The following is a 72,089-nucleotide window of genomic DNA, read 5'->3' on the forward strand; positions in this document are numbered from 1 at the left end:
GAATGGCCACCGGTAGCACAGAGGAATGGTGCTGTGTTGGGGAAGACTGGGACGATTTCATCGAGAGGCTTCAGCAAAGCTTCGTTATGAAAGAATGGCTGGGTGATGCAGCGGCCGACAAGCGAAAGGCTCATCTCTTGACCAGCTGTGGACCAAAGACTTACGCGCTCATGAAGGACTTACTAGCACCTGAAAAGCCGGTGGACAAAACCTTTGAAGAACTCAGCAAACTGATCGGGGAGCACCTCAAACCGGCGAGCAGCATACATATGGCCCGACACAGGTTCTACACCCACTGGCGTCGTGAAGGACAGAGCATACCGGACTTTGCAGTGGACTTCCGGTGTTTGGCCAGCCTCTGTAAGTTCACAGATGCCTGCAGGGGGGAGATGCTAAGGGACTTCTTTATCGAGGGCATCGGCCATGCGGAAATTTTTCATAAATTAATTGAGACCAAGGATTTGACCTTGGAAGCGGCAGTGATGTTAGCTCAAATGACTAAGAAAGCAATAAAAAAAGGAAATATAGATTACGAAAGTAAACTTGCGCAAAACATAAAAACAGATAGTAAAAGCTTTTACCAATATATAAAACGGAAAAGAGTGACTAAAGTAAATGTTGGTCCCTTAGAAGATGAGAAGGGGGATTTAATAATTGAAATGCAGAAATGGCTGAGACCTTAAACAATTATTTTGCTTTGGTCTTCACAGTGGAAGACACAAAAACCATGTCAAAAATTGCTGGTCACGGGAATGTGGGAAGGGAGGACCTTGAGACAATCACTATCACTCGGGAGGTAGTGCTGGACAGGCTAATGGGACTCAAGGTAGATAAGTCCCCTGGTAACTGATGAAATGCATCCCAGGGTATTAAAAGAGATGGCGGAAGTTATAGCAAATGCATTCGTTATAATCTACCAAAATTCTCTGGACTCTAGGGAGGTGCCATCGGATTGGAAAGCAGCTAATGTAACCCCTCTGTTTAAAAAAGGGGGCAGACAAAAGGCAGGTAACTATAGGCCGGTTAGTTTAACATCTGTAGTGGGGAAAATGCTTGAAGCTATCATTAAGGAAGAAATAGTGGGACATCTAGATAGGAATATTGCAATCAAGCAGACGCAACATGGATTCATGAAGGGGAAATCATGTTTAACTAATTTACTGGAATTCTTTGAGGATATAACGAGCATGGTGGATAGAGGTGTACCAATGGATATGGTGTATTTAGATTTCCAAAAGGCATTCGATAAGGTGCCACACAAAAGGTTACTGCAGAAAATAAAGATATGCGGAGTCAGAGGGAATGTATTAGCATGGATAGAGAATTGGCTAACTAACAGAAAGCAGAGAGTCGGGATAAATGGGTCCTTTTCAGGTTGGAAATCGGTGGTTAGTGGTGTGCCACAGGGATCGGTGCTGGGACCACAACTGTTTACAATATACATAGATGACCTGGAAGAGGGGACAGAGTGTAGTGTAACAAAATTTGCAGATGACACAAAGATTAGTGGGAAAGCGGGTTGTGTAGAGGACACAGAGAGGCTGCAAAGAGATTTAGATAGGTTAAGGGAATGGGCTAAGGTTTGGCAGATGGAATACAATGTCGGAAAATGTGAGGTCATCCACCTTGGAAAAAAAACAGTAAAAGGGAATATTATTTGAATGGGGAGAAATTACAACATGCTGCGGTGCAGAGGGACCTGGGGGTCCTTGTGCATTAATCCCAAAAAGTTAGTTTGCAGGTGCAGCAGGTAATCAGGAAGGCGAATGGAATGTTGGCCTTCATTGTGAGAGGGATGGAGTACAAAAGCAGGGAGGTCCTGCTGCAACTGTATAGGGTATTGGTGAGACCGCACCTGGAGTACTGCGTGCAGTTTTGATCACCTTACTTAAGGAAGGATATACTAGCTTTGGAGGGGGTACAGAGACGATTCACTAGGTTGATTCCGGAGATGAGGGGGTTACCTTATGATGATAGATTGAGTAGACTGGGTCTTTACTCGTTGGAGTTCAGAAGGATGAGGGGTGATCTTATAGAAACATTTAAAATAATGAAAGGGATAGACAAGATAGAGGCAGAGAGGTTGTTTCCACTGGTCGGGGAGACTAGAACTAGGGTGCACAGTCTCAAAATACGTGGGAGACAATTTAAAACCAAGTTGAGAAGAAATTTCTTCTCCTAGAGGGTTGTGAATCTGTGGAATTCTCTGCCCAAGGAAGCCGTTGAGGCTAGCTCATTGATTGTATTCAAATCACAGATAGATAGATTTTTAACCAATAAGGGAATTAAGGGTTATGGGGAGCGGGCGGGTAAGTGGAGCTGAGTCCACGGCCAGATCAGCCATGATCTTATTGAATGGGGGAGCAGGCTCGAGGGACTAGATGGCCTACTCCTGTTCCTAATTCTTATGTTCTTATGTTCTTATTATGTTCATGGTGGGGGAGGAAGAGACAAAAATAATATACGCGCGCAAGTCTGCCTCCAATGCGGCGATGGATCAGGGAGTCAATATCATTAATGCGACTCAGAGACCCGCAGGGGCAGGGGCAAACCACCGACCCCTCCCAGGCAGCAATAGATCCCAGAGTAGGACCGCAACAGAGACAATGGCAGGCTGAACGGACATTTACGCCATCACAGTGGACAATGCGACCCGGGATGGGACCATTGACTCCCACTAATAGGGTACTCAAGAGCAGTCAAAGGGACAGTCAGCATGGAATGCCTGGCCATAGTCCTTTTGTTCCAAACAATGGAAACTTTAACTCATGCTGGAGCTAGATCTTGCAGATTTCAAAAGTTTGCCTGCAGAAACTGCAATCTCAGTCGCCATTTAGATCGAATATGCAGGAAGCCTGCAACCAGACTAATATATGAGGTGGATGGACCAGAAGAGGGTTCTTTGGAGCAGGATGGCTTTTCGGGCCCATCGATGGATGCCGAGGTTCAGCAGGTCCATGTGGCGAACATTCACAGCTCATACACCAAAACTCCACCAATGATGATGAGGGTTTTATTGAACGGTATCCCAGTACGCATGGAGCTGGACACAGGGGCCAGTCAGTCACTCATGGGCGTTCAGCAATTTGAGAAGCTATGGCCATTTAAAGCCAATAGACCCAACTAGAACGTATTGAGACACAATTACGGACTTACAGTGAAGAAATCATCCCTGTGCTGGGCAATGCAATGTTGGCAGTCACACACAATGGGTTAGTGAATCGGCTGCCGCTCTGGATTGTCCCGGGCAATGGTCCCGCACTATTGGGGAGGAGCTGGTTAGCCGAGATGAACTGGAAATGGGGGGATGTTCACGCAATGTCATCTGTGGAGCGAAGTTCATGCTCACAAGTCCTACAACAATTCGATTCACTATTCCAACCTAGCGTCGGGACTTTCAAAGGCACTAAAGTAGTGATACACGTCACTCTGGACGCCAGGCCAGTGCATCACAAAGCCAGAGCTATGCCGCATGAGATGCGAGAAAAAATCGAGAGCGAATTGGACCGGCTGTTGAGAGAGGGCATCATCTCGCCTATTGAATTCAACGACTGGGCGAGCCCCATCGTCCCCGTCCTAAAGGCGGGTGGCTCTGTCAGGATCTGTGGCGACTACAAGGCCACCATCAATCGGGTATCCCTACAAGATCAATACCTGCTCCTGAGAGCGGAGGACCTCTTCGCCACGCTGGCAGGCGGCAAGCTGTTCACCAAGTTGGACCACACGTCGGCCTATATGACCCAAGAACTGGTCGACGAATCTAAACTACTGACCACCATCACTACGCACAAAGGATTATTCGTTTATAACAGGTGCCCATTTGGCATTCGATCAGCGGCTGCAATTTTTCAAAGAAACATGGAAAGCCTGCTCAAATCCATTCCTGGAACAATCATATTCCAGGACGACATCCTCATCACGGGTCGTGACACCGAGGAACATCTCCAAAACCTGGAGGAGGTGCTACACCAACTGGACCAGGTAGGCCTGCGACTCAAGAAGTCTAAATGTGTGTTCTTAGCTCCTAAGGTTGAGTTTCTGGGCAGGAGGGTTGCTGCAGATGGGATTCGGCCCACCGAATCCAAAACAGAGGCGATTCGACGAGCACCCATCGGAGTTGTGTTCATTCCTGGGACTGTTGAACCATTTTGAGAACTTTCTGCCAAATTTGAGCACATTATTGGAGCCGCTACACATGCTCCTGCATAAGGGTTGCGATTCGTTTTGGGGGGACTGTCAGGAACGGGCTTTTGATCGGGCGCGAAACCTACTTTGTTCAAAAAGGTTGTTAACCCTGTAAAAATGTTGTTCTGACATGTGATGCATCGTCCTATGGGGTTGGGTGCGTGTTACAGCAGGGCTAGGCTGAGGGTCAGCTACAACCTGTGGCTTATGCCTCCAGGTCACTCTCCCAAGCTGAACGGGGATATGGGATTGATGAGAAAGAAGCCCTTGCATGTTTCTATGGTGTAAAAAAAATGCATCAGTACCTCTTTGGTCGGAAGTTCGAATTAGAGACGGACTATAAGCCCTTAATATCCCTGTTGTCAGACAGTAAGGCTGTCAATGCCAACGCATCAGCTCGCATACAGCGATGGGCTCTCACGCTAGCTGCTTATGACCACTCCATCCGGCACCGGCACGGCACTGAAAATTGTGCAGACGCGCTCAGCAGGCTTCCACTGGCCACCACTGAGGGGGCAGCTGAGCAAAGCGCTGAGATGGTCATGGCCGTCGATGGATTTGACAGTGCAGGCTCCCCCATCACCGCCCGCCAGATCAAAATCTGGATGAACAGAGATCCCCTCCTATCCCTGATTAAGAAATGTGTCCTGACTGGGGATTGGGCGCCTGCACACGGAGCATGCCCTGAGGAGGTCAGACCATTCCACAGACGGGTGGATGAGCTCTCCATCCAAGCCAACTGTCTACTATGGGACAGCTGGGTAGTTATGCCCCAGAAGAGCAGGGAGGCATTTATCAGGGAACTCCACAGCGAGCACCCAGGTATTGTGCTGATGAAGGCCATTGCCCGGTCACACGTTTGGTGGCCTGGAATTGATTCAGACCTGGAGCACTGTGTTCGCAGGTGCACGACATGTGCCCAGCTGGGTAATGCTCCCAGGGAGGTCCTGCTCAGCCTGTGGCCCTGGCCCACCAGGCTATGGTCATGCATTCATGTAGACTACGCGGGCCCGTTCATGGGAAAGATGTTCCTTATTGTGGTAGATGCGTACTCAAAATGGATCGAGTGCATCATTCTAAATTCATGCATGACATCCACCACTGTGAAAAGCCTACGTGCGATCTTTGCAACCCATGGCTTGCCGGACATCCTGGTCAGTGATAATGGCCCATGTTTCACAAGCTACGAATTCCGGGAGTTTATGTTGGGTAATGGCATCAACCACGTCAGGACAGCACCGTTCAAGCCGGCCTCCAATGGCCAGGCGGAACGTGCGGTCCAAATCATCAAGCAAGGCATGCTCAAGATTCAAGGACCCTCCCTACAATGCCGCATATCGTGCCTCCTGCTGGCCTATAGATCCCGACCATGCTTGCTCATGGGGCTCCCGCCTGCAGAGCTACTCATGAAACGGACACTCAAAACTCGGTTGTCCCTCATTCACCCAGTCCTGACCGACATAGTTGAGGGCAAGCGCCAGTCCCAAAATGAGTACCCTGATCATCATTCGAGGGGGCGATGTATAGAAATAAATGATCCTGTATTTGTCCTCAATCACGCCATGGGGCCCAAATGGCTTGCGGGTACCGTAATTGACAAAGAGAGGAATAAGGTCATCATGGTAAAACTCAACAATCCAGTAAGCATCTGGACCAAGATAAAAAAAGGTTCCGCATTGATATGGAGGAACCTGAAGAATACCATGAGATGGAGCTCACACCACCGCCAGTGAACAAGCAACAAGAGCAATCAGAAGAATGCACAGTCCCTGCGGTCAGCCCGGACAGGCCGGAATCACCACAGGTGACAGACACTCATGTCAGTGTCCAACAACCAGAGCCCCAACTGCGGCGCTCCACGAGGGAGCGTAGACCACCTGAAAGACTAAACCGATGATCCTAATAAGACTTTGGGGGGGGGGGGGGGGGGTGGGGGGATGTGATGTCATGTATGTAACCACAATGTGACACCACTGTATTATTATATAAACTCAACCTAGATGCACACCTTGACTACAAGGGGTGAACTTGTGGGAGACTGCCCATACCTGTCCTTCCAGGTAAATAAAGGGAGGCCCCACACAGGGTCATCACTTTGGAGTCCTGTAAATAAAGAGCAGGTCATAGAGTGGCCTTGTCCCCAGAATGTGCCTCATATGGTTTCATGCTGTAGAGTAAGGACTTTACACTGGGGAAATTCATATAAGACGAGAAGGGCTTCATTATAAAGGCTGAGGTCAAAACCTTTCCCATCCTCTTGGAAAGGGACGTCATACAGCCTTGATAATCGCAGTCTGTGTGATGTTTCCAACTACTTCAATGACTCCACTGAACTCTTCACTGAGTGGATCAATCATTTTCACTGTTACATTCTTCCAATCACCATCAGACAGAATAAAGGAGGTCCCTAGTGGATTTATTAGTTACTATCTTATATTTATGACATTTAGTTTTGAATTCCTCCACAAGTGGAAGCATTTTCTCTAAGTCTACCCTTTCAAGCCCTTGCATAATCTTAAAGACCTCGATCAGGTCATCTCTCAGCCTTCTCTTTTCGAGAGAAAAGAGCCCCAGCCTGTTCAGTCTTTCCTAATAAGTATATCATCCAGTTCAGGTATCATCCTCGCATCTTCTGCAGTGCCTCTATATTCCTTTCATAATATGAAGGCAAGAACTGTGCACAGTACTCCAACTGTGGTCTAACCAAAGTTCTGGAACCAAGTTCGGAACCCAGGAGCGAGGTCAGGGCCCAGGAGTGAGGTCGGAACCCAGGAGCGAGGTCAGGGCCCAGGAGTGAGGTCGGAACCCAGGAGCGAGGTCAGGGCCCAGGAGTGAGGTCGGAACCCAGGAGCGAGGTCGGGGCCCACAAGTGAGGTTGGAAGGAGCAGGACCCAGGATAGGTGCAGCGTGGTTGGGACCCAGCCGTGAGGTCGAGCTTAGCAACGAGGTCGAGCTCAGGAGCGAGGTCGGGGCCCAGGAGCGAGGCCGGGGCCCAGGAGCGAGGTCGGGGCCCAGGAGCAAGGTCGGGCCCAGGAGCGAGGTCGGGGCCCAGGAGCGAGGTCGGGGCCCAGGAGCGAGGTCGGGCCCAGGAGCGAGGTCGGGGCCCAGGAGCGAGGTCGGGACCCAGGAGCAGGGTTGGGAGGAGCGAGGTCGAGGCCTAGGAGCGAGGTCGGGGCCCAGGAGTGAGCTTGGGCCCAGGAGCGGGGTCGGGAGGAGCGAGGTCGGGGCCCAGGAGCGAGGTCCGGGTCCAGGAGCGAAGTCGGGGCCCAGGAGCGGGGTCAGGGCCCAGGAGTGGGCTCGGGGCCCAGGAGTGGGGTCAGGGTCTAGGAGCGGGGTCGGGAGGAGCGAGGTCGGGAGGAGCGAGGTCAGGGCCCAGGAGCGGGGTCGGGAGGAGCGAGGTCGGGGCCCAGGAGCGGGGTCGGGAGGAGCGAGGTCGGGGCCCAGGAGCAAGGTCAGGGCCCAGGAGCGGGGTCGGGAGGAGCGAGGTCGGGGCCCAGGAGCGAGGTCGGGGCCCAGGAGTGGGGTCGGGAGGAGCGAGGTCGGGGCCCAGGAGCGGGGTCGGGGCCCAGGAGCGAGGTCGGGGCCCAGGAGCGAGGTCGGGGCCCAGGAGTGGGGTCGGGGCCCAGGAGCGAGGTCAGGAGGAGCGAGGTCGGGGCCCAGGAGCGAAGTCAGGGCTCAGGAATGAGGTCGGGAGGAGTGAGGTCGGGGCCCAGGAGTGGGGTCGGGGCCCAAGAGCGAGGTCGGGAGGAGCGAGGTCGGGGCCCAGGAGCGAAGTCAGGGCTCAGGAATGAGGTCGGGAGGAGCGAGGTCGGGGCCCAGGAGCGGGGTCGGGAGGAGCGAGGTCAGGGCCCAGGAGTGGGGTCAGGGCCCAGGAGCGGGGTCGGGAGGAGCGAGGTCGGGGCCCAGGAGCGAGGTCGGGGCCCAGGAGTGGGGTCGGGGCCCAGGAGCGAGGTCGGGAGGAGCGAGGTCGGGGCCCAGGAGCGAAGTCAGGGCTCAGGAATGAGGTCGGGAGGAGTGAGGTCGGGACCCAGGAGTGGCACAGCATGGGCCAGCAGTGGGGTCAGGGCCCAGGAAAGTGCAGCATGAGCCAACAGCGAGGTTGGGAGGTCTACACTGCAACCTATGTAACCCAGGGAGAGAGGATCTCTGGGAAGGAGGAAGGAGGACAGTAGGAGTCGGTTTGTATGTATGTACTAGGCCTATGCGGCAGAGCCTGGTCTCCGATCGTCTTGGAACCCCTTGCCATTGGACCAAGACCTTGCTCTGTCAAGCCCTTGTAGGAGCTTGTGGTAGCAACGGCCACCCCACGATAAAATAATTCAAGCACAGGCATCTTCCAACCTTTAAAATTAAGATCTGGCCCTGGAACATCAGGACCTTCATGGACAACTCCAACAGCGACAGACTGGAACACTGCACAGCTCGTTGCCCCAGAACTCAGATGTTTCGACATAGACATCTTTGCCCTCAGCGAGACTCAGTGAACAGGGAAGGCCAACTCAAGGAATAAGGTGGTGGTTACAACTTCTTCTGTAACGGCAAACCAGAAGAAGAATGCCACCACCATAAAAAATGAGCTAGTGGGCCATCTCAGAGACTCCCCTTGCGGGATAAACGAATGCCTCATGCCCCTTCGGCTCACCCTAGCACGGAACCAGTGTGCTACGGTCATCAGTGCGTATGCCCCAACACTGGAAGCTACAGATGAGACCAAAGAGGAATTCTACTTAAGCCTTGAAGAATCTCTGTCCCAAGTCCCAACAGGCAACAAACTAATCCTCCTTGCCGATTTTAACACCAGAGTTGGAAAAGACACAGAGCTCTGGGGAGGTGTGATCAGCAGAGAGCGGGTAGGGAAAACCAACTCTAACGGTACCCTCCTCCTGATGAAATGCTTAGAACATGGCCTTGTCATAACCAACACCTTGTTCCATCAGAGGGATAAGTACAATGCTTCGTGGCAACACCCTCGCTCCAGGCACCGGCATCTGCTAGACTACATCATCGTCCAAGCGAGGAACTGCAAGGACGTCTCCATCACCCGCACCATGACAGAAGCTGACAACTGCTGGACGGACCACTGGCTAATCCGCTTTGTCATTTACATCAATATCATCATCATCATGATAGGCAGTCCTTCAGAATCGAGGAAGACTTGCTTCCACTCTTAGAATGAGTCCTTAGGTGGCTGAACAGTCCAATACGAGAGCCACAGTCCCTGCCACAGGTGCGACATACAGTCGTTCAGGGAAAAGGTGGGTGGGACTGGTTTGCCGCAAGCTCTTTCCGCTGCCTGCGCTTGTTTTCTGCATGCACTCAGCAATGAGACTCAAGGTGCTCAGCACCCGCCCGGATGCACTTCCTCCACTTCGGGTTTTCTTTGGCCATGGACTCCTCGGTGTCGGTGGGGATGTTGCACTTTATCAGGGAAGTTTTGAGGATGTCCTTGTAACAATTCAGCTGCCCACCTTTGGCTCGTTTGCCATGAAGGAGTTCTGAGTAGAGCATTTGCTTTGGGAGTCTCGTGTCTGGCATAGAAACATAGAAAATAGGTGCAAGAATAGGCCATTCGGCCCTTTGAGCCTGCACCGCCATTCAATCAAGATCATGGCTGATCATTCCCTCAGTACCCCTTTCCTGCTTGCTCTCCATACCTCTTGATCCCCTTAGCCGTAAGGGCCATATCTAACTGCCTCTTGAATATATCCAATGAACTGGCATCAACAACTCTCTGCGGCAGGGAATTCCATAGGTTAACAACTCTCTGAGTGAAGAAGTTTCTCCTCATCTCAGTCCTAAATGGCCTACCCCTTATCCTAGGACTATGTCCCCTGGTTCTGGACTTGGCCAACATCGGGAACATTTTTCCCGCACCTAACCTGTCCAGTCCCGTCAGAATCTTATACGTTTCTATGAGACCTCCTCTCATCCTTCTAAACTTCAGTGAATAAAGGCCCAGTTGATCCAGTCTCTCCTCATATGACAGTCCAGCCATCCCTGGAATCAGTCAGGTGAACCTTCGCTGCACTCCCTCAATAGCAAGAACATCCTTCCTCAGATTAGGAGACCAAAACTGTACACAATATTCCAGGTGAGGCCTCACTAAGGCCCTTTACAACTGCAGTAAGACCTCCCTGCTCCTATACTCAAATCCCCTAGCTATGAAAGCCAACATACCATTTGCCTTCTTCACTGCCTGCTGTACCTGCATGCCCACTTTCAGTGACTGATGAACCATGACACCCAGGTCTCGTTGCACCTCCACTTTTCCTAATCTGCCGCCATCCAGATAATATTCTGCCTTCGTGTTTTTGCCCCCAAAATGGATAACCTCACATTTATCCACATTATACTGCATCTGCCATGCATTTGCCCACTCACCTAACCTGTCCAAGTCACCCTGCAGCCTCTTAGCATCCTCTTCACAGCTCAGACCGCCACCCAGTTTACTGTCATCCGCAAACTTGGAGATATTACACTCAATTCCTTCATCTAAATCGTTAATGTATATTGTAAAGAGCTGGGGTCCCAGCACTGAGCCCTGCAGCACTCCACTAGTCACTGCCTGCATTCTGAAGATGACCCGTTTATCCCGACTGTCTGCTTCCTGTCTGCCAACCAGTTCTCTATCCACGTCAGTACATTACCCCCAATACCATGCGCTTTGACTTTGCACACCAATCTCTTGTGCGGGACCTTGTCAAAAGCCTTTTGAAAGTCCAAATACACCACATCCACTGGTTCTCCCTTGTCCACTCTGCTAGTTACATCGTCAAAAAATTCCAGAAATTCGTCAAGCATGATTTCCCAATCATAAATCCATGCTGACTTGGTCCGATCCTGTCACTGCTTTCCAAATGCGCTGCTATTTCATCCTTTAAGATTGATTCCAACATTTTCCATACTACCGATGTCAGGCTAACCGGTCTATAATTACCGGTTTTCTCTCTCCCTCTTTTTTAAAAAAGTGGTGTTACATTAGCTACCCTCCAGTCCATAGGAACTGATCCAGAGTCGATAGACTGTTGGTAAATGATCACCAATGCATCCACTATTTCTAGGGCCACTTCCTTAAGTACTCTGGGATGCAGACTATCAGGCCCCGGAGATTTATCGGCCTTCAATCCCATCAATTTCCCTAACGCAATTTCCCACCTAATAAGGTTATCCTTCAGCTCCTCCTTCTCACTAGACCTACTGTCCCCTAGTACAATCAGAAGGTTATTTGTGTCTTCCTGTGTGAAGACAGAAACAAAGTATTTGTTCAACTGGTCTGCCATTTCTTTATTCCCCATTATAAATTCACCTGAATCCGACTGCAAGGGACCTACGTTTGTCTTCACTAATCTTTTTCTCTTCACATATTTCTAGTAGCTTTTGCAGTCAGTTTTTATGTTCCCTGCAAGCTTCCTCTCGTACTCTATTTTCCCCATCTTAATTAAACCCTTAGTCTTCCTCTGTTGAATTCTAAATTTCTTCCAGTCCTCAGGTTTGTTGCTTTTTCTAGCCAATTTATATGCCTCTTCCTTGGTTTTAACACTATCCTTAATTTCTCTTGTTAGCCACGGTTGAGCCACCTTCCCCGTTTTATTTTAACTCCAGACAGGGATGTATAATTGCTGAAGTTCATCCATGTGATCTTTAAATGTTTGCCACCGTCAGCCCTTTAAGTATCCTTTGCCAGTCTATTCTAGCCAATTCACGCCTCATACCGTCGAAGTTTCCTTTCCTTAAGTTCAGGACCCTAGTTTCCAAATTAACTGTGTCATTCTCCATCTTAATAAAGAATTCTACCATATTATGGTCACTCTTCCCCAAGGGGCCTCGCATAACAAGATTGTTAATTAGTCCCTTCTCATTACACATCACCCAGTCTAAGATGGCCAGCTCTCTAGTTGGTTCCTCGACATATTGGTCTAGAAAACCATCCCTAATACACTCCAAGAAATCCTCCTCCACCACATTGCTACCAGTTTGGATCGCCCAATCAATAAGTAGATTAAAGTCGCCCATGATAACTGCTGTACCTTTATTGCACACATCCCTTATTTCTTGTTTGATGCTGTCCCCAACCTCACTCCTACTGTTTGGTGGTCCCACTCGTGTCTTCTGTCCTTTGGAATTTCGCAGCTCCACCCATACCGATTCCACATCATCCGGACTAATGTCCCTCCTTACTATTGCATTAATTTCCTCTTTAACCAGCAACGCCACCCCGCCTCCTTTTCCTTTCTGTCTATCCTTCCTAAATGCTGAATACCCTTGGATGTTGAGGTCCCAGCCTTGGTCACCCTTGAGCCATGTCTCCGTGATGCCAATGACATCATACCCGTTAACTGCTATCTGCGCAGTTAAGTCATCCACCTTATTCCGAATACTCCTTGCATTGAGGCACAGAACCTTCAGGCTTGTCTTTCTAACACATTTTGCCCCTTTCGAATTTTGATGTAATGTGGCCCTTTTTGTTTTTTGCCTTGGGTTTCTCTGCCCTCCACTTTTACTATTCTCCTTTCTATCATTTGCTTCTGACTCCATTTTATTTCCCTCTGTCTCCCTGCATAGGTTCCCATCCTCCTGCCATATTAGTTTAACTCCTCCCCAATAGCACGAGCAAACACTCCCCCAGGACATTGATTCCGGTCCTGCCCAGGTGCAGACCGTCCGGTTTGTACTGGTCCCACCTCCCCCAGAACCTTTTCCAATGCCCCAGGAATTTGAATCCCTCCCTTCTGCACCACTGCTCAAGCCACGTATTCATCTGAGCTATCCTGCGATTCCTACTCTGACTAGCACGTGACACTGGTAGCAATCCTGAGATTACTACTTTTGAGGTCCTACTTTTTAATTTAACTCCAAGCTCCTTAAATTCATCTCGTAGCACCTCATCCATTTTTTACCTATATCGTTGGTATAATATATACCACGGCAACTGGCTGTTCACCCTCCCTTTTCAGAATGTCCTGCACCCGCTCCGAGACATCCTTGATCCTTGCACCAGGGAGGCACCATACCATCGTGGAGTCTCGGTTGCGGCCGCAGAAACACCTATCTATTCCCCTTACAATTGAATCTCCTATCACTATCGCTCTCCCACTCTTTTTCCTGCCCTTCTGTGCAGCAGAGCCAGTCACGGTGCCGTGAACTTGGCTGCTGCTGCTCTCCGCTGATGTGTCATCCCCTCAACAGTACTCAAAGCAGTGTATCTGTTTTGCAGGGGGATGACCGCAGGGGATCCCTGCACTTCCTTCCATACACTGCTCTTCTGATTGGTCTTCCATTCCCTACCTGGCTGTGGACCCTTTACCTGCGGTAAGACCAACTCACCAAACGTGCTATTCACATCATTCTCAGCAGCGTGCATGCTCCAGAGTGAATCCACCCACAGCTCCAGCTCTGCAATGCGGTCCGTCAGGAGCTGGAGGCGGATACACTTCCCGCATACGTAATCGTCAGGGACACCAGAGGCGTCCCTGACTTCCCACATAGTACAGGAGGAGCATAACACAGCATGCAGACAATGTGGCCTGCCCAGCGGAGCTGATCAAACGTGGTCAGTGCTTCAATGCTGGGGATGTTGGCCTGGATGAGAACACTAATGTTGGTGCGCCTGTCCTCCCAGGGGAATTGTAGGATCTTGCGGAGGCATCGCTGATGATATTTCTCCAGCGACTTGAGGTGTCTGCTGCATATGGTCCATGTCTCTGAGCCATACAGGAGGGCGGGTATTACTACAGCCCTGTAGACCATAAGCTTGGTTGTAGATTTGAGGGCCTGGTCTTCGTACAATCTTTTCCTCAGGCGGCCGAAGGCTGTGCGGGCGCACTGAAGGCGGTGTTGAATCTCCTCATCAATGTCTGCTTTTTTTGATAAAAGGCTCCCGAGGTATGGGAAATGATCCATGTTATCCAGCGCCGTGCCGTGGATCTTGATGACTGGGGTGCAGTGCTGTGCAGCGAGGACAGGCTGGTTGTCTTACGGATGTTCAACGTAAGGTCTATGCTTTCGTACGCCTCAGTAAATACATCAACTATACATCAACTCTGTCCTGGAGTTCAGCCTCTGAATGTGCGCAGACACAGGCATCGTCCGTGTACTGCAGCTCAACGACAGAGGTTGGGGTGGTCTTGGGTCTAGCCTGGAGGTGGCGAAGGGTGAACAGCTTCCCACTGGTTCTGTAGTTTAGTTCCACTTCAGCGGGGAGCTTGTTGACTGTGAGGTGGAGCATGGCAGCAAGGAAAATTGAGAAGAGGGTTGGGGCGATGACGCAGCCCTGTTTGACCCCGGTCCGGACGTGGATTGGGTCTGTAATGGATCCGTTGTTAAGGATCACAGCCTGCATGTCGTCATGGAGCAGACGGAGGATGTTTGCCATCTTCAAGAAAGGTGACAAGTCCGATTGGAGGACGCTCCATAGACCCTCGCGGTTGACAGTGTCAAAGGCCTTTGTAAGGTCTAAGGGCTGGTGCTGCTCCCTGCATTTTTCCTGAAACTGTCATGCTGCAAAGATCATGTCCGTTGTGCCCCGTAGGGGATGAAATCCGCACTGTGACTCCGGGAGGAGCTCCTTGGCCACAGGGAGAAGATGGTTGAGGAGGACTCTAGCGACTGTAGCCCCAATATAGCCCCAAACATAGCCCCAAAACAGCAACAGAAACAATGCCACAAGAAAATCAACGCTGGAGCACTCAAAGACGCTGTTAAGAAAGCCCTATTCAGCCAGAGCCTCACAACCAACCTGATGACTCCCAGTGAGTCAGAGACGCAGTGTCCACAGCGCCTGGTCTGCCCTCAAAGCCTCCATAATTAGCACCTGTCGCTCGACCAGGAAACACCAAGACTGGTTCGACGAGAATGACCAGGAGATCCAGGAGCTAATAAGCCACAAGCACAAGGCATTATTGAACTGGAAACAGCAACACAACTCAAGAGCAAGAAAGCAGCTCTACAGACATCTGAATGCCCAGATCCAACATAAAACTCGTGACCTAACGAACAGATGATGGGTGGAGAAAGCACAAGAGATCCAGCAACTAGTTGACAATCATGACATGCGTGGATTCTTTAACGCAGTCAAGACCACTTATGGCTCAAGCACCCAAGGTCCTACCCCACTGCAGGCCAAGAACAGAGAGGTATTCATCAAGGACAGAGAGGCAGTCAGGGCCTATGGAAGGAGCACTTTGAAGATCTCCTTAACCGAGACTCTCTCTTCGATGCGAGTGTCCTCGACTCCATCCTGCAGCGTGCTACCCACTACCATCTCAGCACAACCCTAGCCCGGCATGAGGTTGAAAAGGCCATCCGACAACTGAAGAACCGCAAGGCCTCAGAAGCAGATGGAATCCCCGCCGAGGCACTAAAGCATGGCAGAGAAGCACTAGTGGCGCGAATCTATGAAGTAATTTCTCTTACTTGGAAGGAGGAGGGCATGCCAGGGGATCTCAGAGACGCCATAATCATGACCATCTTCAAGAAAGGTGACAAGTCCGATTGCAGTAATTACAGAGGAGTTTCCCTGCTGTCTGCCACAGGGAAGTCATCGCAAGAATCCTTCTCAATCGCTTTCTCCCAGTGGCTGAAGAGCTCCTCCCAGAGTCGCAATGCGGATTCCGCCCACTAAGGGGCACAATGGACATGATCTTCACACGCATCAAATTCAAAAGAAATGCAGGGAATAGCACCGACCGCTCCACATGGCCTTCTTTGACCTCACAAAGGCCTTCAACACTGTCAACCGTGAGGGATTATGGAATGTCCTCCTCAAATTCGGCTGCCCTCAAACATTCATCACCATCCTCCGCTTGCTTCACGATGACAGGCAAGCCGTGATCCTGACCAAGGATCCACCACAGACCCAATTCATGTACGGACCGTGGTCAAGCAGGGCTGTGTAATCGCACCAATGCTCTTCTCGATCTTCCTTGCTACAATGTTCCATCTCACCCTCAGTGCGCTCCCCGCTGGATTGGAGCTAATCTACAGAACAAACGGGAAATTGTTCAACCTCCGTCACCTCCAGTCCAGATCCAAGGTCATCCTGTCCTCTGTCATTGAATGACTGTATACAGACGACGTTTGCGTTTGCGCACACTCTGAGATCGAACCCCAAACCATCAACACCTTCACCGAAGCATACGAGAGCATGGGCCTTACACTAAACATCCGTAAGACAAAGATCCTCTACCAACCTGCCCCCACCACACAGTACTGTCCCCCGGTCATCAAAATCCATGACGAAGCCTTACACAACATGGACCATTTTCCATACCTCGGGAACCTATAGTTAACAAGGGCAGACGTCGATGACGAAGTCCAACACTGCCTTCAGTGTGCCAGTGCAGCCTTCGGTCACCTGAGGAAGAGAGTGTTTGACGAACAGGACCTCTAACCCGGCACCAAGCTCATGGTCTACAGAGTAGTGATGATATACACCCTCCTATATGCCTCAGAGACATGGAATATGTACAGCAGGCACCTCAAAGCACTGGAGAAATACCACCAATGCGCTTCCGCAAGATCCTGCAAATCCACTGGCAGGACAGGCGACCAACGTCAGTATTCTCGTTCAGACCACGCTCGATCAGCTCTGCTGGATGGGCCACATTGTCCGCTTGCCCCATACTAGACTCCCAAAACAAGCGCTCTATTCTGAGCTCCGACACGGCAAGCGAGCCCCAGGTGCGCAAGAGGAAACACTTCAAGGACACCCTCAAAGCCTCCTTGGAAAAGTGCAACATCCCCACCGACACCTGGGAATCCCTGGCCCAAGACCGCTCAAAGTGGAGGAGAAGCATCCGGGAAGGCGGCGAACACCTCAAGTCTCTTCGCTGGGAGCAAACGTAAGCCAAGCGCAAACAGCGGAAGGTGCGACGAAAACACAAGCACCTCACCCACCCGTCCCTCTAACCACTGTCTGCTCGACCTGTGACAGAGACTGTAGGTCCCGCATTGGACTCAGCAGTCACCTGAGAACTCATATTATGTGGAAGTAAGTCATCCTCGACTCCAAGGGACTGCCTAAGAGAGAGAGAGATACAAGTTTAGCACAAATTTAGGCGAGAAAGCAGGAATGGGGTACTGAAGTTGCATGTTCAGCGATGAACTCATTGAATGGCGGTGCAGGCTCAATGGGCCGAATGGCCTCCTACTGTGCTGTAACCATTCTGTGATTATCCAAGCACTATATGGCCTCTTTATTCTTCCTACCAAAATGCACCACCTCACACTAATCTGTATTGAACTTAATTTGCCAATCACACGCCCATTGTTCAAGTTTATTAATGCCTTCTTGCAACTCTTTTGGGGAAAACATAATAAATTAAATCAAGTGCCCCCCGATCTGGGGGACACTCCAAACATTTTTCGAAGCCCTTTTTTGTGTTTTTTTTAATTAATTTTTTTTGTTGTTTTTTTTTGGGCACTAAAATCATATTTTTTCAAGTGCCCCCTATAAAAGGGGAGGGGGACACTAAAAACAAATGCCTTCTTGCATTCTGTTGCAGAGAGGCTTAAGCTGTGCAGGGCGCAGGGTTAATCACATTTTGCAAATGTTCAGTTGGGCTATGACTGTGTAGGGGCGTGATTAATTGACTGATTGACAGGAGCGAGTATAATTGGCTGATTGACAGGGGTGGGTTAGTGACAGAGACAAAAGCAAAATACTGCGGATGCTGGAATCTGAAATAAAAACAGAAAATGCTGGAAATCTCAGTGGGTCAGGCAGTATCTGTGGAGAGAAAAACAGAGTTAATATTTTGGGTCGATGACCCTTTGTCAGAACTGGCGAGTGTTTGAAAAGAACACATTCGAAAGAAGCACTGAAAGGGGGAGAGGAAGAAAGAACAAAAGGGAAGGTCTGTGATAGGATGGAAGGCAGGTGAGATTAGAGACAAAAGGGATGATGGGCCTTTTTCTCCCCTTATCCACTCTCTTCCCACCTACATCTGGTACTCCTCCGACGCCCTCCGTCACTTTAACAGTTTCCAGTTTTCCGGCCCCAACCGTCTCCTTTTCACCGTGGATGTTCAATCCCTCTATACTTCCATCCTCCACTAGGATGGCCTGAGGGCGCTTTGCTTCTTCCTCGAGCAGAGGCCCAACCAGTCCCATCCACCACCACCCTCCTCCTCCTGGCTGAACTTGTTCTCACATTGAACAACTTTTCATTTAAGTCCACCACTTTGTGAGATATGTGGAACATTCTTTGTTCCAGTCCTACTCGGGTCCCCTCCCTCACCTCTTTTTCTGGTACATTGATGATTGTGTCAGTACCGTTTCCTGCTCTCACCCTGAACTAGAACATTTCATTCACTTTGCATCCAATTTCCACCCTTACCTGACCTTCACATGGTCCATCTCCGACTTTTCCCTTCCCTTTCTCGACTTCTCTGTCTCCATCTCCAGGGATAGGCTTTCGACCAGAATCCACTATAAGCCAACTGACTCCCACAGCTACACTTCCTCCCACCCAGCATCCTGTAAGGATTCCATTCCATTCTTCCAATTTCTCTATCGCATCTGCTCTGACGACACCACCTTCACACTATTGCCTCTGACGTGTCTTCCTTTTTTCTCAACTGAGGATTCCCCTCCGCCATGGATAACATGGCCCTCGACCGTGTCTGTTCTATTTCCTGCACCACTGCACTCACCGCTCCCCCCCCCCCCGTCAGAACCATAATAGGGTTCTCTTTGCCCTCACATTTCACCCCTCCAGCCTCCACGTTCAACGGATTATCCTCCGCCATTTTGCCACCTCCAGCATTATCCCACCACCAATCACATCTTCTCCTCCCCTCCCCTCTCAGCATTCCGAAGGGACCGCTTCCTCCATGACACCCTGGTCTATTCCGCAGTCACCCCCAGCACCCCCTCCCGTTCCCACTGCACCTTCCCGTGCAAGCGCAGGAGATGCAACACCTGCCCTTTTATCTCCTCCCTTCCCACTATCCAGGGCCCCAAATACTCCTCCCAGGTGAAACAGTGATTTACTTGTACTTCTTTCAAGTTAGTATACTGTATTCACTGCTCACGATGTGGTCTCCTCTACACTGGGGAGACCAAGCGTAGATTGAGTGACCGCTTTGCGAAATACTTTCGTTCAGTCCGCAAGCGTGACCCTGAGTTTCCAATCGTCTGTCAATTTAATTCTCCACTCCATTCCCACTCTGACTTCTCCGTCCTCAGTCTCCTATACTGTTTCAACGAAGCTCAACACAAGCTCGAGGAACAGCACCTCATCTTTCGTTTAGGCACTTTACAGCTTTCTGGACTTAACATCGAGTTCAACAATTTCAGAGCGTAACCACTGCCAATCTTTGGCCTCCTTCCCCCCCCCCCCCCCAACCTAGGTTTTTTCTCCTTGTCTCCAATGGCAGCTGGTTATTATTCCGCCATTCACACCTTATCTCAAGTAATCTTTTTCTAACTCCTGGCATTACTCGGCCCCCCTTTTTCTCTCTCCACAGATACTGCCTGGCCCGCTGAGATTTCCAGCATTTTTTGTTTTTATTAGTGACAGAGACTATAGATCCCGCATTGATCTCATCAGTCACCTGAGAACTCATATTAGTGTGGAAGCAAGTCATCCTCCACTCCAGGGGACTGCCTGAAAATATCATCATCATCATAGGCAGTCCCTCAGAATCAAGGAAGACTTGCTTCCACTCCTGAAGTGAGTTCTTTGGTGGCTGAACAGTCCAATACAAGAGCCACAGACTCTGTCACAGGTGGGACAGATAGTCGCCGAGGGAAGGGCTGGGTGGGACTGGTTTGCCACACACTTTTTCCGCTGCCTGCGCTTGATTTTTGCATGCTCTCGGCGATGAGACTCGAGGTGCTCAGTGCCCTCCCGGATGCACTTCCTCCACTTAGGGCGGTCTTTGGCCAGGGACTCCCAGGTATCAGTGGGGATGTTGCACTTTACCAGGGAGGCTTTTAGGGTGTCCTTGTAACGTTTTCTCTGCTCACCTTTGGCTCGTTTGCCGTGAAGGAGTTCCGAGTAGAGCACTTGCTTTGGGAGTCTCGTGTCTGGCGTGCAGACAATGTGGCCTGCCCAGCAGAGCTGATCGAGTGTGGTCAGTGCTTCAATGCTGGGGATGTTAACCTGGGTGAGGATGCTGATGTTGGTGCGCCTATCCTCCCAGGGGATTTGCAGGATCTTGTGGAGACATCGTTGGTAATCGGCTGATTGACAGGGGGCGGGGTTAATCGGCTGATTGACAGGGCGCGCCTGTGACGTCGGTAGGAGCGAGGCTGCGGCCGGAAGCGGAAGTAGTGCTGTTTGTTGTGAGCGAGCCGAGACTGACTCGCCGCCGGTCAGTTGGAGCTGAAGATGTCGTCCAGCCTGGAGAGTATCCTTTCAGCTGGGGCCTGAGCGGCCCGGGTTCGGGTGGTCTGCCGGCCGGCCGGCCGCGGCTCTGTGTGGGGCAGCCCGGGGAGGCCGCAGGCTGGTCTCGCGGGTCTGCGGCCTTTCCCGGCTCCCGGGCTTCGCTCCCGCACACAACCGGAGAGCAGAGAGGGTCCCTTGGGTCGGGAACAGGGAAGCTGTCGGGGCCTGGCTGGATGTGTCGGGCAGCAGTGCGGAGACTTGTGGCACTGCCCTGGCCAGCAATACCTGGGCTCGGCGGTCCCCTGAGCCAGGCAGCTTGTGTCCATTGCCGAGTTAATCCACCACCACTCACAGCTTTACTTCAAATGTTGCTCCCTCTGGATGCAAACCAAATGGGACCATGGCATGAGGTAACAAGCTTTGTAAACCGACCAACGGGTAGTTCCGAAGAGTGGGATGGTACTTTTTATGCTAGTTTGTTTCGAATATATGTGTGTGTTTCGATATCTATAGATGTAGTAACTCTCTGTTCCTGGTACCAATCTCTTTAAAGCACTTCCAGCACTGTAGTGATAATGTAACCCTCTCGCCTCTCCTCACTCATCACATTAATCCATAAGGAAAAATGTCATTAGTGAGACTAGAATGTACGAGCAGTTGGAAACTTAACAAAAATTGGAATTTTATTTTGTGAAAAATAATGTTCAGATCTGTCAACATGCTCGCACACTCTGGTTCAGATTGTATCTGTAAACTGCCAATCATTGCTCTGTCTGTAACATCTTCCACTGTTACTGTCTGAACTCACCATTATCTATATGCCAAAACGTCCTGTCTTGTAAAATCGTAACTTCATCTTTGGATCATCTGTTACATGTTAAGTAGCGTCATCCTAATTAGCTTAAATAACTGCTATTTGCTTAGTTTACAATGCTGAATTGATGCACCAAGATAAGAAAAGCTACCACTGCTGACCAGGAACCACCAACCCACATAAAACCAAGCAAATACCCTAATTTCATTGTGCCATTGCAAAGTAACTATCTCAAAACCATCTAATGGAATCTCTAAATTTTTTCAGTAATTTCAGTGACTGGTATTTTCTGACTGTGCAATAATATATTTCTAACAAACTTAGAAATACACTAAAAATAACACATCTTTTAGAAAAAGAACATTGCGTTAGCACATCCTGCAGCAGCTTCTCCTCACTTGGGTTTGTCCCTCATCAGCACCCAGAGTTCAAGTTCAGCTTTCTTTCTGGAGCTGGCAGCTTTTACTTCTATCAGCATTTCACTGGCTGTGTGGGCAGTTAGTGCTTGTTGGGTGTTTTTATGACTTCTCACACCTATATTCTGCTTGTAGGTTTATAAAGTAGTTAGGAATCTGCTGAACCAAAACACTGCGCATAATTAAACGCTCTGTATATGGTGTATCTACATCATGAAAAAGAGTCACTTCAAAAAGTGGTTTATATTTCTGAACTTATCTTTATAGACGTGTCATAGATTCACTGAGCTTGCTACCTGGTATTCAGTTTACATCTGCACACAGTTAAAACCATCAGCTATCATTTGCCAAATATGTTTGCAGAGCCATACTGTGTAAAATATTCCATTCAGGTTTCAAATGTTTCTTTGAGCTTTTAGAGACAAAACAGTACTTAAGTTGCAGAACAATGAGATGTGTTGGACTGTAAAATAATCAAATGCTCATGTGTATATTTGTAACTTGCAGGAAGACAGTGATTGAGCAGCACTGTATGAAATGTGTGTGTTCTGTCTCTAAAATGCATGTTAACTGTGCAGTCTTGGAACTGTTGGTTATCAAACTTGTAATGATTGTATCGCAATTGTTAATCATGCTTTTGAGAGCATTGTGCTTTAACAAAACTGGACTGGTTATTGGTGTCTGGTGTGATGTCTGCAGCAATAAAATTAGAATTCACTTGACCTGGAAAATCTGCAGTGTACATTTAAAAAAAAACAACCATTGGTGCCTGGGAGTGGTTTCACTTTGGGAATCATGTGACTGGTTATGGATTGCCCATGCCTCGCCCTTGTGGTTTCTGATGTCATCACAATACTTCAGTAAGTTTACTTCCTGGTCATGGCTCTTTGATATCCATTAATCTCTGTATATGATTCAACTATTTAGTATGGATTGCAAACTGCTTTGCAATTCTGGGTTTTGTTTTGCTCCTCTCCTCCACCTTTTTTAAAGTGGTTTACCTGACTAGTACTTCAATAAAATGGTGCACAAATTTGAAAAAAAGGTATATTAGATGATTCAGTTTATAAATGTATTGCCCAGCGTGCAATAGAGACAAGCAGACCAGGAAGGTTTGATTTCTCCCTTTGCATACAGAGCTAGCTGGTAGGGATGTGCCACTGAGCTAGTTGGAGGAAGGGATGGGGGTGGGAATTGGCCAGGGTTACTGCTCTTAATCAATATCTAGTGATTCCTATGAGAAAGTGCTTGTGTGTTGACATTGGTTACAGAGCATATCAGGTTGAATAATCTATGCTCGTGAAGAATTGGCAGGGAACCAGAGAGATGTTCATGCATGTGGAACAGTAACTCCCCAGGTGCACTCCCCCAGCAATAAGTCAACATCTGCCTGGCAGAGGGAGGGGGGGAAAGACATCATGCAAGAAAATACAATAGAAAAAAGCTATGCAGGAAGAATTTTTTTTAATGCTCACTTTTAAAAAAAAAAAAAAAAAACACCAGTAAGACAGAAAACTCATTAGCCATCTATAAGGAAATCAGAAATAGAAACACAAAAAATGCTGGAAATATCCACAGTTAAGGCAGCATCTGTGGAGAGAGAAACAGAGTTAACATTTCTCAAAAACTATCAGAAAGTCAACGACCTGAAACATTAACTCTGTTTCTTTCTCCACAGGTGTTGCCTGACCTGCTGAGTATTTCCAGCATTATTGGTTTTATTTCAGATTTCCAGCATCTGCGGTATTTTGCTTTTGTATAAAGAAATAAGTTCGCTTGTGATTTTGATTTCTTTGATTTTTGGTGTCCATCATCATAGGCAGTCCCTCAAAACGAGGATGACTTGCTTCCATGCCAAAAAGGGATGAGTTCACAGGTGTCCACATGATGAATGTAGGTCCAGGGCTGGGATCTTAAAATGCCACTAAGCGCCTCACATATGAGTTCTACTGAAAAATTAGAACTGCTTAGCTTTAACCTTGCAGCACCATCCTTTAACAGAAATGTTGATCAGAAAGTTCCATGTTCACTTTAGTAAATATAAACCAGCATTCACAGCTAAATCTATCCAGAAAGAAAAATAAATACGTTCGATATCCTGTATTAGAAAATGCACTTCCTCTGTATTAATGTGGCATTCTAATGATATTGTGAAATGTAAAAACATTCCAATATTCTGGTTTTATTATATACAGTGAATTGTATTGAGGAATGTGCTGGACTGTAATGTTTTAGTTCTCTTTGTGCCTTGGGTATTCTTTGCTGCACCAGTAAATCTGATTTTTCTTGCATTGATATTAACGGCCAGTGATCTCAATGAAGCCCAGGGTACTTGGGTGATGAGAAGCAATTGAGATCTTTGCTTATGGTGATTGTAGTGCTGTTAGCAAGATTGGTAAAAGCAAAACAGTGAGTTTCTGTATTGAAGCCATGTTGGGTTTCTGAAGGCCAAGAGATTAATCTGTTCCCCAATTTTCCTTCCATCTCACCTGAAGACACTAAGTTGTGCTGGGATACAGTTCCACAGGTACTGCCCCCTCCTCCAGTGCCAACCATTGTTTGGTGTGATTCGTTGGTGTACACTCCACACTGGGTGTCTTTTGTAATGTAAAAGAGCCATGTGCATTATTGAAACTGTTTCAAGACCTGTGATATTGTGCCAGGTCCTGCTGCCTTTCAGTTCAGCTGGCAGAGTAATGACTTGTGTAATTGACACTACACATGACTGCTTGGCCAGAGTGCAGTGTGGGCTAGAACATTGCAACTGCAACTTGCTCAGACCACCCATTTGTAAAACAGTAGAAATGCTATTGTTACCATTTTTCTAAAAATGAAGGAATCACATTGTTATTTATTATGCCAACAAGTTAAGTCATTTCGTGGCTTTAAGTTACTTTAAGACCACCTTAATATCTACAGTAAGAAATAGTCTGGTTGAAAGTTTTAAAATCTGTTCTGTTTCAAACGTTTGCCTATTATATAGAATATTTACTTTCCAAATTACATTGATTGCTTTTAACTTTTTGGTTTCTTATATGATAATGAATAGATAAGAGCCCAAAATTGGTGAAGGACCCCGCCCGTTCAGGTGCTGCCCAAAGGACTGCTGATGGCCACGGGGGTACCTGATGGTACTTTGGGCGGGATATTCATCGTGAAGGTCCTTCAAAGGGCGCCGGGCGGCAAATGAGGGACTTATGCCGCCAATTTGGGTGGCAGCCGGCGGGAACTCTCATTCTCGGCGGCAAATAGCAGCAACCATTTTGGACAGTACATCCTTAACACTTTTTGTCAGAACACTTGTTTAACCTTAAGTTTGCTGCAAAGGACCTTTCCAGAAGTGCCAAAAAATGTGATAAAGAAGAAAAAACAGAGAAAGCCAAAATCAAAAAGGTATTTAATTGTTAGTGTTTTGCACAGCAGGTGGGTGAGGGTGCTGCGTGGGATTCAGCTGCTCAGTTCACTGAAACACTTCCTTCCAGTCTTCCTCAGACACATTTTACTTCTGTTACACATTTACCTCCTGGCTTCTCCAAAGTCTGTATTTTCAGCGAATCAAATGTATACATCAAACAAGTGACATCAGACAGCCCTTCTATTTGTCACAGAAAAATGTGTGAAGTTGGGAAAGGGCTGCTCCCCACTGTTGTCAACCATGGAACATGGTCGCAATCAGACATGACTAAAAAACATTGTAAGACAGTTGTTTAAAATTTCTAACCAATGCTCTATGCTAATGTGCAATCGTCAGCTTTCCATGTCACGGATCACTTAAGTCACTTGCAGAAACTGCAGACTGCTGCTGATGGTCCCAGATCGATTTCTGTTCAGGTCTACGTTTTGTGAATTTTCATTTTTTTCCCCCACTGAAAATGTTCTTATCATGATCCATCTTAACTGAGCCAGCTAATTGGTTGGTTGAGTGTCACTTTGCAGCAAATTCATTGGCTGCTCTTGACGACCAATGGAAATATCAGTTGTGTTGTAATGTATGACATCAACAAGCAGCTTGAAAGTGGCATTTTTTTTGTTAAAGTTCCCAAGTCTAGAGGAAGTCAGTACTCGTGCTGATCTGTTTATAGAATGCCTGTTAAAAGATTTCTTTCTTGCCCAACATGGAGCAAAGATTTAATTGAATTATAAAATGTTGTAACTGTTCATCTTCCAAGAACAAAAAGATTTAAGCTTGGATTTTGTGGTCAGCGGTGAAGTGAGGCCGCTCACCACTGACCTTGAAGAAAGCTGCCCCCGAATATGTAGTGATCTCTGTGGTGTGAATTTCACCTTTACAGACATTAATTTCACCTTTCCCAATGTTAATTTCATTTTGGCGTCATCTTTAGGGGATATCTAGTAATTCACATGATATAATTTTGTAGGTGTAGCATTGCAAACTAAACCAGGCCCACAGATGACGTGGCTGCCTTGATATTTTTTGCAATCGATCTGTTACCATAGAATCTGCAGCAGTGACTTTATGCTGCTGTTTAAGGTTTACTTTTAATAAATCTGCTCCGTAGTTTATAGCTTGAGGTGAATGATCTGACAGAATGCTTATGCTTCCATTAGACTTGGAGAATACGAGGAAGCTGGTACCAACAAGTTCCAAAAGCCGATTACAGTTATGGTTTCTGTTTAATCCTGGGCAATGCTACATTATCAGAGTCCATACTTTAGTTTGTAGAGAGCAAGGGCTCACTTGCAGGTATGGTCTTTGGCAAAGTAGAGGCTAAAACCAAGACAAGTAATTATGGAATTTATTAAGACTGTAATTCTCCACTGTTTGCATGCTCATAGTATGGCATTCTGTGGGACACAGAATGTTTGTGTTAGGCATACAGGTACAGCGTCTTTCTCTCGTTCCGAATCCAGAAACGCCCGAGCCCAGGTTCATGTATTTCCGGACTTTGGAATGTCTTTCCAACGTCCCGAGTTCTGACATACCTGGGCCAAAGTAGGGAGGGGAGGGTCGGCATAAGGCGGGGGGCAAGGTCTGCAGTGGCGGTCTAAGGCGGGGGCCTAGGTTGGTGGCCCCCGAGGCGGGTGAGAGGTCAGCTGGGGAGAGGTCAGCGGCGACTCGAGGCAGGTGTCCGGATTCCGGAACATTTTCCGGATTCCCGGACGATCCCGCCACGGATCGTCCTGATGTCCGGATTCCAGAACAGTACGGATTCCTGAACTCTGGATTTTCGACGCTGTATCATGTTTTTTGAGGAGAAATATATACAGCTGCCTGAGTTTTATGGGGAGTCTTTGGATGGATCTCGATGATAGATTTTCTACATTAAAGGCGCTTTATAAATGCATGTTGTAAAACTGCATTGAGCCACCGTGGGGGTGGGGGAAATGAACACGAGCATGCAGGGCACCGAGTTTACGTCTCTTTTTCTGAATCACCCCAAGGTGGGCAGTCGTGTCATTGTAATAAATTTTAGTCTTAACGGTTCTAAGAGTAATTTCAGATGGTGTCCCATTTTATACTTGAATGCAAATCCATCCATGACCACTGCGAACTTTGAAATGCTCCATAGAGAAAAAAAAACACACTTTTTTTGTTGGAGGCGAATTAAGACTTTAGCTGCAAGGGGCACAGTGATTTCCTGTACCTTTAACAGATTGTTGGAGGAATAGTTGAGAAAAACTTTGTATTTGCTCATTTCTGTCACACCAGTTTGGCATTCTCTGATGAGACTTTTGTCAAGTAGATTGACACAGTTTTATAGGATAAATGAATTTTTATTTCCTCCAAGGCAGACTACAGATGGCAGTGTTATTTACCAAGATCGTTAACTTGACAATATTAATATATTTTTTGATGAAATGTCTCTGCAAATTGAACCCAACTGAATTTGGTAATTATATATTTTTGTAGCTAATTTATTTTGCTTGTGGATCAGTTGATGTACTGTTCATGTTGCAACTGATGATTCTATGATCAGTCGAAGTTGTAAGGATGTTAAAGAATATGTTCTTCCAAAACAAGTGGTCAAACCAAGAGCAGCAAGTACAATGGAAATAAAAAAGTTGATATATTGCAGCAGTAAGTTTTTGTAGACTGGAAGTGTATAGATGCAAGAGTTTTAATATACAAGTTTGCCACTTGACATTACATGAACTACTTTTAAAACTGAAAGCAGATTTTGCAAGCCATTTATTTGCATTGTGTGGTGGGGTATGATGAAAACAGATTTTCATCGGAGACTCCTATAAATTTATTGGAATGCATTAAAAACAAAAGTGGTTTGCGAGGATTGAAAGGAAAGACTGATGTAGATATAATCCCAGAGATACTTTTAACAACAAAGCTCAACATTATGTATTTTGAAGTGCCTGCTTTGTCACATTTTATGATTGCTTTTAGGCAATTCAGAAAGGTAATACAGAAGTAGCAAGGATACATGCAGAAAATGCAATCCGGCAAAAGAACCAATCCATCAACTTTCTGCGAATGAGTGCCAGAGTGGATGCTGTGGCAGCACGTGTTCAGAGTGCAGTTACAATGGGCAAGGTAAAGGACCTTTCTGATATCTACATCCAAGTTAGCATACGTATGTGTGAGCCAATAGAAAAATGTCATATGTTGGGTGTGTTCCATTTTTGAATATCAGGATGGGAGCAATGGCAGTCTTTTACCTGTGCTTAATGGATGTCCACTGAGAAGTGGTCCTTCAATGGCTTGTATCGCGAATCAGCCTTTGTTATCTGCTGCCTCCAAAATCTGTGCCCACTTTTTACATGGTTCCCTCCAGTTAGAATCACTCCAGTCAGGTTTCCCTGAAATGGCCCTAACCAAAGTTACAAATTACATCCTCTGACTGGTGCACAGTCTCTCCGCAGCATCTCAGCCTCTGACATGTTCAACCACACCAGCCTTGTCCAACGCTTCTCCATCTACATCTTAATGGGACTGCCCTCACTTGGTTCCACTTTTGCCTGTTAAATCATAGCCAGAGCATCTCCAGCAGTGGCTCCTCTTCCTCCCTCTGCATGCTACCTCTGGAATCCTGTATGGATCTATCCTTGTCCTCCTCCTCATCTATATGCTGTCTTTTGATAATGCCATCCACAAACATGAGGTCAGGTTCCATATGTATGCTGATGACACCCAGTGCTACCTCTCCATCCCCTTTCTCGATCCTTTCCACTGCCTCTCTGCTGTCAGATTGCTAGTCCAACAATCTGTCTTGGATGGGCTACAGTTTCCTCCAGTTCAATATTAGGAAGACTGTAGCAATTGCCTTCTGCCCCCACCACAAACTTTATTCCCTCTCCCCAGTCAGTGTCTCAGGCTGAACCAAACAAGCTGAACTTCAAACCCCCTATCCTCTCCATCATTAAGACTGCCTACCAAAACATTGGGAGGGGGGGGGGGGAAATTGCTTCCTTCGGACCCGAAAACATTTTACGAAAATACCTGGTGGTCACCGAGGAACCTTCAATTGCGGTTGGAGGCCTTCATTTGATGCGCAGCGTATGGGGAGATGACTCCCCTTTATATATGGAAATGCTGGAGTCACGTGGGCCTGGACTACCAATCACTAGGTAGTATTCTCATTGATAATCGGAACTCTGTTTGTATGAGTTCCCATTACTATCAATGAGAATAACCCCCTAAAACAAGAAACACAACATCATAAATTTAAAAAAAAACTCATATTTAAAAATTAATTGAAATTAAAGTTCATTAAATGTTTTAGAAAAAATGGATATTTTTTGAATTTTTTTGTTTTAATAGGGTTAAAAATAAACTTGGCTTAATGGACAGGGTTTTTAACATAAAAATGAATGATTAAATTACATTTTTATATGTTTTAAAACTTTCGCTGGTAAAAGTAAGCTATGCGCCTGCTTTTACTAGGCGTAAAAGTTTGAAGGATATTTGCTGGGCATGAGTTGGGCAAATAGCCCAATCTCCCGCGTGGTTGTCCTTCTCCCAGGGATACGGAGGATCTGTGAAATCTTGACAGAGCAGAAAAGGTGGTTTTCGGAGCATGCACATCTCGCTTCGAAAACCGCCTTTTGCGAGACCTCGCTGGGTCTGTGCTCTCTACATATGCACCCGGTGAGGCCGGAATTTTCGGCAAAATGTCTGCTCCTCATCCATGCCTTTATCACCTCCAGACTCGAGTAGTACAATGCTATCCTGGTCGGTGCCTCGTTCTCCACCCTCGAATCTCAGCTCATCCAGGACTCTGCAAGTCCTGTTCACTCATCACTCCTGTCCTACCTTGGCTCCCAATCCTTCAGTGCCTCAAATTTAAAATTCTTATCCTTGAATTTTGATTCCGTTCTTGATCCTGCATGTTTCTATTTCAGTAACTGCCTTCGGCCCTACAGTCTTCCTCAAATTCTGTTCTTCTGACTCTGGCCTTGTATGCATCTTCTCTCACTTCACTCTATCTTTGTCAATCAAGTCTGTGGCCATGCCTTCAGCCACCTAGGCCCCACATTCTGGAATTCTCTCCCTAAACCCCTCTGTCTCTGCACATAAGAACATAAGAATTAGGTGCATGAGTAGGCCATTTGGCCCGTCGAGCCTGCCATTCAATGAGATCATGGCTGATCTTCTACCTCAACTCCACTTTCCTGCACTATCTCCTCACACCTCTCCTCCTTTAACACCCGTCACCCCTGTGCTCACTGATCTATATTGGCTCCTGGTTTGGAGACGCCTCGATTTTAAAATTCTCATCCTTTTATTCAAATCCCTCCACGGCCTCACCCATCCCTTTCTCTATAACCTCCTTGAGCCCCACAGCCCTCTGAAATCGCTCTGCTCCTCCAATTCTGGGCTCTTGCACATCACCGATTTCTTTCTCTCACCATTGGCGGATGTGACTTCAGCTGCGTAGGCATAAAGCTCTGGAATTCTCTCTTTAAACCGCTCCTCCTCTACCTCGCTATCCTCCTTAAGTCGCTCCTTAAAACCTACTATTTTGACCAAGCTTTAGGTCAGCAGTCCTAATATCCCTTTGTGGCTCCGTGTCAAATTATGTCTGGTAGCACTCCTATGAAATGCCTTGGGAGGTGCTATATAAATGCAAGTTGTTTAAAACCCACCTCTTTGACCAAGCTTTTGGTCACCTTTCCTAATGTGTGCTTCTTTAACTCAGAATACATTTTTATTTATTATGCCTCTATGAAGCATCTTGGGAAGAATATCTACGTTAAAGACACGATGGGGGAGAAATTGCGTAGGGCCCCGTTTGGGCGATAACTTTTGTGGTAGCGCAAAAGTATCACCGGGCGCTACGCGAGTGACTTTGACGCGAACTTCCGGGAAGGAAGTGGAGCGCTTAATCAAGCGCTACCACTTCCCTTGGAGAGCTAAAAGCCGGCAAGAGGGGCGGTAGTGGTGCAGCGCTGCACCACTGTCAAAGGTAGTGGTGCAGTGCTGCCCAATGTCGAGAGCAGCGCTGCCGGGGACGGAGGCACCTTCCCTCCCTTAAAGGGCCATTGCTGCAGGCTCTGCTTGATGTCAATCCCCTTGTCGCCAATGGCAACTGTGATCTGCGACGATCAGCCCCAAGCACTCTTAACAGAGTGAAAAATTTACGTAAGGGATTCAGAAACATTTTTTATTGATACAAGCGGCCTTACCTTTAAATACCGCTCCCCAAGTGGCCAGCCTCCCTAACAATGCCTCCTGCAGCTGCCGGTGTTGACGCCTGACGATGCTGCAGGGAGCGGAACTGAAGTTCGGGTCCGGGGTGCTACAGGGGAGATGCGCAGCACGATGACGTCACAATCTCCGGGCGCAGGAGATCGTAGTGTTAGGGGTTACCATCGCTGCAAACCTCGACTGGAATTTCGCGGGCATCGGTACATCTGCCACGCCCGGTTGCAAAGCTGGTAGCGCCCCGTTAGTGCCCCCCTGGGCTAATGCAGGCGCAAAGGTGGGGAATTTCTAGCCCTATATAAAAAAAGTTGTTATTGTGAGCCTTATAATTTATCTAAATAAATGGTCAGTACATCAGGTGATGTATGTCAGTTATTTTCCATATGTGGAATACAGAATTTGTTCCAAGTATGTGACATAACCCGACCCTAACTATCTTTTCAGGAGCCCAAACAGGTTAAAATATATTGTGCAGTCGTTCTTGCCATCACTGTCTGCCAGCTGAAATCAGTACCCCATTATGATTGGTCCTAACACATTGGGGCATTAACTGCGCAAGTCAAACCACCTTGCTGGAGCCACACAACAAACTACTGCAAAAATCACTCCAAAAGCTACAGAACATAAGCAAAATAGAGGCCAACAAATTCCGAGTAAAATCAAGGTTATTATCAGTACCCACATATTCCTTCACTCCCTTATTTGACCAAACTGCAAATTTGTCATCAGTGATGCTGGTACATATTGCATGTTGGGCAATAATATAGCTATTATGTCAGAGCAGACTTCCACTTGCAATGCAAGTTTCTTTAACTATATGACATGAGCTATACCGTTGCATTGTGTTCATATAAAGGATAGGATATATGAGTAGCAGCTTTGTTGCACAGATTGATTATGGCTATGAATTAATTTCTGCATTTGGCCAAATTGTCACTTCTTGTTTTAGGTAACCAAATCTATGGCAGGAGTTGTCAAATCCATGGACATCACCTTGAAAAGCATGAACCTGGAAAAGGTACCACTTAACTTAAACGGCTTTAGTTCAATAATTTCTTGCCTTGTCCTTTCCAGTTATTGTAGCGCTGTGTCTCAAAGAAGGCGAACTTTCAGTTATTAATTTTTAAATATTTCATTCAAACTAAAATGGATTTGTAACTGTTAACTCTTGTATTTTTTTGTGTATGTATAATTTTCAAATCTCCGTGTAATTGTGGGAATTCTTTCAACCAATGAGACGGTAGAACCCGAGCCAATTTTCCCTTCAGTCAGATTCCGGAATCGGGAGCACATTGGATCCCAGAAACATTCTTCATCTCGTTTAATTGGTTCAATCACAAAGGTCAATCACAATCTGCCAAAATAAAATGTGTGTGCTACATCAGACATGATAGTTCACCTATCCTGCAGTTTGCTCCTGAACAATTACATTTATAATACAAATATCTGTTAAAAAGCCTAGCCTAGGTGATAGTTTTGATCCAATTTGTTTGCAAACAGCATATAATTTGAGTGAATGTCTAACTTTGATTCTGTAGATTTGGAGGTAGAATCCTGCCATTAATAAAACCTTTCACCCAGACAAAATTGCATAGGCTTTGAGCACTAGCTTCATTATGATTGAACCTGTCAAATGTTCTCATTCCTTTTCGTGATGGGTTTGTTGATATCTGGCTTATATATTTCTCAATTGAATGACACTCATAAATAAAAAATTGTGATTGAAGCCGAGGCTATTAAAAATTCCAAGTTTCAGAAAGTCGAGGCCTCCTTTTCAGAGACATTGCAAATGTTATTGTATGATCAGACAAATTTCATATACAAAAGGGGCGGAATGCAAAAAAGGCCACCTTGTATTGAGGATTTCCTGTGTGGAGACATGTAAAAGTGAATTGCCAGACCCACCAGAATGCAGAAAATTGTCATAACCTCCAGTTAGTGATGTGCTGTCCAAGTGACGAGGGAGACTCCATAGAGGACAGGATCTCCAGTACAGGGTATTTGAAAAGAAAAATGAGAAATGCTTTTGGGGATGGGGATATTGTGACATTGCTATTCCATAACCATCCAATAGAGCATGAATCTGGGCAGATAATCGAATAGCAATTCATGACACTGGTCCAGAAAGGTAGGTTGTTTAAATATTTGAGCCCAGTGCAAAGTTGTGATGTTTGACACCGATTAATTGAATTGCTTGAATATGACTGGAAATATACAATGGGAGTACTTGAAATCAGCTTAGAAGACCGAGAAGGACATTTTGCAAAAGACTGACTTTACCTAGCAAGAAACAGTAAGAAACAGTATTCACTGGAGTTCAGAAGAATGAGAGGGGACCTCATAGAGACGTTTAAAATTCTGACGGGTTTAGACAGGTTAGATGCAGAAAGAATGTTCCCAATGTTGGGGAAGTCCAGAACCAGGGGTCACAGTCTGAGGATAAGGGGTAAGCCATTTAGGACCGAGATGAGGAGAAACTTCTTCACCCAGAGAGTGGTGAACCTGTGGAATTCTCTACCACAGAAAGTAGTTGAGGCCAATTCACTAAATATATTCAAAAGGGAGTTAGATGAAGTCCTTACTACTCGGGGGATCAAGGGTTATGGCGAGAAAGCAGGAAGGGGGTACTGAAGTTTCATGTTCAGCCATGAACTCATTGAATGGCGGTGCAGGCTAGAAGGGCTGAATGGCCTGCTCCTGCACCTATTTTCTATGTTTCTAAGAAAGGGACCATCCTTTCAAAGCTTGTATAGAATGCAAGGATAATTACCTTTTGGTGGGAAAGCTGCTGATTCAAGGTAATTGGATTTGGTCCATCTGAATAGGAATGTCTTTAAAAAAAGATGGGGGCAGGGTCCGAAGATATAATCTTGTATCTTTATTATAATAATTATTTCTAAAATATACGTTTTTTGTTGTATCCTGGCAGAGCACAGCACTGGCTTTAATGTCTGTTACGGAAACCAATTAGTTGGAAATAGCAGCATATCTGAACATATTGAAACTTGTGTTTCTGACCAGCAGCTCTTATCCCATGCGTATTATGGTTAGCCTGCTTAGCAGCCAGGAACAAATCAAAGGGAAGAGAAACCATCCCATTGGCATCCACTGAGGATCTGAACTAGAGAGAAGGGAGGCAGTAGAATTTTATGAAGCAACCAAGAAATTACAATATGTGGAAAAGAACAGGACTGTGGCAGAAATTTAATACATATTGGAGCTGCCAATAAATATGATAGAATTTTAATAACAAAAATTAATCTATAGATCAAATTTCAAAAATTATTTTTTCACCTGTCTTAAGTTTCATTAAATCACATGGAAGTAGCATTACAGACATGCTTCTGTATGGATGAGGATCCTCACTTTGAATCAATGTAACTCATGATAGAGATAGCAGAACAGAAAATAGGAATAGGTTGAATTCTGTGCCAACCTGTGTGGCACACCAAGTTACAGAAAGAAAGAAAGAAATGGGGGTGTGGAGATCGTTTCTGCAGTAATTTGTGCATATACCTTCCTAAGTGCTTTTAACTTGCATCAGTGAAGGTCTGGATAATTGTAATGCAATGTATTTATCTCTCTCTCTCTCTCTCTCTCTCTCTCTCTCTCTCTCTCTCTCTCTCTCTCTCTCTCTCTCTCTCTCTCTCTCTCAGATTTCTGCTCTAATGGATAAGTTTGAGCACCAATTTGAGACATTAGATGTGCAGACCCAGCAGATGGAGGACACTATGAGCAGCACCACAACTCTAACCACACCACAGGTGAGGGAAGATATCATTGGCATTTTCATCTTGGAATGGACCAAGTATGTGTGATATGATACAGATAATGGATGTCTTTTTGAGGATGTATTCATACTACAAAAGTCAATTATAGAAAAGGTTCTCATTTACTACTACAGTAATATTTGAGAAAGCTCAGCTTGTGGCCTATATCCTTCCTGTTATGTTTGATTATTCTAGGTTGCGAATCATAGAAATTTACGGCACAGAAGGAGGCCATTCAACCCATCGTATCTGTTGGCCAAAAAAAGAACACAAAGTTCTATTTGTGAAGTGTATATAAAATATTAGATATGGAGCAACCTGTCTGTCATACTGTACCTTTTAGACTCCTATGACTTACTGCTCTACTGGACAGTAAATATGTCATTTACCCTAATACATTTGATTGATAGAGGCACAGACAGGTGTTTCTGTGGCCACAGACGTGATTCCAGGATGGTATGTTGTCACCCTGGTGCCAGGGTCAAGGATGTCACTGAGCGACTGCAGAACATTGAGTGGGGAAGGTGACCAGCCTGAGGTCGTGGTCCATATTGGTATCAACGACATAGGTAGAAAGAGGGATGAGGTTTTGTAGGCAAATTTTAGGGAGCTAGGAAAGTGATTTAAAAAGCAGAACCTCAAAGTTAGTAATCTCTGGATAACCCCTGGTGCCACGCAGGAGCGAGTATAGAAATAGGAGACTAAAGGAAATGAACGCGTGGCTGGAGAGATGGTGCAGGAGGGAGGGGTTTAGATTCCTGGAACATAGGGACTGGTTCTGGGGGAAGTGGGACCTGTACAGGCCGGATGGGTTGCACCTCAACAGAGCTGGGGCCAATGTCCTCGTGGGGAGGTTTGTTTGCTAGTGCTGTTTGGGAGGTTTAAACTAAGTTGGCAGGTGGATAGGCACCAGGATCTAGCATTAGAAATGAGAAACAAGGTGCACAAAGGATTGGGAGAAACAGATAGCACTAGATTAAGAAATAGTAAGGTATTAGGTGGGGTCAGACTAAGAATACAAGAAGTTCTAAGATAGGTTTACAGTGCATGTGTGTGAATGCACAAAGTGTGGTAAATAAGGTTGGTGAGCTACAAGTGCAAATAGCCACATGGGAATATGATGTGGCTATAAAAAGGGCAGGATTGGGTACTAAATATTTCTGGATATAAGGTGTTTAGAAAAGATAGGGAAGGAGAGAAAAGAGGTGGGGTGTAAGAACGAGGAGATGCAACATTAAAAAAACAACAACAACTTGTATTTATATAGCGCCTTTAATGTAGTGAAATGTCCCAAGGTGCTTCACAAGAGTATTATGTGATAAAAAATTTGACACCAAGCTGCATAAGTAGAAATTAACGCAGGTGACCAAAAGCTTGATCAAAGAGGTATGTTGTAAGGAGCGTCTTGAAGCAGGAGCGAGAGGTGGAGAGATTTAGGCAGGGAATTCCGGAGCTTGGGGCTTAAGCAACAGAAGGCACGGCCACCAATGGTTGAGCGATTATAAATCAACATTACTCAAGAGAGCAGAATTAGAAGAGCACAGACACCATGGGGGTGGTGTTTGTGGGGCGGGAGAAGATTACAGAGATATGGAGGGATTTCAAAAATAAGGATCAGAATTTTGAAATCGAAGTGTTGCTTAACGGGAAACCAACATAGGTCAGTGAGCAGGACTTGGTGTGAGTTAGGACATGGGCAGCTGAGTTTTGGATCACCTCTAATGTAGGGTAGAATGTGGGAGGCCAGCCAGCAGTGCGTTGGAATAGTCTAGTCTAGAGGTAACAAAAGCATGGATGTGGTACATTCAGCAGCGGATGAGCTGAGGCAAGGGCGGAGACGGGCAATGTTACGGAGATGGAAATAGGCGGTCTTAGTTATGCCGTGGATATGTGGGTCAGGGTCAAATATGACGCCAAGGTTATGAACAGTCTGGTTTAGCCTCATAGAAGTTGGGGAGAGGGATGGAATCAGTGGCTAAGGAATGTAGATTGTGGTGGGGACCAAAAACAATGGCTTCAGTCTTCCCAATATTCAATTGGAGAAAGTTTCTGCTCATCTAGAACTAGATGTCGGACAAGCAGTCTGACAATTTAGAGACCGTGGAGTGATCAAGAGAAGTAGTAGTGAGGTAGAGCTGGATGTCATTGGCATACGTGGAAACTGAAGCTGTGTTTTCGGACGATGTCACCAAGGCGCAACATGTAGATGAGAAATAGGAGGGGGCCAAGGATAGATCCTTGGGGGACACCAGAGGTAATGATGTTTGGGTGGGAAGAGAAGCTGTCTACGATTAGATAGATAAGAGAACCAGGCAAGTGCAGTCCCACCCAGCTGGACGACATTGGAGAGAATAGAGTGGTCAACCATGTCAAAGGCTGCAGACAAAGTCAAGAAACATAGAAAATAGGTGCAGGAGTAGGCCATTTGGCCCTTCGAGCCTGCACCACCATTCAATAAGATCATGGCTGATCATTCACCTCAGTACCCTTCCTGCTTTCTCTCCATACCCCTTGATCCCTTTAGCCATAAGGGCCATATCTAACTCCCTCTTGAATATATCCAATGACTGGCATCAACAATTCTCTGCGGTAGGGAATTCTGCAGGTTAACAACTCTGAGTGAAGAAGTTTCTCCTCATCTCAGTCCTAAATGGCTTACCCCTTATCCTTAGACTGTGTTCCCTGGTTCTGGACTTCCCCAACATCGGGAACATTCTTCCTGCATCTAACCTGACCAGTCCCGTCAGACTTCTATGTTTCTATGAGATCCCCTCTCATCCTTCTAAATTCCAGTCAATATAAGCCTAGTTGATCCAATCTTTCTTCATATGTCAGTCTTGCCATCCTGGGAATCAGTCTGGTGAACCTTCGCTGCACACACTCAATAGCAAGAACGTCCTTCCTCAGATTAGGAGACCAAAACTGAAAATATTCCAGGTGAGGCCTCACCAAGGCCCTGTACAATTGCAGTAAGACCTCCTTGCTCCTATACTCAAATCCCCTAGCTATGAAGGCCAACATACCATTTGCCACCTTCACCGCCTGCTGTACTTGCATGCTAACTTTCAGTCACTGATGCACCATGACACCCAGGTCTCGTTGCACCTCCCTTTTTCTTAATCTGCCACCATTCAGATAATCAGATAATTGAAGAAGGACGAGGAGCGATAGTTTGCCTTTGTCACAGTCACAAAGAATGTCATTTGTGACTGAGAGCCGTTTCGGTACTGTGGTAGGGACGGAAACCGGATTGGAGGGATGCAAACATGGAATTGCAGGAAGATGGGCATGGATTTGGGAGGCAACAACACGTTCAAGGACTGGAGAGGAAAGGGAGGTTGGAGATGGGGCGGTAGTTTGCAAGAACGGAGGGGTCAAGGGTTGGTTTTTTGAGGAGTGGAGTGATGACTGCAAATTTGAGGGAGAATGGGACAGTACCTGAGGAGAGAGAACTGTTAACATAGGAACCAGAAAAGGCAGTTGAGTGGTCAGCAGTTTGGTGGGAATAGGGTCAAGGGAGCAGGAAGTAGGTCTGATGGACAGGATGAGCTCGGAAAGGTCATGAGGGGAGATCTGAGAGAAACTGGAGAAAGATGTGAGGACAGAGCTAGGGCAAGGGGCTTCATTAGAAGAAGTTTGGCCTGGTGGGCTAGGGTAAGGAAGGGAAGAGACAGGCGGCTGACCGGTCTCAATCTTAGCGACAAAGAAATCAATGAGCTCCTCACACTTATTGTCGGAGGTGAGGGTGGAGACTGGGGAGAGGAGTTTAAAAAGACGATTGGCAATGGAGAATAGAAGCTGGGGTTAATTCTAAAGAGGGTGCAGGAACAGAGAGACCTGAGCATATATATGCACAAATCGTTGAAGGTAACAGGGCAGGTTGGGAAAGAGGTAAAAATAGCCGACGGGAACCTGGACTTCATAAATAGGATAGAGTACAAAAGCAAGGAAGTTATGATGAACCTTTATAAAACACTGGATCAGCCTCAACTGGAGTATTGTGTCCCATTCTGGGCACCGCACTTTAGTTAGGATGTGAAGGTCTTGGAGAGGGTGCAGAAAAGGTTTGAGAATGAATCCAGGGATGAGGGACTTCAATTACCTGGGTAGACTGGAGAAGCTGGGGCTGTAGCAGAGAAGGTTGAGGGGAGATTTGATAGATGCATTCACATAATCATGGTGGGTCCAGACAGAGTAGATAGAAAGAAACTGTTCCCATTGGCGGAAGGGTCGAGAACCAGAGGGAACAGATTTAACGTGATTGGCAGAAGAACCTGAGGGGAAACTTTTTTTTTTAAGCAGCGAGTGGTTAGGATCTGGAATTCACTGCCTGAAAGGGTGGTGGAGATAGATTCAATTGTGGTTTTCAAAAGGGAATTGGTAAGTACATGAAGTGAAAAAAATTGCAGGGCTACAGGATAAAGGTAGGGGAGTGGGACTAGCTGGAGTGTTCTTGCAGACAGCTGACACGGGCTCGATGGGCCGAATGACCGCCTATGCTGTAACCATTCTATGATTCTTTAATTTGTATAAATGCAAGTTATTTTTTAGCAGTGTATACTCAAGTTGATAATTCATTTTTTTCTTCTTCCAGCACCAAGTGGATTCACTGCTGCACGAAATGGCTGATGAAGCTGGGTTAGTATGGATGCATATTTGCTTAAGAATTTTGGATGATGCTGAGTTCTTCTTTAAGTGCTGCCTTCTCACCATGTGACTCTGGCTTAGAGTCTGGTTTAAACTGGTGTTCCATGTTTTCGAACCCTCTTTCTGAGCCCTGGCTCAGTCAAAACATTGTGGGTCCAAGCACCACTCCAGAGGCTAGAGCGCAACATCTAGGCTGACATTTCAGTGTAGTTCTGAGGGAGGTGCACTGGCATTTTGCCAATGTCCTGGCCAACATTTATCCCTCAACCTTCCCTCCATCATAAGGTCAGAAGTGGGGATTTTGCTGATGATTGCACAGTGTTCAGTTCCATTCACAACTCCTCAGATAATGAAGCAGTCCATGCCCACACGCAAGACCTAGGCAACATTCAGGCTTGGGCTGATAAGTGCCAAATAACATTCGTGCCACACAAGTGCCGGGCGACAACTATCTCCAACAAGTGAGAGTCTAACCACTGCCCCTTGACATTCAATGGCATTACTATTGCCGAATCCCCCCACCATCAACATCTTGGGGGGCCACCATTGACCAGAAACTTAACTGGACCAGCAATAAGAGCAGGTCAGAGGCTGGGTATTCTGCGGCGAGTGTCTCACCTCCTGACTCCCCAAATTCTTTCCACCATCTATAAGGCCCAAGTCAGGAGTGTGATGGAATACACTCCACTTACCTGGATGAGTGCAGTTCCAACAATACACAAAGCTCGACAGCATCCAGGACAAAGCAGCTAGCTTGATTGACACCCCCTCCACCACCTTAAACATTCACTCCTTCCACCACCAGCGCATCGTGATTGCATTGTGTACCATCTACAAGATGCACTGCAGCAGGTTGCCAAGGCTTCTTTAACAGCACGTCCCAAACCCACCAGCTAGAACGACAAGGGCAGCAGGCGCATCGGGACACCATCACCTACAAGTCCCCTCCAAGTTATACACCATCCTGACTTGGAAATATATCGCTGTTCCTTCATTGTCACTGGGTCAAAATCCTGGAGCTCCCTCCCTAACAGCACTGAGAGTACCATCACCAGACGGACTGCAGCGGTTCAAGAAGGCGGCTCACCACAACCTTCTCGAGGGCAATTAGGGATGGGCAATAAATGCTGGCTTTGCCAGTGATGCCAGGAATGGATAAAAAAGAGCATCACCACTAAAACAGATTATCTGATTATTTAACTCTTAGCTGCTTCTGGTACTTCATTGGCTGTGAAACGCTTTAGGACATCCTGAGGATTTGAAGGCTTCAAAATAAATCCAAAAATAAAAACAAAATACTCAGCAGGTCAGGCAGCGTCGGTGTAGAGAGAAACAGAGTTAACGTATCAGGTCGATGACCCTTCATCAGAACTTCGAAATAAATTCAAGTTCGTTGAGTTTTCAAAATGGGTTTTCTGCTCTGAATGTTCTGTACAATACAAATATGGATGAGATAGGACATTCGACCAAAAGTCCTAATGTTCCCCTTATTTCAGCTTCCAGTTTTTTTTTTACATCTGCTTTCAGAATTTCTACTTCCACTGCTCTTCCTGGAAGTCTGTTCCATAGACTGATCACACATTTTGTGGAAACTTGTTTTCTGTTTTAATTCCTAAATCTATCTCTTACTAGTTGGAACCTGTGTCCCCTTGGTCTATTGTGATTTAAAGTACAAGAACATAAGAATTAGGAACAGGAATAGGCCATCTAGCCCCTCAAGCCTGCTCCGCCATTCAACAAGATCGTGGCTGATCTGGCCGTGGACTCAGCTTCAATTACCCGCCCTTCCCATAACCCTTAATTCCCTTATTGGTTAAAAATCTATATCTGTGACTTGAATACATTCAATGAGCTAGCCTCAACTGCTTCCTTGGGCAGAGAATTCCACAGATTCACAACCCTCTGGGAGAAGAAATTCCTTCTCAATTCGGTTTTAAATTGGCTCCCCCGTATTTTGAGGCTGTGCCCCCTAGTTCTAGTCTCCCCGACCAGTGGAAACAACCTCTCTGCCTCTATCTTGTCTATCCCTTTCATTATTTTAAATGTTTCTATAAGATCACCCCTCATCCTTCTGAACTCCAACGAATAAAGACCCAGTCTACTCAATCTATCATCATAAGGTAACCCCCTCATCTCTAGAATCAGCCTAGTGAATCGTCTCTGTACCCCCTCCAAAGCTAGTATATCCTTCCTTAAGTAAGGTGACTAAAACTGCGGCCTCACCAATACCCTATACAGTTGCAGAAGGACCTCCCTGCTTTTGTACTCCATCCCTCTCGCAATGAAGGCCAACATTCCATTCGCCTTCCTGATTACCTGTTGCATCTGCAAACTAACTTTTTGGGATTCATGCACAAGGACCCCCAGGTCCTTCTGCACCGCAGCATGTTGTAATTTCTCCCCATTCAAATAATATTCCCTTTTACTGTTTTTTTTTCCCAAGGTGGATGACCTCACGCTTTGCGACATTGTATTCCATCTGCCAAACCTTAGCCCATTTGCTTAACCTATCTAAATCTCTTTGCAGCCTCTCTGTCCTTTACACAACCCGCTTTCCCACTAATCTTTGTGTCATCTGCAAATTTTGTTACACTACACTCTGTCCCCTCTTCAAGGTCATCTATGTGTATTGTAAACTGTTGTGGTCCCAGCACCGATCCCTGTGGCACACTACTAACCACCGATTTCCAACCCGAAAAGGACCCATTTATCCCGACTCTCTGCTTTCTGTTAGCCAGCCAATTCTCTCTCCATGCTAATACATTTTCACTGACTCCGCAGTAACCTTTTGTGTGGCACCTTATCGAATGCCTTTTGAAAATCTAAATACACCACATCCATCAGTACACCTCTATCCACCATGCTCGTTATATCAAAGAATTCCAGTAAATTAGTTAAACATGATTTCCCCTTCATGAATCCATGTTGCGTCTGCTTGATTGCACTATTCCTATCTAGATGTCCCGCTATTTCTTCCTTAATAGTTTCAAGCATTTTTCCCCACTACAAATGTTAAACTAACCGGCCTATAGTTACCTGCCTTTTGTCTGCCCCCTTTTTTTAAACAGAGGCGTTACATTAGCTGCTTTCCAATCTGCTGGTACCTCCCCAGAGTCCAGAGAATTTTGGTAGATTATAACGAATGCATCTGCTATAACTTCTGCCATCTCTTTTAATACTCTGGGATGCATTTCATCAGGACCAGGAGACTTGTCTACCTTGAGTCCCATTAGCCTGTCCAGCACTACCCCCCTAGTGATAGTGATTGTCTCAAGGTCCTCCCTTCCCACATTCCTGTGACCAGCAATTTCTGGCATGGTTTCTGTGTCTTCCACTGTGAAGACCGAAGCAAAATAATTGTTTAAGATCTCAGCCATTTCCACATTTCCCATTATTAAATCCCCCTTCTCATTTCTAAGGGACCAACATTTACTTTAGTCACTCTTTTCCGTTTTATATATCTGTAAAAGCTTTTACTATCCGTTTTTATGTTTTGCGCAAGTTTACTTTCGTAATCTATCTTTCCTTTCTTTATTGCTTTCTTCGTCATTCTTTGCTGTGGTTTAAAATTTTCCCAATCTTCTATTTTTCCACTAACTTTGGCCACCTTATACGCATTGGTTTTTAATTTGATACTCTCCTTTATTTCCTTGGTTATCCACGGCTGGTTATCCCTTCTCTTACCGCCCTTCTTTTTCACTGGAATATATTTTTGTTGAGCACTCTGAAAGAGCTCCTTAAAAGTCCTCCACTGTTCCTCAATTGTGCCACAGTTTAGTCTGTGTTTCCAGTCTACTTTAGCCAACTCTGCCCTCATCCCACTGTAGTCCCCTTTGTTTAAGCATAGTACGCTCATTTGAGACACTACTTCCTCACTCTCAATCTGTATTACAAATTCAACCATACTGTGATCACTCATTCCGAGGATCTTTTACTAGTAGATCGTTTATTATTCCTGTCTCATTACACAGGACCAGATCTAAAATAGCTTGCTCCCTTGTAGGTTCTGTAACATACTGTTCTAAGAAACAATCCCGTATGCATTCTATGAATTCCTTCTCCAGGCTAGCCCGTGCGATTTGATTTGACCAATCAATATGTAGGTTAAAATCCCCCATGATTACTGCCGTTCCTTTTTCACAGTCCTCCATTATTCCCTTGATTATTGCCCGCCCCACCGTGAAGTTATTATTTGGGAGCCTATAAACTACGCCCACCAGTGACTTTTTCCCCTTGCTATCTCAAATCTCCACCCACAATGATTCAACATTTTGTTCATTAGAGCCAATATCTTCTCACAACTGCCCTGATATCATCTTTTATTAACAGAGCTACCCCACTTCCTTTCCCTTCTTGTCTATCTTTCCGAATCGTCAGATACCTCTATGTTTAATTCTCAGTCTTGGCCACCCTGCAACCATGTTTCTGTAATGGCCACCAAATCATACCCATTTGTAATGATTTGTGCCATCAACTCATTTACTTTATTTCGAATGCTGCGTGCGTTTAGGTAGTGTTTTAATACTAATTTTTAAACCATGATTTTTAGTTTTGACCCCTGCTGCAGCCCCTTTACATTCAGTGGCCTTTTTTGTTTTTTGCCTTGGGTTTCTCTGCCCTCCACTTTTACTCATCTCCTTTCTGTCTTTTGCTTTTGTCTCCTTTTTGTTTTCCTCTATCTCCCTGCATTGGTTCCTATCCCCCTGCCATATTAGTTTAACTCCTCCCCAACAGCACTAGCAAACACTCCCCCTTGGAGTATTCCAGATTTACCTCCTCCACTCCCTTAACTATCTTGTATATCTCAAATGTTGTGGAGTATTAAAAATATAACACTCGACCCAAGAAAGGTCTTTTAAAGTGAAGAGTTGTTTATTAAAAACCTGATTAATCAAGGGAGATCTGGCCGAATCAGTACTTTACTGAGTGCTCCCCACACTGATCTCATGGGACAAGCTGCGCAGTTATATTCTTACATAGTTCAAATACAGTCAAAATGGTGGAACTACATGAAGTGTTCCATTGGTTATTTGCCACCAGTCCCCGTCCACCTGCTACTAATACATTGGTTAATACCAATGACATTACAGGCAATATCATTGGTTACAGCAATTTCTAATGATTCTATTGGTTACAGTAATTTCTAATGATTCTATTGGTTAGTGATTTCTAATTGGTACATCATTTGCTATGGGAAAAGCCCCCCCTTCCCTATAGGTTATGTGTTACTTTTCTGTAAATATGTTCCCATACTAGCTTTCAGGCTGTAACCTTGGCAGACCACCTGTCTGTTACCCATTTCAAAGAGGCCTTGTGTCTGTTATCTCATGTGACTGGAACATTGCGGTCTTCTCATTATTACTGTGAGCTGTCTACATAAATCCTGTGGGTGTTCTTATCTCCTAAGAGAATTTCTCTGACCACCTATGTTTTGCCTAATTCAGCTATTCTACCATGAATGCATTTTAAACCTTACTCTGTCTTTCTGTAGGGGTAAGCCATTTAGGACCGAGATGAGGAGAAACTTCTTCACCCAGAGAGTGGTGAACCTGTGGAATTCTCTACCACAAAGTTGTTGAGGCCAATTCACTAAATATATTCAAAAAGGAGTTAGATGTAGTCCTTACTACTAGGGGGATCAAGGGGTATGGCGAGAAAGCAGGAATGGGGTACTGAGGTTGCATGTTCAGCCATGAACTAACTCATTGAATGGCGGTGCAGGCTCGAAGGGCCGAATGGCCTACTCCTACACCTATTTTCTATGTTTCTATGTTTTTCTTTATATATGAATTACACCAAATTACTTTACCCCTGATTTTCCCTCTTGCATATAATATCACCTTTCCCAGGCTGAAAAGCCCAAGCTCCTTCACTCTTTACTCATAACTCGACCGTTGATGTCAGGGATCAGCATCCAGCACTTGAATGATTCAGTTATATCACGGCGGCCAGAACTGGCAGCAGTACTCGTTGTGCGGTCTGATCTGAGCACAGTGCAACTTCATAGAGAGGAGCATCAATATTTTTATCCACAACTAATTTTGCCAAAGCACAGTATAATGTTTTGTATGACATGATCTGCCAGCCTCTTCAGAATAATCTTTATCTGGCAAAGGATTTTTTTTCCTCCACTGTACATGGATAGTTTTACTGTAACCGGACTATTATTCTATTCAATTAGAATTGTTACATTAGAATGTTTTTCACTGAATTACTGAGTTCTTCAAACCTGCTTTTAAATTGCCTATTGTACCTAAAACTATAATTTGATAATTCATAGAATCATAGAATGGTTAAAACACAGAAGGAGAGCTTTCGACCCATCGAGCCCGTGCTAGCTCCCTGCAAGAGCACTTCAGCTAGTCCCACCCTTTTCCTGTAACACTACAATTTCTTTTTGTTGCATAAAAAAGTTTTCCCTCATGTCTCCTTTGGTTCTTCCAACAACCTTAAATCTGTCTCTTCTGGTTCTCAACCCTTCTGCCAATGGGAACAGTTTCTCTCCATCTAAACCCCTCATGATTTTGAATACCTCGCTTGAATCCCTTCTCAACTTTCTCTGTGTTCTAAGGAGAACAACTCCAGCTTCTCCAGTCTAACCACATAACTGAAGTCCCTCATTCCTGGAACTGTACTTGTAAATCTTTTCTGCACCCACTCTAAGGCTTTCGCATCTTTCCCAAAGTGCAGTGCCCAGAATTGAACACAATACTCCAGGTGAGGCCGGACCGGTGTTTAAAAAAAGGTTGTTCTTCATTTCCACGCTTTTGTACTCTGTTGCTATTTATGAAGCCCAGGGTTCCGTTTGCTTTTTTAACCGCTTTCTCAACCTGCCCTGCCACCTTCAACCATTTGTGCACATATACCCCCACTCTTTGTTCAAGCACCCCTTTAGAATTGTACCCTTTAGTTTATATTGCCTCTTCATTTTTCTTACCAAAATGTATCATTTCGTACTTTTCTGCATTAAATTTCATCTGTCGCGTTTCCACCCATTCCACCAGTCTGTCTATGTCCTCTTGAAGTGTCTCACTCTCCACCTAACTTTACTATACTTCCAAGTTTTGTGTCACCTGCAAATCTAAATTGTGTCTTGTACACTCAAGTCCAAGTCTTTATATGTGAAGATATATATCAAGAAAAGCAGTGGCCCTAGAACCGACCCCTGGGGAACACCACTGTATACCTCCTTCTTGTCCAAAAAACAACCGTTCACCACTACTGTTTCCTGTCACATAGACAATTTCATATCCATGCTGCCACTGTCCCTTTCATTCCACGGGCTTCAACTTTGCTGGCAAGCCTATTTGTGGCACTTTTATCAAAGGCATTTTGGAAGTTGATGTCGATTACGTCAAACACATTGACCTCATCAATACCCTCTTGCCTCCAAAATACTCAAACAAGTTAGTTAAACACAATTTGCTATTAACAAATCCGTGCTGGCTTTCCTTAATTAATCCACACTTGTCCATGAGACTGTTATTTTCGATTCTAAAATTTTCCCCTCTGGCCTGTAGTTGCTGGGTATATCCTTGCACCCTTTTTTGAACAAGGGTGTAACATTTGCAATTCTCCAGTCCACTGGCACGACCCCTGTATCTGAGGTTTGAAAGATTATGGCCAGTACCTCTGCAATTTCCACCTTTACTTCCCTCAGCATTGCAGGATGCATCCCATCTGGTCCTGGTGACTTATCTACTTTTAAGTACAACCAGCCTTTCTAGTACCACCTCTCAATTTTTATCCCACCCAATATCTCAACTATCTCCTCTCACTGTGAATTTGGCAGTATCTTCTTCCTTGGCAAAGACAGATGCAAAGTACTCATTTAGTACCTCAGCCATGCACTCTGCCTCCATGTTTGGGTCTCCTTTTAGATCCCTTATCGGCCCCACCCCTCCTATTGCTATCCGTTTACTATGTGCCTATAAGACTTTTCGATTTCCTTTTATATTAGCTGCCAATCTATTCTCATACTCTCTCTCTACCCCTCTTTTTCACTTCCCCTCTGAACTTTCTATATTCAGCCTGATTCTTGCTTGTATTCTCAACCTGGCATATCTCATTTTTCTGTTTCATGTCACTCTCTATCCAAGGAGCTCTGATTTTGGTTGCCCTTTTTCCCCTCGTGGGAATGTACCTCGACTGTACCCGAATCATCTCTTTAAAGGCAGCCCATTGTTCGATTACAGTTTTGCCTGTTAATCTTTGATTCCAGTTTACCAGGGCCAGATCCATTCTCAACCCAATGAAATTGGCTTTCCTCCAATTAAGTATTTTTACTTAATTGCTCCCTGTTCTTTTCCATAGCTAATCTAAACCTTATGATAGTGATCACTGTTCCCTAAATGATCCCTGACTGACAATTGCTTTACTTGACCCACTTTATTCCCCGGAACCAGATCCAGGAATACCTCCTTCCTTGTTGGGCTGGAAACATACTGATCAAGAAAATTCTCCGGAACACACTTCAGAAATTCTTCCCCCTTTCTGCCTTTTACACTATTACTATCCCAGTCTATATTAGGGTAGTTGAAGATCCCCATTATCACTACTCTATATAGTTCTTACACCTCTCTGTAATTTCCCTGCAAATGTGCTCCTCTATATCCTTCCACTAGTTGGCAGCCTATAGAATACACACAGTAGTGTAATGGCACCTCTACTTTTTCTCAACGCTAACCAAATAGATTCTGTCCTCGACGCCCTCCAAAACATCCTCTCTCTCCAGCACTGTAATATTCTCCTGTATCAATACTGCCACCCTACCTCCTTTCTTTCCTTCCCTATCTTTCCTCAACGCCTTATATCCAGGAATATTTAGTACAGGTGTAACCAATCCTGCCCTTTTTTGAGCCAGGTCTCTGTTATCGCCACATCATATTCCCATGTGGCTATTTGTGCCTGTAGCTCACCAACCTTATTTACCACACAGCATTCACACACATGCACGATAAACCTATCTTAGAACTTCTTGTATTCTCTCTTAGTCTGACCCCACCTAATACCTTACTATTTCTCTCCCCATCCTTTGTGCACCTTGTTTCTCTTTTCTAATGCTACATCCTGGTGCCCATCCCCTGCAAATTATTGCAAATTACAATGCAGGTACTTGCATGTTTCTGGTACCATTTGTACATGCCATTTCTGCACATGTTGGTAGTGGAATATATTTCCCTTATCAAGTGTTTTTTTATTAAGTACGCCATTATTAAAACATGAGTTTAGTTTTGATTTATTATATATATTTTCATTATTTAAACTTGCTGCCTTTCCCTTTACTGAATTTTCTGTGGAGCAGACTTTACATTAAAGAGCTGAAGTATATCTTGGTTTGGCACTTGCAGTTGTAAAGAGGAGGGAAAAAAAAGTGTGACTGACACATAATTTGTGTCCTGCTGACACCCAATGGAAGTAGACTTTGTATTTTTAATCTGATGTACATTCTTGTGACCTTCTATCAACCATTGTGGAATTGTGCAAAGAAGACCCAGTGATTTGTGGTCAGGTTTCACTACATTTTCTGTTTCAATACAAAGTTCCTGTAACCTCATTCCTGTTTAAAGGCTGAAGAGTTTTCCAGTGAATATGATCAGAGTGTGGCAGTAGTTGGTACCTGAACTGCGTGGCCCTAAGACACTGCAGGTCTGGTGCAGGCAGCTCCTGCCTAGTGGGGTAACGTGGCAATTTTCCTGCTTATGATTAATTTGCTGGATATTCTGTCGGGGCAGGGAAATTAATCACTGCTAGCTGGCCAATGTGCAGTAATAAAATATAGAAACAATTCCTCTGTCCAGGCACAGCGAGTGGCTGCTTTAGTGAAATTCTGGCATATTGGCAGATTGATTAAATGAATTTCAATTACAGACCTTCAAGCCTGCTTATGACAATGACATTTCAAGTTGGTGCATTATTCAGATATGTTATTGAGGTGGCTAGTTATTATAATGGACATCTCCTTTGGTAATTTTTAAGTTCTGCATTCATGTAGGAAATTGAAACTTATTTCAAATAATATTTAGACAAGCTGCATTCTGAAACTATTAATATCTAATGTACATTTAATTGCCAAAGCAAATTCTAGTTTGAAAGTGACATGTTTTTGCTGCTTGCAGAAGGAAAGCGATATGTTTGCTGGATTTGTTTAATTTGCCCTCTCAGCATGATGCCAGGGATTTATTAAAGACATTTTGTTCCTTGTTTTTGCTAAACTTTCCATAATTGTATTCAGCATATGATATAGCCACCATGTCAATAACCTAACATTGAAGTGAAATGTTGCAGATCAGCCTAGCTTTAAGAGTGCTGTCTCCTGTATTAGTGACCACATAACATGCCCTGTAACTGCTGTAAACCACAAGAGCTTGTTGCTCAGGCAGCATTTCACACATGTATGCACGCACATGATGTGCAAAGGAATCTGGAGTGCACTAATACAGAGTGTCAATTTGTGCTTTTTTTTTTTAAAAAGAGCAGCCTGGTGTTGGGCACATTTTTCAAATTTACAGAATAGGTTGTATTTAGGAGTCAATCTCTTAAATTCAATTATTTTTCTTCTAAATGCCATAGTGTTCTGTCTCAGCATGGTTGAAGCGAAACCTGTCGAGGCACTAAAACGATGAACCCCATCTGATAAGTTCAGAAGTGGTGGTCACTTCCATTGTGCTTCTAAAATTCCAACCTAGAGCTGAGTTTCTTTTAAAGTAAACTTCCAATGGTGTGGCCACTGTTCTAATAAAGGTTCTGACAAGGTTATGGATCTGAAACGTTAACTCTGTTTCTCTCTCCACAGATGTTGCCTGACCTGAGTAGTTCCAGGATTTTCTGATTCTAGTTCTAATGATGAGCAGTCTAATATAGGGTGTGTTTTTTTTCCTAGCCTTGATTTGAACCTGCAACTTCCTGAAGGCCAAATGGGATCAGTTGGTGCCAGTGTGGCATCAGCAGAACAGGTAAAATCTTAAACATTGCATTTTTGAAACCATTACAACAACATTATTTTTGTGTATTTTGCTACATACCTGATTTTCATTAAGGTGCCTTATTTAGAACTGGAGAGTTACTGACTCTTCATTGTGGAATAATGTCTTTTTGAACTGCTCGCTGTCGTTTTACTAGATCGTTTATTGATCTGTATAATGCATGGCTGCTTAATCCGCCTCAGACTGATGATAACTGTGCTGGAAACCAAACAACAACAACTTGTATTTATATAGCGCCTGTAACGTAATAAAACTTCCCAAGGCGCTTCAGAGGAGTGTTAAAAGACAAAATTTAAAAATTTGACAACAAGCCAAATAAGAAGAAATTACGGCAGGTGATCAAAAACTTGGTCAAAGAGGTAGGTTTTAAGGAGCGTCTTAACAACAACAACAACTTGTATTGATATAGCGCCTGTAAAGCAGTGAAACGTTCCAAGGCACTTCATAGGAGTCTTATGAGCTAAGAATTTGACACCAAGCCACACAAGTGGAAATAAACGCAGGTGACCAAAAGCTTGCTCAGAGGTATGTTTTAAGGAGTGTCTTAAAGGGGGAAAGAGAGGTATACAGGAGGAGAGGTTCAGGCAGAGTGTTCCAGAGCTTGGAATCTAGGCAACAGGTGGCTGGAGGAGATTGAAGATGGGTCTAAACCAGTTGTCCGCCACATCCGTTCAAGTCTGCGCTCCTTGGACTTGAGGTAGCAAAGATGAGAGCTATTAGATGGCATTTAGAAGAAAAAGAATTGAACCAGGGGGAATGGCCAGGGTGAGAGAACAATAGTTTTATAGGGACTAGGGCATCAAAGATAGTGGTGAGGGTGTGCTTGAGCAGATCGGTGGCTGCAGAAATGTCATGGTGAATGGAGGGCTTAAAGGCTGGACAATTTGGAGTTGGCAAGTCCAGTTGTAAGAGAGTTTGAGGAGAGTTTTTTTTTTCCAGGGGCGGACGCAGAAGGAAGTCGGGTTGGGTGGGGGTAGGGGAATGTGGATGGAAAGTGATTCAAGGAAATGGTCTGAGGTGGCCTTGTCTGCAATTGACACGGTAGGAATAGCAAGGCCACGAGAGATGGGAAGGTCAAGGGGTTGGTCATGAATATGGGTTGGGAGTTCACATGGAGGGGGAGATTAAGGGAGGCTGGTGAACGAGAGAGAGAGAGAGAGAGAGAGAGAGAGAGAATGATGAATTGAGATGGAGGTTGAAATCACCGAGGATGAGAAGTCACTCGGTGCAGAGGCTAAGGGAGGAAAGCTGAGGATATATCCATGTTCAAAGGAAGAGAACGTGCCAGAGGCACGGGGACAGACCAAGGTGTGATTTGGTGGTCTGGGCGGGACAAATGGTGGAAGTTATAGCCAGGCAGGGAGGCTTCATTTTAAAGGTAAGGTGTCATCACCTCTCAGTCAAGTTTCCGTCAGGACCATGATGTCAATGTGATCATCCACGATAGGCTTTTGGACGGCAAGGGCCTTGTTCGCAAGTGAACGGACATTCTGCAAGGAGATGCAATTGATTGCAAATTGACATTTTGCCTTTTGGAGCTTTGGATTCAACCCAGCCTTGACTGCTCAGTTGAAAATCTGGAGCCTCTGAGTCCCATGTAAATCAGGATTGGGCAGTCTCAATTCAATTGCTGGTGGGATAAGGTCCACAACTTCTCTCAATTCTGCAGAGACTAGCTGTCCCACAAAGGCCACAGCAATAGTGGAGGAAGTGGCTATTAAGGGAATCCAGAGATATGGGGATAGTGCGGATAGGTGGATGTGAGGTAGAGGATCAGCCGTATATACAGTATTTCATAGTTGATATTGTACAAGATGAAAGGCATGCGAGGCAGATTAGACACCAAACCATACCTGCAGACCCTGGTGCACCTACCAGCTACTGATCAAGTACAACTGCCTCAGCTTGCTGTGATCAGCAGGGAGCCAGTTACATAGCTTCGCCATTTGCAGCATCACCATCTGCAGCATGGACACCCGCAGCCATGTTGTAATGTATTGATAGCATTGCTTAATGGTTGACTAGGTCACCATTGTCCTCAACTGTTACCCCTATGGCTCAGTCTCCGCTAGCAATGCAATATCAGATAATGTGTTGCTCATGCATGCCTGATGATTCACTCAACATGGCCAGCATTGCAAACTCCTTTCCTACTGAATTGCAGTAGAATTATTGCTTCCCCCCCCCCCCCCCCCCCCCCGAATTGTGCCCACTTACCTTCAGTGGTTTTCCCTTTAAACTTGACATCAGTTCTTCCTGCTCTCCTCCTCCCTCCACCAGCTAATTGTACCTGGGCCACTGTGCAAGGAGTGTAGGGGAGAATGAGAATTCTCTGTCTAATAAGGTAATCCCAGTTGTTTTTGTACCCGAATTGTGCCTGTAGCAATCCAAGCAATATTTTAAAAGGTTATTACTGACCTTACCTGTATTAGATGTTTTTTGCTTTGAAGAGCCACTAGGTGGTGTGTCAGATTGGGAAATGCCAAAATGCTGCCCATTTCATCATTATTGAAATGCAAACCCTAGGGATCAATCAGATTGAGTTGGGGAAATTGTCATTACATACATTTGCCCTCTTGGCAGTGAGGTGAGCATATGTGCGAATCAAAGTAGCATAAGGCAAATAAGAGGAAACAGATTTAGTATAATGTTAAACTGTAGTGATCCCAGGCAAATTCAGTTATTTTAAAAATATTCATTCTCAGGATATGGATGTCACTGACAAGGCTGGCATTTATTGCCCATCCCTAGTTGCACTAAGAAGGTGGCGTGGGCCACCTTCAACTAGTGCAGTCCATGTCAGCAAAGGTTTTGATATAACTGGCTTGCTTGGCCACTTCAGAGGGAAGCTAAGAGTCATTCACATTGGTGAGAGTCAAGTCACATATAGGCCAGACTAGGTAAAGGTGGCAGGTTTCCTGCTCAGTTGGATTTTACGACAATCCATAACTCGTGGGTTTTTGCATTTTGAGATTTTTGGAAAAAATTAATTCAATTTCTCAAGCGGCCATGGGTGAGATTTGATCTCGCGATCTCCATTATTAGTCCAGACATCTGGATTACTCGTCCGATAAGATAGCCATGCTACTGTACTCTTCAACCCATTGAAAGCTTAAATGTGTCGTAGGCTGAAATATTTTCATATTACTTTCTAAATGCAATTAACTACTGAATTAATTCAAGTCCATTGCTTTATACAGGATGACCTCTCCCAACGACTTTCAAGGCTCAGAGATCAAGTATAAAGCTGAGAAGAAAATTATTGGCCTTATTATTCTGGGAATGATTTCCTGATTTTTTTTATATATATATATCTGCAAATAGAAAAAAATGACTGTAGTGTTGCATAGAATATTGGGATTTTCTTTGTAGTATAGTCGCTGGTACACTATCTCCAACAGTGTCAGTGTTCAGGAGTAAACCTATAATATGGTTAATACATTAAGTCATTCACAGCTTCCTTCACTATCTTTTGTAAAGCACATTTCCTAGTATAAACTGGGAATACATTTTTTTTTTTAAATTCAGGTGCACTTTTCTATCTGGAGAAGGATGTCCATGATTTATGTGCTGAGGCAGTTTTCCCTCTCAAAAATGTATTATAATTTTGCTATTAAATTGTATCTTAAATATTCAGATTGCATCATGAGCAAAACAGAAGTTTGGATTAAAAGATGATTGAAAATATTTTTAGTACTATGGTATGTTTATCCAATTTTCACCACACTGGACAGTCTTGTTTTTAATCTGCTTTTAATTTAACTTATGGACAGCTGTTTCTGTAGTTGCCAGAATGTTTTCTGAGTATTGTCAAATGTAATCTATTTATGGAGTCTGAACAAGACTGTTCATTTTTGTGAGATGTAACCTGAATGGGGAGGGGTACAAAATGAGCACTATTGTACTAAATCTCCTGATGATCACACATTGATTGCAGAGCTTGTGTGTCTATACGGGATTTTCATGTCGGTTTGATTTTGATTCTGAGTTTCTTCTGTTGTACTCTGACCCCACAATTAAAGGTTCTTTGAGCCAAAATGTGTACGTTACTGTGAATTGAAACTGTTCTCGCCCATTTTGAACCCTCCTCCAACAACAGCCATTCATTTAAATTGCAGGTCTAATTTTCTTAACCTAAGGGCTCTTTACCTATATTTTGTTAATAGGAACAGTGGAATAAACTTGGCAATTTAAAAGCAAAAGACTTAATGGAAGTGAGATTTTGTTCAACTTTATCTCAACTTGCCACAAACTCTGAGATACGATCTCCCCTATGATTTTGATTAGAAGCTGAAGTGGAATTTAACATTTTAGTGGGAAAATGGTGCATGGACTAGTGATTTTGCCCTTGCCCTGCCATTTCTTAAATAATAACCTGGAGGACATCAGCGTGGTCTTCTCCATGTACTTTTCTTTTCAATTTACTTCCCTCTGCAAACATTGACTTGTGCTGGATACTCTTCTACTGTTTCTAGCCCTTCACACAAGCTGTGTGTGTTTGCAGACTATACATTTGTGGGAGGCATTGTCCCATCCTTGACTGATGTCAACAGCTGTGCACTTTCCAGCAGGATTCACTGGATTGTGATTGGAGGCAGAAACTTCGGTTCTCGCTCTCGCTCTCGCTCTCTCTTTTTCCCCCCCCCCCCTCTTTTTCTCTCTCTTTCTCTCCCCCCCCTGCCGTGCAGAGACCAATTGTAGCACCCCGACCAGTGCTTTGTCTGGGAGCAGTTATCTGAAGACTGACCAAGGATCGAACTTGGGACTGGTCTGTGGTTCTGTTCTACTCTGGGCAGTGCCTTTATCCACAAAGCCATTGAAGGGGGTGGCATGCTCTTTGACTTATGGATCTGGCTTTAAGATCTGGAATTGTTTCCTAGCTAATTGCACGTGCCATTCTGTCATCACTTGTGTGCAATTACTGCAGCATATGTTTCCCATTTTAATTTACACAAGGAACCAGCTCTTCCTTTTCTAATCTTCACTTGTAACAACATGCCGATCAGCGTAAATTCATTTTGAGCATATATAAGTGAAGTAATCCTTTTTATTAAGTTTAATTTCTATTCATGCAGTACTGATGTGATCAAAGCTGCTACATTTTGAGAAATTTATCGGCAGTAATTTAAAAATATGCTTTTGTTTGCTTCGTAATTGATTTAAGTGTGGCACAAATTGCCTGGAATATTAAGGCAAATAGCATTTTATCAGCCATAAACTGACAGTTTAAAAAGCACTTCTGTTTTTAGCAAGCATATTTTACAAGGCCTGCAATATCGTGAAGCCTAGCTATTCCTGCCTGTTCTTCTAACCTTGCAGCTTGATTTGGTCTTATAACCCGCTTGCTACTGGCTGGCCTTGTCGATCAACCACTTGGTAATTATGCAGTCAAAATCCTTGAGAAGCTTCTGTCTTGATGGTGCTTGGGGATAATTTCAAACTGAACCATAAAAAGAAAAACAGGAGTTGCATTTATATAGCACTTTTCAACCAATGAAGTATTTTAATTTTGCTTTCCACCAGCCACTTAAATTAAAAAGCTGACTTCTGTGAACTTCACTAGTAACCATAAGACAACAAGTGGTGCTCCATGTATGTGATTGAATATGGAGATGCAGAGCTCTGCCACCAGCTCCACAGGTTCCCTGCTTTTAACAGTCTCTGGTTTTGCTTAAATGTTTACAGCACTAGTTGGATGCAGTTTTGCCCATTGTATGTGTAACGGTTCTGAAATCCTAAACTAATCCTACTGCCCTATTCTTTCTCCATAACTCTGCACTTTCTGCTTCAAATAGTTATCCAATTTTCCCTTAAAAGAAGTAATTGTCTCTGCCCCAATTATTCTGACAAAACATTCCATACTCCAAGCAGTTTTCTGCATGAAGAAATTTCTTCCGACTCTTCTCACTTCAATTATTGATCCCTTCAGCGCTGACTCAGCACAGAGGAAATAATCTTTCCCTATTCACCCAACAGAAATTCTTCATAATTAAAAGTAAAATCTCAATTAAATCTCTTGGCCTTCTCTGCTTCAGTGCAAATAATCCCAGTCTATCCTCATATCGATAGTTTTCCATCATTCGCATTGTCCTGGTGAATCTATGTTGTACCGACTCTAATGCTTTAATTTTCATTTCTGAGTGGGGTGGCCAAAACTGCATGCAGCTTTCTTAGCTGTGGCCTAACCATTGTCTTGTACACATTTATCCTCATCTTTGTCCCTATTTATAAAACTAAAAATGCCATTGGCAGCTTGCATTAGAAAGAAAGAACTTGCATTTGTATAGCACCGTTCATGACTGCGTGATATCCCAAAGTGCTTCACAGCCAATGAAGTACTGTTGAAGTGCAGTCACTATTGTAATGTAGGATGCATGACCGCCAACGTGTGCACAGCAAGCTACCACAAACAGTAATGTGATATTGACCAGATAATGATAAAGGTTGAGGGATAAATATTGGCCAGGACACCAGGGAGAACTCCCCTGCTCTTCTAAGAAATAGGCCCATTGCCTCTATTTAACATCTCACCCAAAAAACGGCACAGCTTATATTTTGTGCTCAAATCCCTGAAGTGGAAGTGAGACTTGAACCCACAACCTTCTGACTCAGGCAAGAGTACTACAGCTGAGCCACAGCTGACGCAGTGAGACAGATTTTGCTGTCAAATTAACGATGAGACTATGACGCTCGCCGTTATTTGTGTACAGCAACTTCAAGCGAGGAACAGTTGTGCGGTTGAACTCAAATATCCAAAAGTTGATGTTGCGCTTCTCTGCTGTTAGCTTTGTGAAAACGGCATCTCGCCTCATCATTGAAATGGATTGAATGGCGTGAAGTTGCAGTGTATGTGTGGTAGATACAAACCAAACTCGCCATAGAAAGTTAAGTCTTGTCATTGCAAGTGTAAGTAACTTAACGATGTGTTAATTGCTGCCAATCAACCTCTCTAGCACCGGAAATTAACTATTACAAGTGTGAAGTCTCTCTCAGGTTGTAATTGTTAGAGATTTTAAAAATGTCAAATTAAAAATGTAACAATTTATTTAACTTTTCATTTATCTCAATCCAATCTTTCTTTCCCTCTCTCCCTCTTTCAGTACCTGATTTGACATTGAATTCACCCACTCTAATTCACCCCCCTTCTCATTCTTTGTGCTATAAATTTCACAATCCTTCAATCTGATTGGTTACGGAGATACACAGCTGCTTTCTCTGTTCACTCAGCTCCCAGATGCACGTACTTCGAGCAACTTACGGTGCAAAAATGTTTAAATCCTAAAAGTACACAAACAAGTCTAACTAACAGCAGATGCCATTAGATGCTCTGCGACAGCAAAATCTGGGCTAATAGTCTTATTAGCACACCTTCTGCGCCAATGTGATCTCTGACCTCTGAGAAGTATTAATTGTTGCAGCTTTCTGCTGTGGAATTTCATCTGCTAGGTAGTAGGTTGAGCCAGTTCTGATTAATTTAGTTTATGCAAACCAGCCCTTGCAGCCAATAGTGGTTGGAAACTTTCATCTCAATAGTAAGAAAGGTGAAAGGGACTGAGAACCCACTGTATGGTCCAGTCCTTTTTGAAGTTTCCTGTTGAATTTGTAACAATTATGTTATGAGCTGATTTGGACTATGAGAATGTGTGTAAGATTAATATTGCCTTGTCAATGTCCCGGGACTTAACCATGCTGCAGTTTGTGCTAAGCTTCACTTAACTGGGTTATGCTTAATCTTCCTACTAAATGGAAAAAGTTCCAATTTTATATTATTTATGAAATAGAAGATTTTTGGGGGGGGTGGTAGGACTGATGGGTTTTATGAGAGAGACTGTAAATCAGTAATCTAATCCAAGGAATCCAATAACATAAAGAACCACAAAAACAAAGCAAGTCATCTGAACCCTGAGATTAAGTTACTGCCCTGAACTATAGTTGATTTTATTTATGTGGGTATGTAAATGTGTGTGCGTATGTGTATATTGTTTCAATTTATATGGTAGCCTTAATTTGAGGTTTTGTACCTATTGTAACTAAATATGTGCATTAATTGTCCGCATGTTACTGTAGATTTATCAGTCTGTAGTTTTTGTGGTTAAATTGATAGAGGCTTTAAAGTAAGATCTCAAAATGTAACCCATTTATTCAAATAAGATTAAATTGGCAATCCTATAAGCTGTCTGTAGAACTATATATATTAAAGCATACAGGACTTGCATCTCGAGTCAGCATCCTTTAGGGACTGGTCTTAGTTCTCGAGCTTTTCAGTGAAGCCAGACAACTGCTTTATAAAATTGCACCCATGTACTTCACGAAATCGACATCGATATATTTCTTTGGTTTAAAGCTCTGCTTCTCCCCATCTCACCCATATTTGATAGTTTATGACATCTTGAGATAATTGCTTGCCAATGTCAACACAATCCCAGACCTTAGTGCTTTTTTGGAGGTTCCTGTTTGTGTGAACAATAGGCACTGATAGGTTTTATTTATTGCCAACCTTTCATTTCTAAGGAAGACATGATCCACATCCTGAGGCTGCAGATTAAATGACAGTTGTAATCTTTGCGCTGTAGCCCTCAAGAATATGCTCACCAGATGGCTGGAAGAAGCAGCCCTTCTGGCAGTTTGATATGTATTTTTTCATTTTTCAAAGCTTCAAGCTACATCAAAAACAAATGCAAAGCCTTTTTAAGCTTGATTCAAAACTCACTTAAAGATTCATTTTAAGCCTTGCATGCACTTTTAGTGGGCTGAATAAAGTGCATAATGTAGCACTGTTGGGGTATTGCACTATAAACGCTTCACACTTGCATCTATTACACTTACTTTTAAAGGTATGATTTTATATCTTTCACAAAATTACAGCATGGAATCGCTTATAATGGTAGCTTTTGCTTTGCTTAGCTAGTTCGATGGATATTAGCCAATTAACCTGTTGAGGGCTGTTATAATCATTTACCACATGTTGAGATTCAATTCAAGAATTATAATTTAAGAATCTGTACTTTGAAATGAATTCCGCTACATTATTTTTAGCATTATAAATTTTCATAAAATGCTACATTGGCTGACGTATCATTATAAAACTCCAAATTCCCTTCGTATTCAGAGATTGTGAAATCTTTCCGAAACAACATGGTTGAGTTGTCTCCTTGTTTGAACAAGACAGCACCGAACTGCATCAAGGCTTAAGCTTTAGAATAAGAGATGGAGGAGAGTGAGGTACAAGGCTTTAACCACTCGTTGGATTTCGATGGTGTAAATGTCATGCTGAAGCTCACGCAGTGTCTAAACTTTCCCTGAACCCACAGATCAGATTACACCCTTTAACTCATTTATTATATAAAACCTATACTTTGTTTTCATGTTAAAACAGACAATTCAATTTATAATATGTCCACAATGTCTTGCTTTGAATTACGGAACTGTGGTTCTCAGAAGTATGCTTTAATGAGTGGTCAAATCATTGTGAGCTATTGCAATGTCATTCATAGAGCATTGGAAGAATACTTACAGACTCCCATGTTCTAAGTTTTAATCTTTGAGACTTTAAAACAGAGAATGCATTTTTAGTTTTTGGGCTAGAATTTCCAAAAAATTACCGCCGGTGAAAATTTCCACAAAAATGGAAAAAATTCCACCTGGCGGAAAAAAATGGACCTTACAACCTGACTTGTGTCGGAAAATGGAATCTTGGGTCGATTAGATTCTTAAATAAAAAGGGCGATAATTACTAAAATTTGCACCGAGGCAGCGGTTGGACCTAGGAGGGGGAAAACACACAAAATATTTTTCCAAAAAATATCATAAAAAATCTGAAAACATTCTCTGGACCCATTTCACCTTAATCACTGTAAAATAATTTTAAATTAATTATTAAAACCACATAAACTTACCTTTTTTTTGCAGGGCTACTCGCCTACCGTCTAGCTCGTATTTCAAAACTGCCGGCAGCACTCTTTATGGAATTTTTCGCTGACCCAGTTTCCATCCAAAACTACCAATGCGGCTGAGAAACCGGGCGGAGATGCAGTGCAAATTCTAGCCCTTAGCCCTTAGTCCTTTAAGAATGGAATATGGTATAAAGATGGTGAATTTTCCTATTAAGTGTAATAAAGTGATTGAGTGATAAATTGTTCAAGTAAATGCCATAATACTTGCAGGAAGCTATTTGGCAGGAGAGCAGGTCGCTGTAATGATAATTTCCCAATCCATCTTCCCATTGGTCAAGGCTCTCCACTGGGAATGTAGCATTTACCCAATTTTTCCTACTTGCAGTAAATCCTACAGGGATTAAATTGTTGTCCTGCTGCAACAGAAAAAGTAGCATAAGCATACATGTGATAGCAAATACCGTGGATGAATTGAACTAGAAGATAACAACAACTTGTATTTATATAGTGCCTTTAATGTAGTGAAACATCCCAAGGCACTTCGCAGGAGTATTCTGAGGCAAAAAATAATTTAACACCAAGCCACACAAAGAGAAATTAGGGCAGGTGCCCAAAAGCTTGGTCAAAGAGAGAGATTTTACAGAGCGTCTTGGAGGAGGAAAGAGAGGAGGTGAGGTATAGGCAGGGAGTTCCAGAGCTTAGGGCCTTGGCAACAGAAGGCATAGCCACCATTGTTCGGCGATTATAATCAGCGATACTTAAGAGGGGAGAATTAGAGGAGCGCAGACATCCCGGGGACGAGGGGGGAGGGGGTGGCGGTGGGACTGAAGGAGATTACAGATAGGGGCGAGGCCATGGAGGGATTTGAAAACAAGGATAATAATTTTGAAATGGAGGCATTGCTTAACTGGGAGCCAATGTAGATCAGTGAACACAGGGGTGATAGGTGAGTGGGACACAGGTAGCTGAGTTTTGGATGATCCCAAGTTTATGTAGGGTAGAACATGGAGTGTGTTGGAATAGTCAAGTCTAGAGGTAACAAAGGCATGGATGAGGGCTTCAGCAGCCGATGAGCTGAGGGAAGCACGGAGATGGGCGATGTTATGGAGATGGAAAAAGGCGGTCTTAGTTACGCTGCAGATATTGGGTCAAAAGCTCATTTCAGGGTCAAATGTGACACCAAGGTTCCGAACAGTCTGATTCAGCCTCAGAGATGCTTGAGGTGTCAAGTCTAAAGGGGATCGCAAAGATTCAGCTCTATTGTGTAATCCTGAGAGATTTTCATTCAGCTCAGTTGGAGGTATTCGTTATCATTTATCTAATATATTGTTGATTAAAGATGTTGATTACCTTGCACAGACTTTATTCACACCTTATCCTTTTTTTTCCCCCTTTTCTATCTCATCCTGCACACTCTGTATGACAAACTGCAGCTCTTTCACCAATCATTTCAAGAAGTGGAGAGCAGCCTTACTGAAGATGCAGCATTACTTGATCTGACACTAGCTAACACCCGCTCAGAGACTGGCACCACGTGCACTTTAGAGGGCAGGCTAGAGAAGGGGTATTGACGCAGTGACTCACCAGCAGAAAGTGTGCAGGAGATAGGGTTCTAAAGGTGACATCACATTCTAGCTCTGCTGCAAAAGACTCAGATGCTGACTGCAAGTGCTCAAGGTACCAAAGAAGGTTGGTAGGCATACAGCGTGAAATGGTAGGGGCTCTGGGCTACCTGCCAGCGAGCTTGCACACAATGGCTCAAAGCATAGAGGAGTCCAGCTCCAACTTGTGTCGAGGCTTCGCGCAGAGCCTGGAGACCAGCGAGTGGTCAGCTCCATGAACACGACAAAGGGGAACGATGATGGAGCCTCAGGTAACAGCTCTGGCAGCTTCCATGGCAGCTCACATTGATGCCATTAAAGCTCATGCAGTTGCTATGTTGGTATTTGGGGCCAGTATTGACAGGGACTTCCAGAGCGTCACATCACTCCTGCACTCTGATCTTGCGCAGAGTGCTGAGGTGCAGTCCCAGGACAGTGGCCTTGACTCCATTGGAGCAGTGCCTACTGTCCTCTCTGACAGTATGCCTGCTCCCCCCACCATCCACTACACCCGTACCCTTGTTAGTGCCACACAGCAAACTGGGTCAAACTGATGCTGCAGTCTAAAAAATCCATTCCTTTCATCACCGGTGCACCATGACTGCAGTGTGTACTATTTATAGGGTGCACTGCAGCAACTCACCAAGGCTTCTTTGACAGCACCACCCAAACCCGTAACCTCTATTCCCTGGGACAAGTGCAGCGAACAGCAGGTGCATGGGAACACCATCGCCTCCAAGGTACCCTCCTAAGTTACACACCATCCTGACTTGGACATACATCACCGTTCCTTCATCGGCGCTAGGTCAAAATTCTAACAGCACTGTGGGAGTACCTTCACCACACGGACTGCAATGGTTAAAGAAGGTGGCTCACCACCACCTTCTCAAGGGCAAGTAGGGATGGGCAATAAATACCAGCCTTTCCAGTGATGCTCACATCCCGAGAATGAATAAGAAAATGTTTGGAGCTGGGCCATCAAGGCCCAGAGCTGCTCCAGGTCACTCAACATTGCCATCTGAAGTGTCATCAATGGAATCTCATCAGCAACCCACCTCCAAAGCTGTAGCCACTGGGATCCACTTCATCGGAGCACTAGGATAGGTAAGTGAGCACATAAGATGGGCACTAAGGTGTTTCCCAAGGGTGATTCTTAATTATTCCTGTTAAACCAGGGGGCATAGATTTAAAGTAGTTGGTAAAAGAATTAGAGGGGAGATGAAAAACAAAATTTTCACCCAGAAGGTGGTGGAGGTACGGAACTCACTGCCTGAAAGGGTGGTAGAGGCAGAAACCCTTATCACGTTTAAAAAGTACTTGCATGTGCATTTAAAGAGCTGTGACCTACAGGGCTGGAAGGCGGGATTAGGCTGGGTAGCTCCTTTTCAACGACATGGACACGATGGGCCGAATGGCCTCATTCTGTGTTGTAATTTTCTATGATTCTATGAATATTATACACAGATGGGAAATAGGAACATACGAACAGGAGTGGGCCATTCAGCCCTCGAGCCTGTTCGCATTTCAGTTACATCCTGACTGATCTGTACCTCAACCCCAATTACCCGCCTTTGCTCCATAGCCTGTGATATCCGTACTTAATCTATCATTCTCAGTCTTGAAAGCTCCAATTGTCCCAGCGCCGACAAACATTTGAGAGAGAGAATTCCCAATTTCTAACTCATTTTGTATGAATAGTGCTTCATGGCATCCCTCCTAAATGATCTAGCACTAATTTTAAGATTATGTCCCCTCATTCTTGATTCCCACATGAAGAGGAATTTGTTTCTCTGTAACTACTCTGTCGAACCTTTTTAACATTTGAAATCACTCGATCAGATCACCCCTCAATCTTCTGTACAAGCCAAGTTTATGTAACCTGGCCTCATAATGTAACCCTCTAAGCCTTGGTATCATTCTGGTGAATCTGGTGTGGTGTGTTGCCCAAAACTGGACACAGTACTCTAGATGTTTTTTTTAAATTCGTTCTTGGGATGTGGGCATCGCTGGCAAGGCTAGCATTTATTGCCCATCCTGCACGCCCTTGAGAAGGTGGTGGTGAGCCGCCTTCTTGAACCACCACAGTCCTTATGGTGAAGGTACTCCCACGGTGCTGTTAGGGATGGAGTTCCAGGATTTTGACACAACGACAATGAAGGAACGGAGATATAATTCCAAGTCAAGATGGTGTGTGACTTGGAGGGAATCTTGGAGGTGGTAGTGTTCCCATACGCCTGCTGGCCTTATCCTAATAGGTGTTATAGGACATGGGTTTGGGAGGTGCTGCCAAAGAAACATTGGCGAGTTGTTTCAGTACATCTTGCAGATGGTACACACTGCAGCCAGTAGTGGAGGGAGTGAATGTTTAAGATGGTGGTTGGGCTGCCAATCAAGCGAGCTGCTTTGTCCTGGATGGTGTCGAGCTTCTTGAGTGTTGTTGGAGCTGCACTCATCCAGGCAAGTGGAGAGTATTCCACCACACTCCTGACTTGTGCCTTATAGATGGTGGAAAGACTTTGGGGAGTCAGGAGATGAGACACTTGCCACAGAATACCCAGCTTCTGACCTGCTCTTGTTGCCACAGTGTTTATGTGGTTAGTCCATTTAAGTTTCTGGTCAATGGCGACCCCCAGGATGATCGAGGATTCAGCAATAGTAATGTCGTTGAATGTCAAGGGGAGATGGTTAGACTCTCGCTTGTTGGAGATAGTCATTGCCTCTCACTTGTGTAGCGTGAATGTTACTTACCACTTATCAGCCCAAGCCTGAATGTTGTCCAGGTCTTGCTGCATGCGGGCATGGACTGCTCCATTATCTGAGGAATTGCGAATGGCACTGAACACTGTGCAGTCATCAGCGAACATTTTCACTTCTGACCTTGTGATGGAGGGAAGTCATTGATGAAGCAGCGGAAGATGATTGGGCCCTGAGGAACTCATTTAGTGATGTCCTGGGGCTGTGACGATTGACCTCCAACCACCACAGCCATCTTTCTTTGTGCTAGGTATGACTTCAGCCAGTGGAGAGTTTTCCCCCTGATTCCCATTGACTTCAGTTTTACTAGGGCTCCTTGGTGCCACACTCGGTCAAATGCTTCCTTGATGTCAAGGGCAATCACTCTCAAGTCATCTCTGGAATTCAGCTCTTTTGTCCATGTTTGGACCAATGCTGTAATGAGGTCTGGAGCCAAGAGGTCCTGGCAGAATCCAAACTGGGCATTGGTGAGTAAGTGCCGCTTGATAGCACTGTCGATGACACCTTCCATCACGACTGAGAGTAAACTGATGGGGCGATAATTGGCCGGATTGGATTTGTCCTGCCTTTTGTGGACAGTTGGGCGGTTTTCCACATTGTCGGGTAGATGCCAGTGTTGTAGCTGTACTGGAACAGCTTGGCTAAAGGCACGGCTAGTTCTGGAGCACAAGTCTTAGCCTCCTCCTCCTGTTAGTTGTTTAATGCTCCACCACCATTCACGACTGAATGTGGCAGGACTGCGGTGCTCTAATCTGATCCGTTGATTGTGGGATTGCTGAGCCTTGTCTATAGCCTGCTGCTTCTGCTGTTTAGCATGCACATAGTCCTGTGTTGCAGCTTCCCCAGGTTGGCACCTCATTTTTAGGTACGCCTTGTGCTGTTCCTGGCATGCTCTTCTAAAGTCCTCATTGAACCAGGGTTTGTCCCCTGGCTTGATGGTAATGGTAGAATGAAGGATATGCCAGGTCATGAGGTTACAGTCTGGGGTGGAATACAATTCTGCTGCTGCTGATGGCCCACAGCACCTCATGGATGACCAGTTTTGAGCTTCTAGATCTGTTCTGAATCTATCCCATGGTTCTGCACACTGAACCATAAACCCGTCCCCTTTGAATATCAATCCCTTTGAGATGAAGGTCTACATTCCATAAACTTTTTTGGATTACTTTTTGTAGCTGTTGTGTTACTGTTGTTTTAGTTCTCAGTGTTGTGTTGGTACAATATTTGTAGTGAAGGAAGGACAAGACCCAAAATGCGAGACTGCAGTAAGGCAATCAGATGGTGGTGATAATGACGGTGGTAATAAGGAATGCGGGACTGTTGGTATTTTGGTGATGGGAGAGATTGTTCATGTGAAGTGCTCCGCGATGAGCTACTCTCTCAGACCTCTGGCAGCGAGGTGCACTGGAGATTGATTATCTGATAGATATGTCAAATTATCATATAGTGTTGAGGCAGAGAGACCAATATCAAAACACAATTTTTCTTGAACTAAGAACAGTTGATTGAACAAAAGTGTCATGTATGTAGACCATGTATACTAACTGTATAGTCACATAAGGTGTGCCACCAGAGGGCACTGCGGTGGGAGACCTGAGGGTCACCTGATAGGTGTGCAGGGCCCAGTATAAAAGGCTGCCCACCATGCTTGTGCCTCACTCTGGAGTTACAATAAATGGGACTAAGGTCACAACAGCTCAAGTACAATACTAAACCTCGTGGAGTCATTCATAAGAGTATTAAAAACATAACAACTGGCAACGAGATTATGAACTTTCACACAAAAATGACTAACGGTGCATTAGAAAAGTTCTCAGAGGGTGAGGATTGTGAAGCCTTTATGGAGAGGCTTGACCAATATTTCGTAGCAAACGACCTAGTAGGCGATGATCTGACCACGCTGGCAGATAAGCGCAGAGCGATCCTGTTGACCAGTTGTGGGCCTCATCAGGGACTTGCTTGCACCAGAGAAAACAATGACCAAGTCACACGAGGAGCTGAAAGTACTAATTCAGGACCAACTCAAGCCGAAGGAGAGCATCTTCACAGCCAGGCATCGATTTTATACACACCGCCGCCCCGAGGGCCAGGAAATCGCGAAGTATGCTGCCGACCTCAGGAGGCTGGCAGGTCCGTGTGAATTCGGTGTATCCCTCGCCGATGCATTGCTGGACGTCTTTGTAATTGGCATCGGTTATGAGGCCCTTCTTCACAGGCTACTGTCTGCCGAAACCACCGTCACTCTGCAGAAGGACATCAGCATCAGCCAGGCATTCATGACCTCAAGCTGCAGCTCCAAGCAGATGATGACTCACTCTCAGGACTCAAACCCGGCGAGTACTGTAAATAGAATGGCGCCTTTCACAGGCAGAACTGTTGAATGTGAATCTGCTCAGGGCAGAGCGTACAGGCCCCCGAGTCCTTTAACTCAGAGTCCGCCGAGAGTTACAAACATAAGTCGAGTAGCACCATGCTGGCATTGCGGAGGTAATCACAGGGCTCATCAGTGTCGGTTCAGAGACTATGTGTGCAAAGGCTGCAGCACAAAGGGCCACCTCCAGCGAATGTACATCATCATCGAGGATGACTTGCTTCCATGCCGAAAAGGGATGAGTTCACAGATGTTTCAATGTAGGACCTAATATTCCAGGTTCCTTAAATACATCTTGAAGGGTAGAAGATGCCTGTGTGTGGATTTTTTTAATGTGTGGTGGCCATTGCACACCAGCCACGACATGGGTTTGACAGAGCTAGGTCTTGGTCCAGTGGCAAGGATTAACCATGACGACTGGAGACCAGCTCTACTGCATGGACCTAGTGCGCACACATATTGCCTTGTGGGCTGGTCTGTGCTGCCCCTGGGCCCTCGAGCTCTTCTGGGCCTCGAACTCTCGCCTCTCCTGGGCCCCGATCACATTGATGAGCAGTGGATGAGCAGTAGATGAGCAGTGGCAGACATTTTAAGAAATATTCCAAAATTCTTCACGAATATACATTCCATTGAGAACTACAAACTCCATGGGAAAAGTGATCCATCCTTGGCTAGCTGATGAAGTTAAGGATAGCATTAGATTAAAAGAAAAGGTTTATAATGTTGCAAAGAATAATACTAAGCCTGATGATTGGGAGAACTTTAGAAACCAGCAAAGGAAGAACAAAAACTTGATAAAAAGGGAGAAAATAGACTATGAGAGTAAACTAGCAAGAAATATAAAAACAGATTGTAAGAACTTCTACAAGTATGTAAAAGGGAAGAGCATAGGAAAAGTAAATGATGGTCCCTTAGAGGCTGAGATAGGTGAAATTATAATGGGGAATAAGGAAATGGCAGAGACTTAAAACAAATATTTTGTATCTGTCTTCACAGTAGAAGACAAAAAAAGCATACCAAATATAGTGGGGAATCAAGAGGCTAATAAGAGTGAGGAATTTAAAGTAATTACTATCTGTAGGGAAAAAGTAATTGAGAAACTAATGGGACTAAAAGCCAACAAATCCCCTGGATCTGATGGCCTACATCGTCACGTTCTCAAAGCGGTGGCTGCAGAGATAGTGGATACATTGTTTGTGACCTTCTGAAATTCACTAGATTCTAGAACGGTCCCAGCGGATTGGAAGTATCCAAATTTGCTGATGATACAAAGCTCGGTGGGAAAGTAAGCTGTGAGGAAGACACAAAGAACCTGTAAAGAGATACAGACAGGTTAAGTGAGTGGGCAATAAGGTGGCAGATGGAGTACAATGTGGGGAAATGTGAGATTATTCAATTTGGTATAAAAAATAGAAAAACAGAATATTTTTTAAATGGTGAGCAACTATTAAATGTTGGTGTTCAAAAGATTTAGGTGTCCTCATACAGGAAACACAGAAAGTTAGTATTGTGTCTTTAGATGCTCTAACAATGACTCCATGAGGCAGTGTGTTGTACTTGAACTGCAGTGACCTTAGTCCTTTATTAATTAACTCCAGAATGAGGATCACACCTGGTGGCCTGCCTTTTAAAATAGGCCAGGCACATTTGTACAGGTAACCTACGAGTCTCCCACTGTTGTGCCCTCTGGTGGCACACCTTGTGATAGTACAACAGTAGCCATGTAGGATACATTACATCACTCCCCCCTGAACCCTCAGTGCAAATTGCCTCTGCATTAACTGTGCCTGGGCTTAGCTCTATACGGGTTTTGTCTGGTAGACCTCTGGCAGGCCAGCTCAACCTTGGGTGGGTGGTGGGTGCAGTAGCGTGCTGGTGGTTGCTGTGTGTTCCTGATCACTTCATTCTTCCCCCCTTCCCATATTGGTGTGGTGGGGGCTCATAACATTCATGTACATTCAAGTTCAGGTAAGTGGGTTTTGTGTTTTTTTTTTCTGGTTCTGTGGTGCGACAAGAGCGTTAGATGCCTTGTCGATGTGATGACCGGAGCATGAGGATGAGCTAGGTCTGGAGCTGCTGGGTGGTGTCCCTGCAGTCAGGTGGCGGCTCAGTGCCCGGTGCTGGCAGTGGGGAGCTGGTTGGCTCACGTAGTCTGCTCTCGGGGCTGTTGCCTAGTGTCAGGCAGATTCACAGATGTCTGTGACCCCCCCCGTCCTTCCTTTACGGCCTGGGTCCCAGCTGCTCCCTGAGGAGCTGTTGTCTAGCAGTGCACAGGGAACTGCTGATTCGCTGGCCTAAGCGTTGCTTGGTTTGAAATCCTGGCTGCTGCTTGTTTCCTCTGGGGGAACAGTGGTGGGTGCCGCTACATCTAGGGGTATGGCCTTGGTGCAGTCTGCTCCTTCAGGCTTGTGGCCGTTGGGGTCATCAGTTGCCTGAGAGATGGAGCCGACCCACGGCATGGTATCACTACCATTGCCATTGCCCTGCTGAGGTCGCTTGCTTATGGCCACACTTCGTGGTGCATGACTCTGGTCCCCAGAACGCAGGCTACAGCATTGGGTAGCTCGCTGGACCTGTGTGCACCCGATGGGTATCTGCCCGTCGCATTGGCTGCATGCAGTGGGAATCCTGCATCGCACAGCTTTTCCTTACTCATGATGGACACTCTGGAGGTCTGATCACGATTGTGCGACTTTTCCTCGCTGGTTGCATCTGCACAGTTCAGATTATCAATTACACATTGTACATAATCACGCGACTTTTCCTCGCTGGTTGCATGTATACAATTTCGATTATCAGTTATACATTTTACATGGTCAGTTACACGCTTTACATAATCTGTTACACCTTTAGTCTCTAACTTACAATTACTGTTACATTGCTTAAATGTGTGGAACTGTTCCTTTAATTATAATGGGTTGCAGGCCTCCTTTAAGAGAGCCTTGCTTGCTTTACCCCAACCCGCTTATCCTTTTGGTGCCATGTGTTGCTCCATCGGTACTACATCTCGTGGTCTGGTCGCGGCCATCTTTGTCTTCAGCGCATCACCTTGTGGTTCGGGCGGCATCTTTTCTTCGTCCACGATGTCGATTGCGGTGATCCTCTTCTCCCCAAGTTCTGCCTCCGCAGTTGGGAAGTCGCTGCTGGATCCGATTTTCTCCCTTCTGAGTCCTGCCACTGGAGCCTGGAAGGCGCGTTCGGGTCGTCTCAGCTGGATCATCTCTACGCAGTCGTGCTGAGCGGTCTGTGTCTCAGATGCTGTGTTGGTCAGCTCATCGGTGTCGGGTCCACCCTCAGGTGAGGGTTTGTTTTGCCTCTGAGCACAGAGGGCTTCGATCGCTGGAGGGGTGAAGTCTTCACATTTCCAATGGATCTTCTCCATTCATCTTCTGCCGAGTAGCGTTGGTCCATCACCTGCAACAATCCACAGAGGTAACTTGTGCACCGCGCCATCATGGAGTACCATTCACACTACCAACGACTGGGATGATTTCATTGGTGTAGATGCGTAGCTTTGCCTGAACCGGGGCCAACTCGGGTCGTTCAGCCAGATTGTCCCATAGCCTCTCAAAGGCTCCTTGATTCATCACTGAATGGCTCACCCCCGTGTCCACTTCCATGAAGACTGGACTTCCCTCTATCTCAACTTCCATCTTCAGCGGGGAGCACTCGATGGTGCAGGTAAACATGCCGTGTACCTCCCCATGGGACTGGGCTGCCCCTCTGTCTAACAATTCATAATCCACGCTGGATTCATGGTCATCTGCGGACTCCTCATCAACACAGTGAGTGATATTTCTCTGACACATTCGCTGGAGGTGGCCCTTTGTGCTGCAGCCTTTGCAAACATAGTCTTTAAAATGGCACTGGTGAGCCCTATGATTCCCTCCGCAATGCCAGCATGGTGCCACTCGATTAGCCCCCCTCGGCGGACTCTGAGTTAAGGGACTCGGGGACCTGTTCTCTCTTCCCTGAAAGGGTTCACGCTCTACAGTCCAGCTCCTGAATGGCGCCACTCTGTGCACAGCACCTGCCGGGTTTGAGTCCTGAGGGTGAGTCATCTGCCTAGAGCCGCAGGTCGAGGTCATGAATGCCTGGCTCACAGCGATGGACTTCTGCAGTGTGACTGTGGTATCTGCCGACAGTAGCTTGTGAAGAAGGCCCTCATGGCCAATTCCAATGACAAAAATATCCCGCAGCACTTCGTTGAGGTGGGTGCCGAACTCGCACAGTGCCGCCAGCCTCCTGAGGTCTGCGGCGTACTTTGCGACTTCCTGACCTTCGGGTATAGAACCGGTGTCTGGCTGTGAGGATGCTCTCCTTGGGCTTGAATTATTCCTGGATCAGGGTTACGAGCTCCTTGTATGACTTGGTTGTTGTCTTCGCTGGTGCCAGCAAGTCCCTGACGAGGCCATAGACATTGGGCCCACAACTGGTTAGCAGGATAGCTCGGCGTTTATCAACCAGTGTGGCTGGGTCGTCTCCTGCCAGGTTGTTTGCAGTGAAAAAGTGTTCTAGCCTCTCCACAGAGGCGTCCCAATCATCACCATTGGCGAACTGCTGCAAAGCAACAAGGGTAGCCATTTCTGCATGAAAGTTCGTAATCTCGTCGCCAGTTATTGTGTCCTTAGATGCTCTACTAATGACTCCACGAGGCAGTGTGTTGTACTTGAACTGGAGTGACCTTAGTCCTTTATTAGTTAA

At 45.2% G+C, this 72,089-nt stretch overlaps 1 protein-coding gene across 1 annotated transcript; it reads left to right on the forward strand.

The window, feature by feature from the left end:
• Positions 1-20,437: 20,437 nt before the first annotated feature.
• Positions 20,438-54,804, forward strand: chmp1b (charged multivesicular body protein 1B). Its single transcript, XM_070883125.1, has 8 exons — positions 20,438-20,537; positions 25,041-25,138; positions 28,107-28,253; positions 32,314-32,382; positions 35,021-35,128; positions 39,729-39,772; positions 50,664-50,736; positions 53,967-54,804. Exons 1-8 carry the CDS (start codon positions 20,519-20,521, stop codon positions 54,009-54,011), a joined length of 603 nt encoding a protein of 200 aa, XP_070739226.1. The 5' UTR covers positions 20,438-20,518; the 3' UTR covers positions 54,012-54,804.
• The last annotated feature ends 17,285 nt before the right edge of the window (positions 54,805-72,089 follow it).

Source organism: Pristiophorus japonicus, chromosome 6 (assembly GCF_044704955.1).
Source record: "Pristiophorus japonicus isolate sPriJap1 chromosome 6, sPriJap1.hap1, whole genome shotgun sequence".
Classification (NCBI taxonomy): Eukaryota; Metazoa; Chordata; class Chondrichthyes; family Pristiophoridae; genus Pristiophorus; species Pristiophorus japonicus.

Coding starts and splice junctions, on each gene's coding strand:
- chmp1b (XM_070883125.1), top strand. Junction 25,139..28,106: donor AGAAAGCCAAAATCAAAAAG/GTATTTAATTGT, acceptor GATTGCTTTTAG/GCAATTCAGAAAGGTAATAC. Junction 50,737..53,966: donor GTGTGGCATCAGCAGAACAG/GTAAAATCTTAA, acceptor TGCTTTATACAG/GATGACCTCTCCCAACGACT.